The following is a 72089-nucleotide window of genomic DNA, read 5'->3' on the forward strand; positions in this document are numbered from 1 at the left end:
CGGGCACAGGGACTTGAGGTGGGAGGATGCAGAGCTGACAGAGGAGGGGCTCTCTTTATGGGTCCGCCAGTTGAAGACTGACCAGAGGGGGAGAGGAGCTGTCATTGTGCTGCACTGTTCACTGCCACTCTCGATCTGCCCAGTTTAAACCATGGCTTGTTTCTTTGCCATTCGTCCCCTGGGAGCGGGCCCCCTGCTAGTGTACAGGGATGGCAAGTGCCTTTCCCGTTTTCAATTTGTGGCCATGTTAAAGTGTTGCTTAGTTCGCTTGGGTTTATGGGCGGAGAGCTATGGCACTCACTCGTTCCGCATAGGGGCTGCCACCAAGGCGTTCCAAGATGGGGCAGCCGAAAGGGACATCATGAGACTGGGAAGGTGGAAATCGGGAGCCTTCCGGTTGTATGTCCACCCTGATATGCCTTGCTAAAGTTTATCCTCATTTCAGGCTCGTCCATCACCTTGCCATCGGTGCTGATCGTAGGGCACAGCATCGTCTACTGGGCGGGTCGGTATGCGGAAGCTTTCGGCTGGGAAAGACACCTGGGACTGGGCGACCAATTCTGCATCAGATGGTCCAGACGCTGTGGGATGCTGTGGCCAGTGTTATTGGAAGTAGTGGCTTCAGAAGTGTCTCAGCACGGAATGCCTTATGTGTTCATCTTGCACCTCGGCGAAAATGACTTGCCTGGCATTTCTGGGCTACTATTGGGCAAGATGATTATGGCAGATTTGCAGGTTGTTCGCTGTTGCCTGCCGCGAGCTCAGTTGATTTGGTCGGAGCTGCTGGACAGGAGGAGCTGGAGAGGAGCTGTGTGCCCTCAGAGAGTGAACTGTGCAAAAAACAAAGTTAATAAGTCCATTTGGAAGTTTGTTCTGGGGATGGGAGGGGTGGTAGTGGATCACCCTGACATCACCCATCGTTTGCCCGCACTCTTCAGGGAGGACGGGGTTCACTTATCCGAGTGGGGTTGCGACCAGTGGTTGCACGGGGTTCGAGCTGCTCTTGCGGCTTGGCTGCAGGGCAGGCGAGGGTTGGCAGGGGCAGGGCCAGCAGGCCTTTGCCCAGTGGCAGTTTAAAGGGGGCACGAGACAAGAGCCCGGGGTTGTCAGGGCCCAGTTTGTGACTGGAGCCCTGAAGCAGGGGGTCTCCATAAGAGACCGCCTTCAGGGAGCTCGGCCTGCCCGGCAGGGTAGGTTAGGGCTCCATGCCAGGCGGCTGGGGGGGTCGAAGGAGGTGGGTGCCCATCGACCACCCGCCAAGTTACTTCCCCGGGGGCTTGGACCCTGGAGGGCAGGACTTATCCACCCGGCTGGGGTAAAAAAGATCCAGTAACCTCCAGGGCCAAAATGGAACAGCTGGACGGCTGAAGTGGGCTCAAAGTCTCGTGCCAAGCCAACCCTCCGGCTGGGGGGTGGTGTTAAATAAAAGCAGTGGCCTTGTTAACGCCAAGAAGGAGTCGTGTCGTGCTTGCCAAAATGCTACCTGCCAATCAACCATGCTTTAACCTATTGCAGAAGCCATCTGCAAGTATGTGTTAGCATGCACTACTTTAGTCAATTTCACCTCAAAACATCCTAACCCCTCACATGGCAAGAAGGATAGGGAGGAACCCCCCCCCTACCTTTCATGTGCAATATCAAATTTCCTAAGAGCCTAGTTGTAGCACAGCACACTTCAGCTCAGTCAACAAAGTGATAAACAACCTGATGATTTTTTCTCCCCCCCATCTTTGTGTTCTTATTTCCTTTTCTTTTTTTGTATGTTACCATGCTGCCCTTTAATGTAACACGTATTAGGCAAGTCCAGAGGCAGCTGAAATCAGAGGTCTCTGGACATCTAAGTTTTACTGATTACAAAACAAGAGAGCCTTTACACATTTTTTAGAAGATGAACAAGCAACAAAGCAAATTCAATACCCATCCTTACTACAGCATTCCAAAGCCAGCAAAATGCCAGCTAGCATGTCCCCCTTGCCCAAAAGAGAAAAAAATAAAAGGGGGGGGGTCAACAAATGGAAATAGGCTTGCTTGAATAAAACTATCAAACCTACAAAATGTAACAGTGTTCATGCATCAAAATTCACAGAAATCCACTCATATCCCAGTAATGCAGGGGTAAAGCTTCTTAAATTTCTTACACAACAAGGCTAAGCTTATGTACATAAATAAACTAAATTACAGAAGCTATCCTTTACCTTTGAAACCCCCCAGCCTACCAAGCAGATGTCGTAAAACTCAGCCAGAGCCCTTTCCTCAAGACACGGATGTGAGGAAAATAGAGATGGAATCCCATACCATCCCACAGAAACCTAGGTCCCAAGGGGGAAAAAAAGTTCACAGAGGTTGGGGCAAGCACTCGACTGCAATACCCAGCAGCTCCATGATGGCCAAGAATGAAGGGCAGAGTGAATGAGGAAAGCAGAAACTAACACAGGGCCATTGAACTGCCTATAGCACAATGTGGGGCGTAGTGCTGCTGCGGCATGGGAAAGCATGTGCACACCCTTGGTCACTCTCCCCGGAGATTTTCCCGCAGGGAACAGCCCGGTACTCCCCCCAACCCCCTTGCTAGCCCCTTCACCACTCCTGCAAACCTAGAGACCCGCCACTGTGAGTCAAACAGTTGAGGTGCTGGGAGCCACAGGACAAAGGGAGGTCTCCAGTGCAGGCTCCCAGCTAAATAGGATCCAGGTCCCGTCCGCCCTCCCTATGCCTTCCCCTCGGCCAGGTGAGGCTGGCCCTTTCAGTGTGTATGGTGGGCAGGGAAAGGGAGGGAGGATGGGAGCCCAGTGGCCCCCTCTCCTTGAGGCTGGATCCATCCATCACTCATAGCAGCTGCTAGTTCTAATATAAACCACCCAGAGCTACACAGTACAAACATACAAACGTACATACATACATACTTACACATACATAAATGTAAACATGTCTATAGAAAAGCATTTGAGAAACTGAATATGTTGCCTAAAATATGGCTATGATAGCCATCTGGAGAAGATGAGAAGTCTGTTTTGGCTTCCATACGTGTCAGCTCTAAATTGTCACTCTGTGTCCCCTGCTCCTTGGTGCCAATGGAGATGGATTGGTGAAGTTGGCAGACAAGGAGTCAGTTTCAGGCAGCGAATCTCAAGTAAGCAAGTGAGTGGGCAGCAGGTGAGAAAATCCTGGGTATATTCTTCCTTCCTTCCTTCCTTCCTTCCTTCCTTCCTTCCTTCCTTCCTTCCTTCCTTCCTTCCTTCCTTCCTTCCTTCCTTCCTTCCTTCCTTCCTTCCTTCCTTCCTTCAATTTATATACCACCCAATTTATATACCACCCGGAGGCTCAGGGTGGTTTACATAAAATGTATAAACAATACATGAAACAATCCATAACATATGAATAATCGTAACAATAATACTAATAACTGATATTTGTATCAGTGCAAACAGTGTAAACAATGCAGCCAGTGCAACTGTACAAACAGGTCCATAGCGCACTGATGGAGTTCTGGGAGGGAGGGAGCAGGGGCCCTTCAGGCGCTGTTGGTTATGTCGGGTCTCAACCAAATGCCTGGCAGAAGAGCTCCTTTTTTCAGGCCCTGCAGAACTGTTTTAGCTCCGTCAAGGCCGTGATCCCCTCTGGGAGCTCATTCCACCAGATGGGGGCCAGGACAGAGAAGGCTCTGGCCCTGGTCGAGGCCAGGCAGGCATCTTTAGGGCCAGGGACCATTAGCTGGTTGGTGGTGGTGGAATGTAGAGCTCATTGAGGGGCATAGGCAGGGAGGTGGTCCCTCAGGTACACTGGGCCCTGACCGCATATGGCCTTGAAGATAATTACCAGAACCTTTAGTCTGATCCAGAATTCAACTGGCAACCACTGCAGTTGGTGGAGAATTGGCCAGATGTGGGATCTCCACGGTGTTGCAGTGAGGAAAACTAAAAGGGAAATAGAAATGGATAGGTGGGGACAGTGGGTGCTGGAATTGATGTGGCATGATGGCAAACGGAGAAAGAAGCTGAAGACAAAGAGGAAGTGGGAGGAAATTAGATATTTGTATCATATAAGTACCCAAAAAAAGTAAACTAGAACAGTGTATTCTTTTCATTTTATCCACATTTACTATTATAGCAGTACTTTTCCATTCAGGTTGTTATATGACACAGGTGGAAATACAGTGACATCTGATAGACTTCATTTATGAGTTTGCTGAAATTTTCAAAAAAAGAAAACTTGTTTTCAAAAAGAACAAGGAGAAAAACTTTTGAAATATTCATTAGTTTGAACTAACTAGTTATGCATTCCCAAGGATTCTACTATAATACTCATTTTTATCTAACTTCTAGCACTGTGCATCTTCCATAATTTATTTGAACCCCTCAGTGTTGCTACCAGTTCATAATTTGATGGACCTTTTCATATTTCAAGAGCTGTATCCACAATAAATAGCAATCTCATTATTAAAAACTTTATCCATCTACTTTGTTGTTGCAAGTTATTTCTCATGAAAAATAAATGTTGGTAAAAACAGCAAATATACATTCATCACAGAAAACACTTTTGATAGAAGATTAACTCACCCCCTCACTAAAACAGCCTTTTTTGGAGGATTGTTTCTACCACTCCATCAAAGGAGTACAACCAAGTGTGTATAAAACTGACTTACTATGAAACCAAGTTCCAAGTCTTTCCAGTACTAGACTGGACCTGATGTATTCTCTTGTGATAAATGGAAGAAGAGTGTGTTTTTTTTGCTATCTTAGTTTTATTTGTGCTAGTCGACGTGTACTAGAAAATCTGATGTTAATGGGTAGAACAAGGCTTGCTGAGACCTTCACAAAAGATCAACACTTGAATTCATCATGTTTGCTGTTGAACAGTTCATATGCCATGCTTGCCTCTATGATTTATTTGATGAACAGCACTTTCAGAGTTTTGTACCTTTGTGGTGTAAACATTCAGCATGGCAGCTGACTGTGCAGCTATTGATGACATGCCCCTACAATTTAATGGCTTATTGGATAATGGATTTGCCAAGATCAACATATGTAGGTCATGTGCCACTTAAAAATCTATCTGGACAGGTCCTGTTTCTGCACATGAACAGTTGGTGGCATTCATTATGCACACGGGTTGAACTGCTATTCTCAGGCAGAAGTTCAAGAATGGCTAAATCCAGTTAATACAAGCAAATATTCTTGGCTTTGGGAGTCAAGCAGGGAGTGAAAACGGGCAAGATTAAAATGCTAGGCAGACAAGCTTTGCAAGACGGAGAGAATGCAGGAAGTCTCCTTTTTGTAAGAAGAGATTCCCCCCCCCCATGGGTATTTTTGATAGATAGGGGAGGAGAACACTGTGATAGATGCTTTCTCAATTCCTACCCTCCCCACCACACCTTCCAGTAGCAGGGACCAAGCCTATTTTAGTTATGGTGTCGGTTGTATTTGGACAGAAAGACAATTTTAATGAATAACCATGCTATTATAGAGAAAGCCTGGGGAGGCAGAAGAGGAATCTGAGGTACTTTTTACTACTCTCCCCTGCCCGGTCTCCTACAGTGAGTAACTCATCTTCCTTTCACAACAGAAAAGGAAACATTTATTGTTACTTCTTTAGAAGGGCTCAGTGCTTAGAGTTTGATGACAAAGAATGTAACAAGTCATTAGAGTAAGGGACAGCAGAACTCTGCTTTGAATTTTGGTGTAGCTTGGTGTAGTGGTTAGGAGTGCGGACTTCTAATCTGGCATGCCAGGTTTGATTCTGCGCTCCCCCACATGCAACCAGCTGTGTGACCTTGGGCTCGCCACGGCACTGATAAAACTGTTCTGACTGAGCAGGAATATCAGGGCTCTCTCAGCCTCACCCACCTCACAGGGTGTCTGTTGTGGGGAGAGGAATGGGAAGGCGACTGTAAGCTGCTTTGAGCCTCCTTTGGGTAGGGAAAAGCGGCATATAAGAACCAACTCTTCTTCTTTAAACTCTTTCACATGCTAGCATCCCTAGATCTTCAAGCTTATTGCTCAGCTTTTGCTGGTTTGGACACCTCAGTGGACCCACTATCTGTTTATCAGAATTTTATTATAAAATTTAAATCTGAGTTATCAGATGCAACTTAAAAAAGAAGGGGGGGGGACCCTGCAGGCCTTCCAAGCCTTGGTTTGATACATTTTGTGTAACTGCCAAAAAAGCTCTTATTTCCACATACCACATATATATTAGCAGAGGCGGCTCTGATAGACAGGATGCCTATGCCCATTTGGTTGCCCAAAAGAAAGCATTCAAACTTCTAGTAACCCAGAAGCAAAAAAGAACATACTAAAGACCAATGGAGACAACTCTTCCAGGCTGTGAAAGATAAGGATTCATCCAGTTTCTGGCAGTTAACATCTTGCCAGAATTCACTAAGTTTATCTAAACTGGACACATTTATTCCCCCAGAAAAATGGGGGGAAATTTCAGAAATATGTACAAAGACAACACATGGACCACTATGTCCCCCTTATATTATAGAACTCAGAAGAAAAAAGGAAATCATGAGGCACATAGTAGTCTTCTCTATGTTTATAGATGAAAAGGTTATAACAAAGTCGAAATGGTCAAACATATGATCAAACATAAAGAGTCAACCAAAATGGGATCCTAGGTTAAGTGTCCCGCTTTCTGTTTTATCTTAGTCAGTGGTTGCTCTTCCAATATACTGTCACTTCTAGTCGTAGTATCGCATTGGCAAAATGCTCATAATCGTCTGGGGATTTCATAAAGTGCCCCTTATATTATAGAGCTTGACAAAGTGCCAAGCTGGCCCGCAGTCTCTCACACAGAAATTGAGTCACTCATTGGTCAGCTAAAAAGGGGCAAGGCTCCTGGAGTAGATACTATTCTCCCTGAATTTATTAAGGAGAATCAGAACTGGTGCGTCCCATTTTTAGCCTCCCTCTTCACGCTCCTAGATAAGACGGGTATATTTCCAGAAGAGTGGAGCACAGCGGTAGGTGGAGAGACAGTGTGTTTCCGAACAAGGACCAATGTTGCCAATTGGTCCCACAAAGCGGAAATGCTATTTTTAAAAGTGCAGTCTCGGCGTTACGCATACCTGCTTTTTTAGTGCAATTCAGTAGCGTTTCATTCGTTTCCCACCGGTTTCTAGTCTTGCAAAAATCGCTAGACAGGAAGCGATTTTTCCTGTGCTTTGTCCTGCCCCTGGCCGTCAGTCAAACGAACAGCCAATGGGCGGTTGTTATCATGCTCCAGGAAAGCCCCTTTTCCTTTAAGAAAAGTTAAAAAAAAAACACGTTGCAACAAATATGCCTTGATTCTTCCTAACGAACAGACCCATCTAGCTGGCAGCTGGTGTGTGAGCTGGTGAGTCATTGTTACCACGCTCCCCTGAGTGAAAAAAAAATCCCCCCCCTGCACGGGCGCAATTTTTGGCCGAAAATAAAGGGAACGTGCAAACAGGGCTGTGTTGTGCTTGGGAACTTAGGGGGGAGCTTTAAAGCACTTCTGTGGAGGGACTGTAGCCGGAGAAGCCTCACTGGGTGAATGAAGGCTCGCCGGTTCGTTGCTTTCTGCTCGCTCTGAGAAAAAAAATGGCGATCGCTTCGCCGGAAGTTCGGAGGAGAGAGCCAGGGGGAGGGACTTTGCTGGAACCGCAACAATGGGAACGCACAGGTCTTTTTCACTAGTGTTGCAGATTGTTTGCAAGAGTGTAGCACTTTTCGGAGGGTGAATCCACTTTTCCCGATTTCCCTTTAAGCGCTACAACGAATCTCTTTTTGCGGGACTGTTTCAGGAGTGTGGCAGATTGTGTGCGACGTCTTAGTAGCGTTTACAATTTGCAACCCTTCTGCTACTTTGAATGGACCACGGACCACGGTCTCTCAAGTACACTGGGCCCAGACCACATATGGCCTTCAAGGTAAAAACCAAAACCTTAAGCCTGATCTGGAATTCAATTAGGAGCCAGTTGAATTGTATATGAACGTATGAAATGTAAGCCGGATATGAGATCTCCACGGTGTATTGGTGAGAATCCTGGTCTCTGCATTCTGTACCGATTGCAGTTTCCAGGTCTAGGATAAGGGTAGGCTTGCATAGAGTGAGTTGCAGAAGTCCAGTCTAGAGGTGACAATTGCATGTATCACTGTGGCTAGGTGTTCCGGTGCCAAGTAGGGCGCTAGTAGCTTGGCTTGGCATAGGTGATAGAAGGCCAGCCTCCGCCCTGGAAATGTTTACACATGCGTATATTATGTGAGGTTTGCAATTTGCAATCTGAGAAGTGAGGAATGCTTTGAGGGTATCTATCACAATTAAATATTTAATCAATTAAATATTTTCATTGAAGGAAGAAACTGTGATAAGTTTATGAATTATTTGATGTTCATTGTTATTAGCAATTACTGCCTCCCAGAATTTATCTTGGTTTCCCACCTGGAGTCTGGCATCCCTGCACCTCCATGGGATCCAAAGCCAGAGAGTCCTCCCTCCCAAGTAGCCCTTTTCTCCAGGGGGACTGATCTCTACAGCCTGGAAATGACCTGCAATTCCAGCAAATCTCCATGTCCCAGCTGGAGAGTTGCATCCCACAACCTATCTGGGGCACAGTACCATGGAGTTCTACACCTTGAGGATGGTGACCCCTGGGTTAGGAATGTTCCTTGAGGTTTGTGGGCAGGACCTCAAGAATCTAGGGAGGGAGGGAAAGGAGTAAATGCTGCCTGCCAGCTCCATGGGACCCAGCTGGGCCTCTGTGGCCTGCCTTCCTGTCTCCCTCCCATAATTTATGCTTTTGCCATGTATCCATCCCCACAGCCCATTAACCTTCCTCAAAAGTCAGCAAACAGCACAAAATAAAGCTGAGAATTGCAAATTACATCTAGCTGTCAAAAAACATGCTGGGATAAAACACTTGTATAACTTTCTAAACCCTCACAGAGAATATTCCTTGTGCATCTCCTCTTGAAGGATATTAATTTCCCTAAAGACTTTTCTACTTGGTTCTAACTTTGGTATACCAGCCACCAGGTGGGACCTGAGGACCCCTTGGAATTATAGTTGATCTGCAGGCAACAGAGAAAATACTTTGAAAAATGGACTGTATGGCATTGCTCCTTGTATGTCTTTTTCCTCCCTAGGTTCCATTCCCAAATCTCCAGGTGTTTCCCAGCCTGAATCTGGCCACTGTACTCACTCATTCCACACAGGTAGCCAGGCAGGACCTGGCAGCCCTATACTAACCTCATCAACCTTTCATGAGAGCCAATCCCACCGCACCGACTGCCTCAGTGATTCCATCCAGCCATCTCATTCTCTGTCATCCCCTTCTTCTTTTGCCCTCAATCGCTCCCAGCATTAGGCTCTTCTCCAGGGAGTCTTTCCTTCTCATGAGGTGGCCAAAGTATTTGAGTTTCATCTTTAAGATCTGGCCTTCTGAAGAGCAGTCAGGGCTGATCTCCTCCAGGACTGACTGGTTTGTTTGCATTGCAGTCAAAGGGAGCCTTCTCCAGCACCAGAGTTCAAAAGCCTCAATTCTTTGCCACTCAGCCTTCCTTATGGTCCAACTTTCACAGCCATAAATTGCAACTGGGAAAACCATAGCTTTGACTAGATGCACTTTTGTTGGCAGGGTGATGTCTCTGCTTTTTAGGATGCTGTCTAGATTTGCCATAGCTTTCCTCCCCAGGAGCAAGCATCTTTTAATTTCTTTGCTGCAGTCCCCATCTGCAGTGATCTTGGAACCCAGGAAAATAAAATCTGTCACTACCTCCATTTCTTCCCCATCTACTTGCCAGGAATTGAGAGGCCGGATGCCACAATCTTAGTATTCTTGATGTTGAATTTCAAGCCAACTTTTGCACTCTCCTCCTTCACCCACCTCAAGAGGCTCTTTAGTTCCTCTTCGCTTTCTGCCATTAGAGTGGTATCATCTGCATATCTGAGGTTGTTGATATTTCTCCCTGCAATCTTGATCCCAATTTGTGACTCATCTAACCCCGCTCCGCATACAAGTTAAATAGGCAAGGTGACAGTATACAGCCTTGCCGAACGCCTTTCTCAATTTTGAACCAATCAGTGATTCCATGTCCGGTTCTCACTGTTGCTTCTTGACCTGCATATAGGTTTCTCAAGAGACAGATAAGATGCTCTGGTATTCCCATCTCTTTAAGAACTCGCCACAATTTGTTGTGCTCCACACAATCAAAGGCTTTAGCATAGTCAATGAAGCAGAAAGCAGGCAACTGCTCCTCCACTGCCTGAGCTTGCTGTGGGGCCACACAGAGAGGAGGTGGGTGGTGCCCTATCACCTCTGGGTCATGGGGAACATCCACATTCTAGCCTGCTTTTAAAGTTATTTCAAACTATTAGTTTAAATAAAGGAGGGAGAGATAATTAGGGTACATAGATGTGAGGAAAGAACTGAATAAAGGTACTCATTCAGAAATATGCTAAGACAGATGAGAAGAAAAAGTAATAGGTGACAGAAACAGAATCAAAAACCTACATGTAGCTTTCCAATGACTCACATAAAAACCAAGAAAAGTATTATAATGACTATTTAAAGAAATAGCAGAGAACAACAAAAAAAAGGAACAAGAGATCTGTTCCACAAGATCCAAGAAATCAAAGGGAAATTTAAATCATGGTTAGACATGCTGAAACATCATCACAAAAATATAATAACCGAATAAGACAAAAGAAAGAAAATATTATTGCAAGCTGTGACTTCATTGGGTAGTAAAAATAATAAAGAAGAGATGGGAACAATCCAGAAGAGACAAAAAGATGAGAGATTCCATCCCAGAAGAATCTTATCAAAAAGAACCTACAGTTTTAGGAAGCAAAGTGAGAGATGCACATAGTAATTGGAAGACACACCAAGTCTAGATAAGCTATCAATAGAACCATTCGCAGCACAGAAAGTGTTAAAATTTTAAGATTTTTGTGGAAAAATATGGAAAAGAAAACAATGGTTCACAGATTGGAAATATTCAATTTACATCCCAGTGTCAACATAAGGAGGCATCAAAGACAACAGCATCTATTGAACCATTAAATTAATTTCTCATGCAAGTAAAGTGATGTTCAAAATCTTAGAACAAGGACTGTTACTTTATATGGAGTGTGAAATGTCAGATATTTAAGCTGGATTCAGAAAAGAGACACTACAGATCATATTGCAAATTTACATTGGAAAATCAGCTTGTATTTCATAGATTGTAGTAAAGCTATTTATGACTGTGTAAAGCTATTGTGACTGTGTGGATCATGAAAATGGTTGGATTTAAAGAAAATGAGTATGTTAAAGCATCCAATTGTTTTGGTGTGCAACCTGTACTCCAAATAAGAGGTCAGTGTTAGAACAAAATATGGAGAAACAGAATAGTTTGTAATGGGCAAAAGTGTCAAAGAAGAATGCATTATATTGATTTATTGGTTTACTTACTTATTTATTCATGTTTCAACTAGGGGCAAAGCCTGTTGTATCCAGGAATACAATGGGCACTAGAGCTTCGCTGTGGGAAGAGGAAGGGGAGGGAGTTATATAGTCTGTAAGGGCATGGGGTTGAATGGGTGTGTTGTGGGGGAGGTTGTGGTGGCATGGTGACAAATGAGGGTGTGGGTGTGGAGAGATGGGTGTCAAGAACCTGTGGTGTGGAATGTTCAATGAGTATGGAAGAGGACCGACCTTTGGGAATTGTGGCATAGTGGTTACAGATGAGCTTTCAAGAACCATGTCTTCAGATATGTGAAGGGAAAATCAGACTGTAGACTCTTCTTAGGGGGAGATTACATTGCAACCAATTCCTCCTAGTTCTGCATTCAATGGCATTTCCCTTCTTGTGTGAATTAGACCACAGACATCAAAATGTCCCCCTGCCCTTATCCACATGGGGTAGTCACAGTACACAGGTGTCCGCCCTGCTCCTTCTTTCATTTTTTTTTACTGTTCATAAAATGTTCTGTGCTCACATGCTTCTTTAACGGTTGCTCCTTAGAAGAAGAGCTGGATTTTGTACCCTGCTGTTTACTACCCAAAGGAGTATCAAAGTAGTTTACAAACACCTTTTCCCTTTGTCTCTCCACAACAGACAACCTGTGAGGGATGTGGGGCTGTGAGAGGCCAGAGAGAACTGGGAATGGGCTGTAGTCACCCAGCAGGATTCAGGTTTCTCAAAGCGCTTTCCAATTGCCTTCCCTTCCTGTTCCCATAGTGGACTCCTCGTGAGGGAGATGGAGTAGAAAGCCTCACTTGGAAGATGGCAACCCTAAGAGGAGGTCTCTCTATGCACAGCAGTCTTGCCCTTAGTCAGGTTTAGGTAGTGTACAATTCTAGAACATGAACCTGGCAACCTTACCTCCTCTCTGCAATGTTTTCTTGACCTGAAAGAGGTCAGGGAGTGCTACGTGGCTGTGGGGACATTAAACATTTTTGAGGCCCCACTTCCAGACTTCAAGGAGTATGTTCAGACCAGGGACAGCCAACCTCCAGGTGGGGCCCGGAGACCACTTGGAATTGCTGCTCATCTCCAGACTACAAAGATCGGCTCCCCAGGCAAAAATGGCTGCTTTGGAGGGGTGACTGTGTAGCATTGTATCCCACTGATGTTTAGGGATGCCAGCTTCCACGTGGGGTCTGAGAATCCTCTGAAAGTACAGCTAATCTCCAGGCAGTTAGGCTGAAGGGAAAGCTTTCTCCCCTCACATGCATCCCTTCAAAAGGAATGCACATGACCCCAGACTCTCTTTGGTTACTTGGCTGTTGATGTCTGCCCTTCTGAAGCCTGAGGCCTACCACTGGCAACTGCAGTCCCTGTTGTTGTTGTCTGCAAGGCCAAGTCTTTGCCTAATAAAGGTGGATCACCTAGTTTCCCCCAAAGTCTCACTGTCTACTTTCCTGTAAAGCTACCTCCACTTGAAATTCTGGACCACTTATGCCTTTGAGTTCAAAGGAACTTCCTGGCAAATACTGTTTTTTATTTACCAGGCCAAGTTTGAGAAAAGTTCCTTCAGTTTCCATGTCACTGGGACAACCAGTGAATTCATACCCACAGAGCAAAGAGCTCTGCAGGGAGCATAAGCAGATAAGCAGTCACACAAATTGGTAGGACCCAGGCCACAAATAGCCATGAAGGTCAAAACTTTAATACAGAAGCAAACCGGTGACCAGTGCAGCTAACGCAGCACCAGCTGGATATGGGCCCTCCAGAGTGACGAAATGAGGACCCTTGCAGCAGCATTTTGTACCAGTTGCAATTTCTGGGTCAAATACAAGGGTAGGCCCGAATAGAGTGAGTTACAGAACCTGGGAGTAACTGTTGCATGGATCACTGTGTTCAAGTGTTCTGAGAACAGGTAGGGCGCTAGTAGCCATGCTTGGCGCAGGTGGAAAAATGCTGTTTGTGCTACCCTTGTGATAAGAGCCTCTCTTTCTCTTAAATCTGTACACAGAACATGCAGTATTGTAAGGCAGTGGTCCCCAACCTGCGGGCCGCGGCCCGGTGCCGGGCCGCGAAGGCCATGGCGCCGAGCCACGGCTCCCTCTCCCCACCCCCCCACAGTAAAAAACTTCCCAGGCCGCAAGCTTGCGGCCCGGGAAGCTTCTTACTGCGGGAGGGCGGGGAGAGGGAATCAGGGCCGGGCGGCGCATCGCGCATGCACGGCCCATGCAGGCGCGGCCCGCAGGCACGGCCCGATGTGCGGGCGCAGCCCGATGCGCGGGCATGGCCCGCGTGGGCACGGCCCAATGCCCTGCCGGTCCCCAGCCTCAGAAAGGTTGGGGACCACTGTTGTAAGGGACGCTGAATTAGATGAATGTGGAGTGAAAACTGATAGAACATTAAGAATTTGCGATATGCAGATGGCATCACATTATAGGCAGAAAACAGTGAAGACCAGAAATTACTCCTGATGAAGGTTAAAGCCATAAAGTGCCAGAGAAGGGTTACAGCTGAACATCAGGAAGACAAAAGTAATGACTACTGGGCACAACTTGAAGGCTGATGATGAAGACACTGAAATTCTTCAAGATCTTCAATTCCTTGATTCCATTATTAACCAAAAGGCAGACTGTAAAGATCACAGAAGGAAGTTGAAATTGGGAAGGGCAGCTACAAAGGAAGAAGCAGAGTTGTTTTTTATATGACTGGAATCTCAAAGCGGCTTATAATCACCTTCCCTTTCCTTTCCCCGCAACAGACACCCTGTGAGGTAAGTAATGCTGAGAGAGCCCTGATATTGCTCCTTGGTCAGAACAGCTTTATCAGTGCTGTCATGTGCCCAAGGTCAACCAGCTAGCTGCATGTGGGGGAGCAGGGAATCATACTCAGCTCACCGGTAGCTGGTGCTTTTAACCACTACACCAAGCTGGATCCATAGAAGATCCTTAAAAGTAAGGATGGGCTGCTGTTGACCAAGATCAAGTTCATTCATGTCATAGTTTTCCCAGTTACTATATATGAGTGTTAAAGTTAGACAATGACGAAAGCTGACAAGAAGGTAGTTTTCTTTGAAAGGTGGTAGTAGAGGACAGTTTTAGAAATACTGTGGACCACCTAAAAGACAAATGTTTTCTAGACCAAATCAGGCCTGAACTCTACCTAGAACTTAAAATAACTAAAGTGAGCATATTGTACTTTGGCCATATCATGAGAACACAAGAGTCCCTGTAAAAGATAATAATGCCAAGAAAAGCTGAAGGCAGCAGGAAAAGAAAACCCAACATGAGACGGATTCCATGAAAGAAGCCATGGTGCTCAGTTGGTGATACCTGAGATTGTCAGAACATTTTGGAGGCCATCAATTTATACAGTCACCATAACTTGGAAGTTACTCGATGGCACTTAACACATACACACTTGCTCTCTTTAAAAAGCACAAAACATGCTTCTTAAATTGTATAGTATTGTACTCTGTGTTGTTTATACATTTTATGTAAACTGCCCTGAGCCTCTGGGTAGAGCGGTATATAAATAAAATTAAAATAAAATAAAATAAAATAAAATAAAATAAAATAAAATAAAATAAAATAAAATAAAATAAAATAAAATAAAATAAAATAAAATAAAATAAAATAAAATAAAATAAAATAAAATAAAATAAAATAAAATAAAAAAGAGGCAGGTCAGCCATGCTGGTCCTTTTAGATCTGTTGGCTTTTTGACATCGTGGACCACAAGTTATTGGTCCACCACCTCGCTGGCATGGGGATACAGAGCACAGCCTTACGCTGGATACGTTCTTTCCTCCAGAACTGGACCCAGAGGGTTGCAGTGGGGGATGAGTTCTCGCACCCCTATAGACTCCCTTGCGGGGTCCCACAGGGTGCGGTTCTCTCCCCCTCATTATTTAACATTATTTAACAGTCAGCTGGTGCAGAGCTTCAGGCTGGGTTGCCATCAGTACACTGATGACACCCAGCTCTGTCTCCTTATGTTCGGCCACCCGGACTCTCCCCCAGAACCATTTGCCAGATGTTTGGAAGCAGTGACAGAATGGTTCGAGCAGAGTCGCCTGAAACTCAACCCCCCCAAGACGGAGGTCCTGTGGCTGGGAGGTAGGGGGCGGGATCAGGAAGTGCACTTACCCCCCCTGGCAGGGGCGCAACTTGCCATCGCATCCCAGGCCAGGAACTTGGGTGTGACCATTGACCCCTCCCAGGAGAAAATATGTGGGTGAATTAAGCAATTATTTAATCAAGAGGTTGTGTCTCAATGAGACATACATCATTGACAGGAATTCTTCTGAAATTCTCATCATCCAAATATGTCTTTAGAGTTTTGAGTTGTTTCTTGATTATAAAGTGGACTCAGTGCTTTAAGAATTCAACTTGTCTTTTTGTTTCTTATGCAAGAGGAAGTCTGGTGTGGCTTCATGGGGTGCCTCTTCTAGCCTCAACCCCTTCATTGGTAATGTATTGCCAACTCCCCCAAAAGTGACAGCAACAGAAATGTGTTGACATCATAACATCTGGCTTGCAGGAGTATAACAATTCCTCACATACTGGTGGGGGAACAGCGTAGACTTCCAGAGAGAGATTCAAAGCTACAGTCCAGAAAGGAGAACTGACAGGGCAAAGATCAACCAGATTATCCCATTAAAAGATGTAATGGAATCCAATGATCCTGTTGTTAGAGTTACCATAACTGGAGGTAACACTTGGGATTAGTGAGATGATCCTGATCCAATTTGTGTCAGAAATGGAAATGGCCATGGAAGGTTGTTTGCCCCACTATAGGTATCATGCACTACGGTAAATACATGTGGATCCCCACAGTGGGGCAAACAAGGCAGTTCAGCTATGGAAAATGATATGGAAGAGAAGGCTGAAGTCTCTCTTCCTTCCATGCCATGCTCAAGAGCCAACTGTTCCTTGCTTCTATATGTTCCTTGCTTCTATATGTGACCTAAGTTGTGTCAAGGAATCTCTGACCCAACTTGTGTCACATTAATTGTTCTAATGTTATGAGTTTTTATTATGTATATGCCATGAGAAATCGTGACTTGCCATAAGAAATCGTGAATGTATTATGTCCTACCCTAAAGCATGATCTTTGCCTATGTTTTCATTAGCAGTGGATCCTTTTGCACTTTCCATTCTTATATTGTACTTTTATATGCTATTAAAGGCTTGTTGTTGTTGTTGTATTATGTATATTTTAATTTGTTAGCCACTCTGATGGCAATTTTGAAAGCAGATATGTCTTAGTACAAATAAACAAAACTAAAATGAGACAACAGTGACAGAGCTGGGCTGACACTCAGCCAAGAGGAATGCTTGGAGAAAAAGCGTATAAGCAGGTCCCACCTTCCTCATGCACTCATACTCCCTGGGAGCAACATTGGGGCCAAGATGGATTGGGGGGGGGGTATCCTTACTTTGGCTGATTTTTTTTAACTGTTTCACACAGTGTCCTGGATTGGTGTTATAAGTAGCTCTCAGGTCTGGTTAGGCCATAACTAGGACCGATTCTGCATGGAGGTGCAAAATTAACATTGCCTCCTGCATGCAAATGTGTGGTTGTAAACCATGCATTTGCAAACTTCCTCACAGGAGACCCCTCCTAACTTTTCCCTCTGCCTCATCATGGCATTTTGTCTCCCAATGAGGCGGCAAGGGAAAACAAGTTGAACTTCTCCATCCCCCTCCCCACTCCTTGCCTTGTCAATCACAGCAAGCCACCAAACAAAGCACAGTGGTTGTCTCAGGGACTCAAACTTCCATCCACCCCAAACCCTGAAATTAATTTTTTAAAGTGCATTTCCACATTGCTATGTGGTAATGCCACAACATAAATGCATTTTAATTAAAAATTAACATTTCTGAGTTGCTATGGAGAAATGTCACGATAAAGCATTCCCCTCCTGTTTTCGGATTAGTGATATTTTGAACTCTTATTTATGTTTGGGTAGAGTTTTGAGATGCTGGACATGGTAACCGGACCCCGAAGAGTGATTGTGTGTAAACAGTATGGTTTAAAAACAAAGAGAATGGATGTCTAGCTGATTAGTAAAGTGCATTACTTCATCATGACCCTCCCCTTTCCGCATTCATTCTCCAATGCCAGAAAATACAAACAGGACTGTGTTTTGCATTCCTGATCCCATAATGACCGTGGACACATTAAGGAACATTTTATTTTAACTTTGGAGAGGGGAGGGCGGGTGCAAGGGTGGGCAAAATGCTGCAGGGAATGTCGCATGTTTCCCCCTCCACAGAGGCTTATCCCTGGTTGCTCCCTGATGTGAAGCAAGATAACAAGTGGCAAATCCAGTTTTGGCGATTTCCCTCATCTTGAGGCGAATCTGGCCAAAACTCGAGCCAGCCCTTGGACAGCCTTGGTATGTGGACAAAGCTCTAAAACCCACTAGCAAGCAAAGGCTTTCCAGGGGCAGATTCCTCATGCAGAATCAGTCCAGGTGATGACAGGAATAGTAGGAGGTACTAGAATGTAGAGAGGGCTAATTGGCAAGCACTCAGAGACATAAAAGGAAGGATGGATATACCTTAAAAAGACTTTCACTCATGTGTGGAAAGTGGAATTAAAAATTATGCCCTTGGTATTGAGCAGTTGCTTTAAGCAGCAAGTTGAAGGAGGGGAATAAGGCAGGACATTTTTCAGCAACAGTTCCCTCTTTTTTCTCCCCCTTTAATCTGTTCCTCCAATTTGACTTCAACTACCACTGTGTGAAGTTGGTTGAGCTAAGATACAAAGACACCCAGTAAGCTTCCATGGCACAGGGTATTTGAACTTTTTTAGAAATTTGTAGAAATTATCCCAGAGAAATTAAAAATTAGCCCAGACAAACAGTCTGGAAGGCTAAAGTAAAGAAACAAGTTCAATAAACACCTTCTCATCCTTCTTTGTTAATGGTGAGTTCCAGTCCATAATGTTCTGTGTAGGCTATGGGGCATTGAGGCTTGAATGACTATAAACATTGTTCACAGTACACCCCCCCCCTTCTTTAGCATCAGCATTTTCTTGCTGTTCAATTAAATGTATTATTTAGAAACTAGATTTAAAGGCCATTTTATACTGCCATAAAATGGGCGCTAGACAGCTCCCCCCCCAGAATGTGAAGGGCACCAGCGATGCGAGGGATGGCGTGGGGTCAGTGAGGCTTTTGCGGAACGGGCCTTGGATGGGAAGAAGGAGGCCTACCTGCGGGCATGTAGCTGTCAGGATCACTGCCTGTTCCTGCCGTAAGTTGACATGAGATTCTCCATGTTTGTTTGCTTTGCCTTTTGTCTTTCTGTTCCTTTCTGTTCTAGGGGGCCCCTTGTAACCAAGGCCCATGTATTATGCTTGCATGCCTGAAATCGAAACTATTTTGCTGCATCCTACTATCTCAGGGAGCTGTGAATTATTTGTCTTTTGAACCTGCCGGCTGGGTCTGCCTTTTGTAACCATAACATCTTATCTTGTCCGGAAGCAACCAAGGACGTGCGAGAAGTAACACTATGTTTTATGGCACCTGGTGCCTCATCTCCCCCTCCCCTGGGAACTTTCAAGTTTTGGGCGGGAGAACACTATTGATAAGGGGAGGCAAATGTGAACTCAGGCAGATTTGACTTTCTTAGCTTAGGTGTATGAAGTAACTTCTTAATAAACGCTTTCTTTATTAAAGAAGCTTTTTGTGAGTTCTTGCAACGCTTGACAGTAGCGCGGCTCCTGAGCGGCCGGGTGGTCCGAGGGCACTGGGTCGCGACCGGCCATGAAGCGGGCGACCAAGTGCAGGGGCGCGGCAGCGGCGGGGTAGCTGCGGCGGTGGCGGCAGCAGGCCAGGCGCGTTGCTGGCGGTGCAGGCGCGGCAAGTGGCGAACTGCGTTCTCTCGCCCTCCGGAGCGCCCTCGCTGCAGCGAGGCCGTTCCGGAGGGCAAGAAAAGGCCGGCTCCGCCACCCCACCTTCCCCAAACGGCGAAAGGCGTTCCCTCGCCCTCCGGAGCGGCCTCGCTGCAGCGAGGGCGCTCCGGAGGGCGAGAGAACGCCGTTCGCCATTTGGGGAGGGTGGGGGGGGTGACCCACCACTCACCCATGGCTGTCTGTGCGGGTGAAGCAAGCTGTCTGTGCGGGTGAAGCTCCTGCCCCCCCAACCTCCCCAAATGGCGAACGGCGTTCTCTCGCCCTCCGGAGTGCCCTCGCTGCAGCGAGGCCGCTCCGGAGGGCGAGAAAAGGCCGGCTCCCGCCCCCCCCACCCTCCCCAAATGGCGAACAGCGTTCTCTCGCCCTCCGGAGCACCCTCGCTGCAGCGAGGCCGCTCCGGAGGGCGAGAAATGGCCGGCTCCGCCCCCCCACCGTCCCCAAACGGCGAACGGCGTTCTCTCGCCCTGCGTCTACGATGCAGCGAGGCCGCTCCGCCGGCCGGGAGAAGGCGGTGCGGCCCACCACTCACCCGTGGCTGTCTGTGCGGGTGAAGCAGGGAATGGGGAGCCGCGCTTTGCGCGGCTCCCCATTGCCTGCTTGGCCCGGGATGGACACTTGGAAGGGCCAATCAGGAGCCGCTTCGCGGCTCCTGATTGGCCCCTCCGAGTTTTTATCCCGGACAGGGTCCGCCCTAACTCCTCCCACAGTGCCCTTACTCCTTTATACAGTCCGTGGCGCTCTGCGCCACGGGGCTGTTTAAAGATGTGTTTCTTGAAAAAACACAATTTTAACCCATTTATTATCTAGGATTCATTCCCCCCTCCCCTCTAAGATGCTGGCTAATTAATAACTACTTGTAGATATTTTCTTCTCTTCCTACTCAGTTGCTGGTAATATGCTAACATTGCAACAGGCCCAGTGGTGTCTGTCTCTAACATACCTTCTATTAATTACTAGAGAGGGTGGTGTTTTTGCAACACAAAATGCCTGAAACTGTATGCTAAAATGATTATTTTCTGTGCACATGTTAGCTTGCATTGTCTATTAGATCACTATTAGAAATAAAAATAATTGAAAGCTTAATTTTTTTTCAATAGCTGTAAAAGCAAACATTTTTAAAATTCTGAAAATTCTCTCCACTTTTCTTTGAAACAACTTTCAGAAACACTTTTAATAAAATCAAAAAGATCAAATTTTTGTTTAGTGAGGATACATAAATCAACCTATTTTTCTCATTGCCAGAATCAAAAACAAATATGTGAAATATGATTTAAAATTATGCTGATTTGCTTTCTCTCTTTCTTTCTCAAGGTACATCAGCAATTCTGGCTAGTAAAACATCTTTGTGACTACCAACTAACCCTCTGGCATAGGAGTTCTCATGCTACTTTGCAAGCAGCTAGAATACCTAAAGAGGCTGCACACTAGAGTGACATCTCTGCCTTTCTCAGAATCAAAAAGGGATTGACATTCTGAAATTTAGAGTCCAACAAAAGAAATATTGGTTTTGTTGCTGCTGCAATGCACAGTGTTATAACTAACGTCTTGTTATTAACCAATTTGTGGAATAAAAAAGGGAGGAAAAAGACAAGTAAGCAGAAATTCCAATTAATGTCTACCCCCATATTTGTTTGTTAATCAGCACAAAGCTTCTAGAATAAGGTGATCAGATTTTAACATTGGTAAAGTGGGACACCATTGACCGGGGGGGGGGGTTCTTGATTAAAAATTTGGTCTATATGGAGCAACAAAAAGTTTCATAGAATGCATAGAATGCAAAAATAGTATTGTAATATATATATATTAATTTCAACATAAATACAATTTGCTAGGTACCCCCAGATGTCCTTCCAAAAGTGAGACAATCTGGTCACCTTATTCTAGAAGCAGGAAACCTGGTTATCCTATGCACATTGTGCATTGACCTTCCTAGTTTGCCATACAATAGAGTGCTAGAAATTCACTTCTTAGTGAGAGTAATATTATTTTTCAGTTCATTTGACTCTTCATAGTAACCTAGTAATTCATAGTTTTCTCCTTGGAAAAATTTGGCCCAATTGTGCAGCAACTGCCAATTGGCCTGAGCATAATTGTAAGTTTGCCACCACTGCTGGGACTGGGCCCAATTCTCTGCTTCCAGTACAAAGGCTCCTGCAGATCCTTCCCAATCCTCCACTGTTGCTTGAATGAGCAAGAAAAGAAAATGGCGAGAGGAAACTGGCATTGCACAACACAGGAGAGCACACACTTCTGACTGAAAAACAAGATGTGCTGTAGAAGAGATGGAGATGATCTAGGAATCCAACCATAAAGTACCACCCACCAGCCCTTGGCTGTGCCCAGTTGCAAGGCTGCCACCAATGATAGGGCCAGGCTTGATTGTGCAGTGTTTACCACTGTCAGGCCAGGTTGGTTGGTGTGGGTCCTGAGTCTACAGTGGTTGCTGCCGCACCTGTCCCCAGTGAGTTATCTATCAGGGAACACAAAATGTGACAGAAATGAGGGGCAGGACCTTTTTTAGGGCTGTTTTGGATTCTAGGTCTAGGTCTAGCTCTGCTCCTTCTAATGGCTGTGTTTTACAGAAACCAAAGCTTGGAAGGTTCAGCAATAGTGTTGTGTTGCCTAGCAGCTTATAAATGACCACTGAGAGCCCAGTTGACATTCTTTCTTAGAGCTACAGGCATTGTTTCTATGTCAGAGAGTTAATTGCCCAGTTATCATGTCAGAGAGTTAATTGCCCAGTGCTTGCACAGAAAAGCTTATATCTTGAATAAAACTTTATTGGCCTTAAAGGTGCCACTGGATCAAACTTTGTTTTGTTGCCTCAGACCAACACAGCTACCCACCTGAAATCTCTCTTACATGCCGTAGAAATTGGCCTAGAAATTGAACAAATAAATAAATATCTCTACCTAAAGCTCACATCAGTAACTTAGTAGTAGGAAAGTATGGAAGAAACAGAACTTCAAATCCCCCCCTCTTTGCAGCTCTGCTTTACTGTCAATGCTACAAGAGATTTATTCAAGGTGTGAACCTTTGAGTACAAGCACTCTTCCTCAGACTCAAGTGCTTGCACTCGAAAGCTCATGCCTTAAATAAATCTTTCTTGATCTTAAAGGTGCTACTGGACTCTGATTTTTTAATATTTTATTTATTTTTATTGTATATGTAGTGCTTACAGAAAGATGAAAAGAAAAAGAAACAACCAGCTAGCAAAATAATTGTTGATACATGTGAGAGTATAGTCTGTTATTATCTTAAAAAATACATATTCAGTTCCCATCGCATATTAGTCCTAACCTAAAAGTTACTGCTGTCGTTCTTAGCAAAGTAATTGTTGATACATATGAGAATATAATCTGTTATTATCTTAAGTAATATATAGTTCCCATCGTATGTCAGTTCCCATCGTATGTTAGCCCAAACCTAAAAGTTGCTGCTGTCTTTCTTAAGAAAGACCAGGTAATTGCTCCACTGTTTGTCACATTTTTCAGGTGGTCGCAAAAGATGGAATTGTGCTCTTTTCCATGATGTATCTGCTGGTAGGTCTTGAAATATTTGTGCTTCTTGATCCACCAAACTCAGCGGCGTCGCGTGATGCTTTTTGAATAGAATATTTCTTGCAGCCCTACTGTCAGACCCCACAAAGATGTCTCTTAGTTGCTTCTTGCGTGCGGTCGCCTTTGAATAGACTCTGTATACTTTGTCATTGCGAATCTCTTCCTCCTCTAAGTAGTTTTCCAGGCTTTTGGTGATTTCCTTCCTTAGGTCTGTTTTCCCAAATTCTTCTGAGACGCCTTTGATTTTTACGTTCCTAGCTTTAGATTCTACTTCCAGGGCTTCGGATTTGTCTTCTGCCACTCTCTCCCACTCCTGTTGATTAACTTCCAGACATTGGATTCTCATTTGGTGTGTTGCCAGCTGAGTTGTGTTTTCATCAGCTATTTTTTTCAAACCGTCGATTCTGTCTGAGAGCTCTTTCTTGGTATCTTGAATTTCCTTTTCAACCTTTTTGACTACTTTCAGTATCTCTGAGTTGCCTTTGCATAACAAATGAAACATCTGTGCATTAGTTAGGTTTTCCATTGCTGTAAACAGTCACAGATCACAGACAGGGTGTCTCGCGAGTGTTCGGGCGATCAGGAATTATCAGTTTGTCAATCTCCATATTCTGTCAACATCTCCCGCTGAGCTCTCCTTAACAAATTCTTAAGCTCTTTCTTTTGTTTGTTTTAACGAGTGTATTTATCTGGCTTGCCTCCCGTCCGAAGAAAGGATTCCCTTGTAAATTGGTTAGGGGGGAAGAATGGGGGGATAGTGCCTGGCTTTAAAGAAGAGGAAAGCAAACAGAGAACTCACAGTCTTTGTGTTGTTGATTCGTCAGACTTGGCTCTTGTCAAGCTGGAAGAGATAATCTGGGGGAAATGCAGGATTTTATGCGGCTGGTCATTTCAAGCTTAGAAAGTTATTTACAACAAGGACGCCATTATGGCCCCGAGCACAGGCAGAGATGATCTGGAGAACTTAGTCTCCGTGGATCTGTAGGACCCTCAGGATGCCGACCCGGTTCCTGGGGCAACCAACGTGCGAGATTTGCGCATCTCGCTTAGGTCTGCCTGGTGCTTCTGCTCCTGGCCCTCTGCTTGGCTCGGGAGCTTGTTACAGAACAGGCTAGCATGGCGCCATATTCAGTCATCTCTCTACTGGACCCTGATTTTCTTGTGCTACTTCAGACCAACACAGCTACCCATTTGAATCAATGTAGCAAGAGAGGAATTTAAAGTCCTGTAAAGTGGGGATCCCCTTCAAGGATTGCTGCCTTGTCATGGCAAATGGGCTTGCGTAGCTCAGTGAAGCTATGAGCTATGCCATGTAGGGCCACCCAAGATGGACAGGTCATAGCTCAGAGCTCTGACAAAAGGTGATTGACTGGAGAAGGAACTGGCAAACCACTCCAGTATCTTTAACATGAAAACTCTATGGACATTACCAAAAGGCAAAACGATATGACGCCAGAAGATGAGCCACTCAGGTCGGAAAGTGTCCAATATGCTACTGGGGATGAGCTGACGGCTAGTATGAGTAGCACCAGAATGAATGAAGCGACTGGGCCAAAGCCGAAAGGGCGCTCAGTTGTGGAGGAAACTGGTGGCGAAAAGACAGTCCAATACTCTAATGATTTTTATTCCATAGGAACCTGGAATGTGAGATCTATGAATCAAGGCAAGCTGGATGTGGTCAAACAAGAGATGACAAGACTGATCATCGACATTTTAGAAATTAGTGAACAATTTGTTGTGGGCCACACAATCAAAGGCTTTAGCATAGTTCTTAAAGAGATGGGAATACCAGAGCATCTTATCTGTCTCTTGAGAAACCTATATGCAGGTCAAGAAGCAACAGTGAGAACCGGGCATGGAATTACTGATTGGTTCAAAATTGAGAATGGAATTCGGCAAGGCTGTATACTGTCGCCTTGCCTATTTAACTTGTATGCGGAGCATATCATGAGAAAGGCGGGGTTAGATGAGTCACAAATTGGGATCAAGATTGCAGGGAGAAATATCAACAACCTTGGATATGCAAATGATACCACTCTAATGGAAGAAAGCGAAGAACTAAAGAGCTTTTTGATGTGGGTGAAGGAGGAGAGTGCCAAAGTTGACTTGAAACTCAACATCAAGAATTCGACGATCATGGCATCCAGCTCCCTCAATTCCTGGCAAATAGATGGGGAGGAAATGGAGGTAGTGACAGATTTTATTTTCCTGGGCTCCAAGATCACTGCAGATGGGGACTGCAGCAAAGAAATTAAAAGACGCTTGTTCCTAGGGAGGAAAGCTATGGAAAATCTAGACAGCATCCTAAAAAGCAGAGTCATCACCCTGCCAACAAAAGTGTGTCTTGTCAAGGCTATGGTCTTCCCAGTTGCAATGTATGGCTGTGAAAGTTGGACCATAAGAAGGCCGAATGTCAAAGAATTGACCCTTTTACTCTGGTGCAGGAGAAGACTCCTGCGAGTCCCTTGGACTGCAAGGCGAACAAACCAGTCATTCCTAGAGGAGATCAGCCCTGACTGCTCCTTAGAAGGCCAGATCCTGAAGTTGAAACTGAAATACTTTGGCCACCTCAGGAGAAGGAAAGACTTCCTGGAGAAGAGCCTAATGCTGGGAGCGATTAAGGGCAAAAGTAGAAGGGGACGACAGAGAATGAGGTGGCTGGATGGAGTCACTGAAGCAGTCGGGTGTGAGCTTAAATGGACTCTGGGGAATGGTCAAGAACAGGAAGGCCTGGAGGATCATTGTCCATGGGGTCGTGATGGGTCAGAAACGACTTTGCACCTAACAACAACAAAAGTGGGCAAGCTGAAGTTGTTCCTCTTTTCCTTAAACTTGTTAAGAAGGATTCTTTCAGTGAGGGCTACAGTCTTTAAGAAATTAATCCTGAATGGTGTAAGGGAAAATGTTAGGATTATTGCATTCTTTCTTGAATCAGAAATTGGGAAGCAGAAGTACAAATAACTTGCACTTCTGTCTCTGAATTGTCTGTTTGCCTGTGTGGGTGGATACTAACCTAGGAAGTACTGCTGTTATCTAAGCAGTCTGTACAATGTAGCATTTTATATATGGCTCAGACATTTGCACAGGGCTAGCATTCAGTTCATACTTCCTTAGGTAGAAAATCAAACTTTCCAGCCTTCTCTGTCATGGAGGAAGTCAAATGGAGATCATACCGAATAACTTTTGTTCCTCAGAACAAGGGAAGTTTACCTAGACAACATCATGGGCATTCCTGTGAAGCTCTCATTTTTTTATCAGAGGGAAGTTCACTACACCACAGGTTATGGACCCAGAGCATATCTTAGCCAAGAAGCAAATCAAATCCAGAAGCCAAAACAAGCAAACAAACAAAAAAACAAACAATCCAGAAGCCAAAAAAAAACAAAAAACGAAAAAAACCCCAATTTACAACCAATTGGATCATTTATATAAAACATTTATATCTTTCCTTACACAGGTGCTCAAGGCTGCTAAAATTATCAATTAAAACAGTAATACTATAACAAAATAAAAATTCAATGCCTTAAAAAATAAAACAAGCATATTCTTTCCTCTATGTACCCTATGACCTTTTGAAATACAGAGTCTTTTAGAATCATAGAACAATAGAGTTGGAAGGGACCTCATGGGTCATCTAGTCCAACCCCCTGCACTATGCAGGACACTCACTTCCCAATCGCTCATCTACTGGTACCTGCCACCCCTTTGCCTTCACAGAATCAGCCTCTCCGTCAGATGACTATCTAGCCTCTGTTTAAAAATTTCCTAAGTTGGAGAACCCACCACCTTCCTAGGAAGTCTGTTCCACTGAGAAACCGCTTTAACTGTCAGGAACTTCTTCCGGATGTTTAGATGGAATTTCTTTCGAATTAATTTCAAACCACTTGTTCTGGTCTGTCCTTCTGGGGCAAGAGAGAAAAATTCTGCTCCATCCTCCATATGGCACCCTTTTAAATACTTGAAGATGGTTATCAGATCCTCTCTCAGTAGTCTCCTTTCAAGGCTAAACAGACCAAGCTCCCCCAACCTTTCTTCATATGTCTTGGTCTCCAAACCGCTCACCATCTTTGTTGCCCTCCCCTGGAAATGTTCCAATTTGTCAACATCCCTCTTTAACTGGGGTGCCCCAAACTGAACACAGTACTCCAAGTGAGGCCGAACCAGAGCAGAGTAAAGCAGTACCATCACCTCCCGTGATCTGGACACAATATTCCGTTTGATACAGCCCAAAATCCCATTTGCCTTTTTAGCCACTGTGTCACACTACTGACTCATGTTCAATGTATGGTCTACTAAGACTCCTAGATCCTTTTCATACATGCTACTGCCAAGACAAGTCTCCCCCATCTTATATAGGTGTATTTGGTTTTTCCTACCTAAATGCAGAACTTTACATTTGTCCCTATTGAACTTCATTTTATTCATTTTAGCCCACTTCTCGAGCCTATCAAGATCATCCTGTATCCTGTTGCTGTCTTCAGTTGTGTTTGCTACCCCTCCCAGTATAGTATCATCTGCAAATTTAATAAGTATCCCCTCTAATCCCTCATCCAAATCATTTATAAATATGTTGAACAACACAGGCCCCAGGAGAGATCCTTGGGGTACTCCACTTGTCACTCTTTTCCAAGAAGATGCTGAACCATTAACAAGTACCCTCTGGGTACGATTTGTCAACCAGTTATTGATCCATCTGACAGAATTAGGATCCATATCGCGTTTTACCACCTTGTGAACAAGAATATCTTGTGGAACCATCAAAAGCTTTACTGAAATCCAGATAAACTATGTCCACAGCATCCCCTGATCCAGCAAGGTAGTCACTTTCTCAAAAAAAGAGATAAGGTTGGTCTGACATGACTTGTTCTTGCGAAACCCGTGCTGAGTCTTAGAAATCTCAGCTCTCCATTTCAGCTGCTCAAGGACCTTGTGTTTGATTATTTTTTCCAAAATTTTGCCAGCTACAGATGTCAAGCTGACGGGTTGATAATTACTCGGATCCTCCTTTTTCCCTTTCTTGAAGATGGGGACTATATTTGGCCGCCTACAATAATCTGGCACCTCGCCTGTTCTTCATAGATAGCTGCCTGACAGACGTCTTGAAGGGGAGTTCCATAAAGGGAGAAAGGGTCATGGCTCCTCCAAGGAGCACATACATCACATGCTGAAGGTCCCAGGTTCAAGTTCAGGAGTATCTAGGAATAGGTTCTCAGATTGGAAAGGACTATTTTATGCTTCAGATTGTAGACCACCTCTGTCAGTAAGAAGTGACAGTAACTGAGTCAGTTGGACCAGCATTTTAATTCAGTATAAGACTGCTGCATATATCCACAGATGGACCACAGAAAAAGACATTGTCCATCCTACTGATAGCTTGACAGGTCACATGGCAGACTTCAGAATGGGGATCCTGGTAGTGACCTGAGAAGATGGGAGATATGTTGAAGATATGTCAGGCCCTTTCTGTGAATGGTTTACAAGGTAACAGCTGTTAAATTGGATTTAAGCTTGAGTTCTGGCTAAAAATAAATCTCTGGTCCTCACCACTTTCATAAATTTAGTCATATCTTTTTGGATGAAAAGCCTGGCAGTCTGTCATCATCTGCTCAGAGTTTACTTTTGTTTTCCTCAACTGCAGAAAAGAAATCATATATGAAAGTATGGTGGCTCAAATCTAGCAGAAAGAAAATCAATTTCGTATGACTTAATGAGCCTATTTTCTGTCTGAATAGCCCCAACCTTGCTTCACATACACACACATTGAAAGTGGGGAAAGGGATAATTGTTACCAAGCATTCATTTATTTATGAATATTGGTCTATTGGGTAAAAAACAAAAACAAAAAATGTCAGGACTTTAAAACTGTTACCCATTATTGCAGCATTTTAACAGATCCCTTTCATTCAATGTGTTTACTTTTTATTACTCTGAATGGGTCAATTCATTGGTACTGGGCCTAAACCCTCTAATGATTTAGCTATAAAACTATCCCTCCTGCTGCTGTTTCTGTACTAAGGCACATTTCCCAAGGGCTATGATTACGAAATGTCACCGTGGTAACAGTTTGAGCAGAATATATTTTTCTCCCTCTCTATTTCCCCCACCCAGAATCTCTTTGTTTTGAATGCAAGCCTCTGTGGTCACACCCCAGTCCCCAAAGCCAAGTCCACAGACTTTAGAGAGCAGGGTGGCACACAAGAAGACAAAACAGTTACAGAACCCAAGAAGGCAGATAGTCTATCCTCCTTGGCTGGTAGTCTGCCACCACCTCTGAACGGGTACCTAGGCACCCAAGACCCAGAGGCAGCCTTGGAGCCTATTAGGGAATTACCTGGGAACCTGACCCTGTCCAGGGACAAGTCCCACAGTCAAAAGGCTTAGTTGGTAGTATGGCACAAGTAAGGCAGGCTAGGTTTCGCCTTAGCGTGTTTCAGAATCAAAGGACACAGCTCTAAAAAATAAGTTGATATTTATTAAGGTGCACACATATAATTATACACGGGCAGTGAGAAAACAAAAACGTTATAAAGTATATCTAGCTAACACATGATACTCACAAGAATGGCATGATGATAAGACAGAATTTCAAAGTTTCAGGTTCACAAAGGCACCGACAAGGTTTCTCTCCAAATCATAACTGCTGCCAACAACTTACTTTTCGCTCTATAAGATGTTACAATACACAACCTTTATGGCTGATTCCCACGTGGGGGTCTTGGCACACAAACCAATCATCCCCAAAGCAACAATTTACTACTTGACCAATGGGGTTACAAATGTCAAGTTAGAGGAGCCAATCCTAAATCAAGGTGATGTAATGTCGACCCATCTCACCCAAGGCCCATTTCTCCTAACAAGTTAATTGGAGACAACTGGCGCTGATTGTCTTATCAGTAAGTGCGAATAGAGTGAAGCTTCTAAGGACACAGGTGCAACTAATTGGCACTACATTCCTACACTATGAGAGCAAAGACTTTCACAGGAGGCCCACTAAGGATTTTGCAGGGCCGAAGCCTGAACCAAAGTTTCAGGAACAAGATTTTAAGCTACTATTTCACTACAGCCTCCATCCCCAACACACATGAGAATATTAAACCGCAAATGAAGATATAATGACAAGAGCAAGTGTCTTGGGTGGGTGCATGGGTGGGTGGGCAATGAGATTATAATCCTTTCTAATTCCTGAGATTTTTAACCATGTAACTATGTTGATTGGGTCTGGCTTTTCAAGTGGCTGTCACCCACTTGAGCCTTTAGTAGCCAAGAAATGTATACAGTAGTATGAACTCGTTCTATAAGAAGGCCTTGGCCTGTCATTAAGAAGCAAACTTGTGGCAGCTTTCCAAAGACTTTCTCAGGACACAGAATATTAGACATGCAAATTCCCTAACCATAATCATGCAACAGAACTTAAAGAGACTTCTCTAGGCCTTTATCACATAGTTATAGGGTAAAGCTGCATGGTGTGTGTGTACTGCATTAATAAGAAAAAGATGACTTGCTTTTGATAATGATTTTTACCATTTTTCTCCACGGCCTCACAAAAGGTCAGAGCTGAATGCTGACAGGCTCATTCGTTTTGGAGTTTCACACATGGAGCTTCTCTCCTGTTGGAATTCACAGCAGTCATAGAATGAGCCAGTTCCTGCTTCTCTCATTTAACTAAGCTCTATTATGAATGGGTGTTTTCTGACGCTTTCACTACACATATCTATGGGGCTTACTTTGTTGTTCCACAAAGGGGCTTTGATTTCCTCCCTCCGTGTTCTGTTTGCTTTTTGGTTGCTGTTTCCGAGGAATGCTTTTTGTTGGAAGACTTTAAGTATGCAAAGAGGAGAAAGGAACCAGGCTGCTTAAAAGGGAAAAAAAAAGTTTTATTATGAAGAAAAACAACTTTGTATAGAAAGAGATGAGAGAGACCAAACAGTTACCATTCTGTTGTTTTCATTCAGTCCGTTCTAGAGGCAAGCAAGGAGGAAGTGTGCTAAAACAAGCTGGAAGTCTCCAAATGAGCCAATCAGGACATTGGATGAGACAAATTGAAAATATCAGGAACTTCCTATTCTAACTATGGTAAATAGATATCTCTTCTGCTGCCTGAGTAAGACTTTCCTCATGATTCCTGCTGAATCATACATACTACAGATCTTGCATATTCCAACATTTTTTGTGTTGATTTTCCCTTTGTTTCACTTCCAAACTGAACGTAATTCAGAAGCATACAGATTTGTGTGAATTTTTCCCTCACCCTTTTGCTGCCCCTGAAAGATCACTTGCCTGCTCACATCAAGTTTGTTTTGCCCACTCTGCCTCTTCCATGATCCTTCCCCCTTCATCATTGTTTAAGCTCCACTTCCCCCTCATTTAAATTTCTTTTCACAACCAGCATGTGTCTATCAAGATGAAACTATTGCTAGTCTTGGATCACTGAATTAAAAAAACGGGGGAGTTTAAAAGTAGTTGTGCATGATTTGGTTCCCTGCTGTTATTGATTTGAAAAGGGGAATCAGAGAGGAGGCAAATACCAGCATCCCCAGTGGGAGGGAAAAAACAAATGGAATTCAGTGCTGAATGCAAACAAAATAAATGGAGGTGGGGGATTGTCAGTATGGAATGAAATTGAAATAAGATGCAAAGAGGGACAGACAGTAGGATGAGAAGCCTAAAGCTTTGAAAACATTTTTCCCATTCATGCTTTAGTGAATGAAGTTTTGGGGTGTGAACCATTTTGCCAGTCTCTTGAATGGTGGCTGAGCCACATGGACCTTCTGCAAATTGTCAAACATCATCATCATCATCATCATCATCATCATCATCATCATCATCATCATCATCATAAATTATTATATTTATTACTCGCCTCTCCCTGAAGGCTTGAGGTGAGTTACAGTATTAAAACCCCAATAAAAAACGCAATAAAAACCCCTATACATAATACAACACAATACAAAGATGTGGTGGTAAAACAACAATAACTGACTACAGCCCACCCCAAAGAAACCATATTCGAGGGGAGGGAAATAGAGGGCGCTGTTGGAATTTGTTACTGCTACTCTGATCTGATAGGGGGCCCCTGCTCTTCTTTGCCATCCAGCCTCAACCAATGACCTGGCAGAAGAGCTCCATTTTAGAGGCCCTGCAGAAAGATGGAAAATCCTGTGGGGGATATAGGGCAACAGGCGATCCCTCAGATATGCTGGGCCCAGACCGTATAAGGCCTTAAAGGTCAAAACCAAAACCTTGAACCGGATCCGGAAGATGACTGGTAGCCAGTGCAGCTGCCTCAGCACAGGCTGGGGTTCCTGGCTTGGGGCGCAATCTTAAGTTGTTTCCCTGCTAGGGAGGGTAAGACTCTCTTGAGATAGATTGATTTAGACGATAGAGTGCAATCCACACTAGATAGACTCTAAAAAACAGCCCAGAGTTGACAGTGTGCAGAATAAAATCAAGGAAGAACAGGTAATTTGCAACTGTACTAGGGCATTGGTGAAAATATACCCCCAGTTTTTCAAATTATTGGGACAAGACTCAAAAAGCTTTCCAGAGCTTCTGCCAGAAGACTCTTCCCAGAGCTTCTGCCAGAAGACTCTTCCCTCATACTCCTCCCCCATAAAGATGGATAAAGATGGTGGCGAAGAAGGGAGCTGAGCATCTTTGCTATCCCGTCTCTAGAGTTTTTTAGGGGAATTAGGTTCGTTCAGCCCCCTGGAGTTTATCTGGGGCTAGGGCAGAGACCTCCCCCAAGTGACCGTGGTTTTTGTTCTTTGAAGTCATGGGGCCAGAAGACTGGAGAGGAGAGAGAAGAGTGGGTGACACAAGCAGATGAATGGAGGAGGAGAGGAGAAGAGAGCCGACTGTTTCACTTGAGCGACGAGCGAAGCTGGAAGCCTGCCATGACTTACAACTGCCCCATTTGACTGTGGCAAAGTTGAGAGGTGCTGCAGAGGTTCAAAGAAAACATTGTAGGAACTTGGAGGCTGTTATGGGGGAGTGAGAGGTCTGCCCTTCAGATCTCCTGTGCATCCCCTGATTTGTAGGAGAGAGGGCTAAGGTGGAACTGGTGCTGATCCTATGCAACACCAGGTCAATCAACAACAAATCCTCAACCTTGCGAGACTACTTTGCAAGGCACGAGGTTGACCTGGCTTGCATGATGGAAAGCAGGGTGAATGAGGGTGAAACAATTGCCCTGAAAGATCTTGCACCACCTGGGTTTTCCACCCTGCATTCGCCCCGGCTCCAAGGTGGGGGAGGGTGGGTGGCGGTCCTGATCCGGGAGTCTTTCTCCTTTAGGGATCTCCATGCGCTATCGATTCTGGGGATAGAATGTGTCAGCTTTGAATAGGAGTCGGTTGAGAACTTGGCTGTCTGGTTTTTGTACCGCACACTCACGATCCCTCCAGACTCCCTGTGAGGCCTGCTGGAGGTGATGGCTGCCTGGATGCTACAGTACCCAAAATTTCTGGTTTTGGGGGACTTCAACGTCCATGCGGACGCACCGCCTTCAAGACTTAGCTTAGACCTGGTGTTAACGATGGAGACACTGGGGTTCTTGCAACTTGTTGCTGGTCCCACTCATCAGGCTGGCCATACCTTGATTTGAACTTTGGTGCAGGTGTAGTGGTAGATCTGATGGCGAATAACATCACTCCATGCTCAGACCACAATGCCCTAAAGGCCTGGTTAAGGATACCACCCCCTCCCCCATTGGGTGATGGATACATTAAAGTCCGCCCGTGGAGACTTATGGATTCTCAGAGATTCCTGAATGCTCTGTGGGACCTGATGACCTCCAGCACCTCTCTGGCACCTTGGTGGAGGACTGGCAGTCTTGAAACCAACCAGCTTCTTTAATAAGAAAGAGTTTAATTCAGGACTAAAACAAAGCCAGATCTGAGGAACCAGTTCAAAACGCAGTTCTTGATTCCCCCAACTTTCCTGCCCAAACCAAATTCACAGTTACAGAGAAAATAGACAGTGAGTCCAAGTGCCATCTGGGAAAGCATCCAGCAACTGATAATATGCCTAGCACTGGCCTTCGGGCACCCAGTGTTACTACTTCTATGATAACAACAGTTGTTACACTAATAAATAGGTAGCAGACAGGTCAGGGCTAAAATGCAGACAGGCAGAAAATGGTTACACAAAGGCTAAGCATATTAAATCATGGCAGTAATCTGTGGATTCTGACACAGTCTTGCCTGTAGGCTGCCATTGACAACATTGCTCGTAGGTGCCCTCTCTGCCCTCACCTCAAACAAGCTCCATGGTCTACCCAGGAGCCTTGGGAGAAGAAGAAGGAAGTGAGACGGCTAGAGAGAGTGTGGCAGAAAACATGCGAACAGGCGGCTAGGACTTCTCATTGAACGCTTATGAGGGCATATGAGAATGCAGTAAATGCGACAAAATGAGACTTCTACGCCGCAGAAATAACTTCCGCAAGATCTCACCTGGCAAAATTATTTAGAGTGTTTAGGTCTCTTACTGCCCTCGAGGAGGGACATCAAATGATAAGGGAATGGATTTGAGCTGTGTGGCTTTATCAAGCTATTTTGTGGACAAAGTTCTATCACTCCGCCACAACCTTCCTGCCACAATTGATACAGTTTGTGAACTGGAAGCTACATGGCCATCACAGGTGTTGGTGTTGGATGGCTTCAGGCGGCTCTCTTTAACCGAAGTGGACAAGTTGCTAGGGTCAGTGAGGGAAACCACTTGTCCCTGCCCGTCTTGGCTGCTCAGATCGGGTAACAAGTGGATAAGAGGCCCCTTGAGGGATATTGTAAATCTCTCCCTAACATTGGGAGAGTTCCCCAGGGGCTAAAGGAGGCAGTGGTGTGCCCTCTACTGAAAAAAACATCGCTGGACCTACGGGACCCCGTCAGCTACCGTCCAGTCTCGCATCTTGCATTTCTGAGCAAGATAGTAGAGCAGGCCATGGCTGATAAGCTCCTAGGATTCTTGGAAGAAACTTCAGCCCTGGACCCATACTAGTCTGGCTTTCGACCTGGCCATGGGGTGAAGACTGTGCTGGTTGCCTTGACGGATGATATCCGGCGCCAGCTGGATCGAGGTGGCTTGGCCATTCTCATGCTTTTAGATCTGTCGACTGCATTTGATGTGGTCGACCACGAGATTCTGGCCCACAACCTTGCCGGGGCTGGAATTAGGCAACAGCACTAAAGTGGCTAGACTCTTTTCTCCGGAACCGAACACAGAGGGGGGGGGGGAAGAGTTGTCGGCCGCTTTCAGACTTCTATGTGGAGTACCTCAGGAGGCGATACTGTCCCCTACACTTCAACATCTATATGTGCCCTCTAGCCCAGCTCGTCCGGGGCTATGGGCTGGGTTGCCATCAATATGCAGATGACACTCAGCTCTACTTTCTAATGGATGACCAGCCGGACTCCCCCCCAGATACATTTGCCAGATGTTTAGAAGCAGTGGCTGTATGGCTCAGGCAGAGTCATCTGAAACTCAACCCCTCCAAGATGGAGGTCCTATGGCTGGGTAGAAGGGGGCAAGATCAGGAAGTGCGTCTTCCATGCCTGGATGGGGTGCAATTAACACCGGTACGAGAAGCTAATAACTTGGGTGTGACCTTTGATGCCTCCCTTTCCATGGAGGCTCAGGTCATGAAAGTAGCCCGAATGGTGTTTTTTCATCTGCGCCAAGCGCAGCTACTAGCACCCTACCTGCCCTCCGAACACTTGGCGACAGTGATCCATGCAATGGTCACTTCCAGACTAGACTACTGTAACTCACTCTACGCAGGCCTACCCTTGGCTGTGACCCGGAAATTGCAGCTGGTACAGAACTCGGCTGCAAGGGTCCTCACTGGAACATCCTAGAGGGCCCATATTCAGCCAGTGCTACGTCATCTGCACTGGTTACCAATCTGCTTCCGGATCAAGTTTAAGGTTCTGGTTTTAACCTTTAAGGCTATGCGCGGCCTTGGTGCTGCTTATCTGCAGATGTCAGAGGCAGACAGACTAACAACTAGGCTTCTGAATTAAAGAAAGCTTTATTGATAGCAGTTCTTATCACTCCAATATTAGTAGTCGATTCTGATCAATACATGGAAAGCAAGCACTTATCAATGGTTCATTCCCACCCAAATGCCCCCTGTTTCCCAGAGAGAGAAGTCCCCTCCCCACAGGTGCCTTCCTGGGTGCCCCTCCAAATCCTCGCCACGCTGTCTGGCCTTGGGTGACAAACAGCCCTCCCTTCCTGATAACAAAGTACAGAGAAACATTTGCAAGAGGGGAGCTCAGCATGAAGCGGAAACACAAGGCAGTGACAAAATAGTTCAGGGTTACATATAGCTACATCCAAGGAGTCTACTTGCACCGTGAAAGCATTATTGGGGTCGGCATGGGCCAGTACTGGTTCCATGGTAAACAGTGCCTTCACGTTCTCAAAGGCAGTCTGGCACCTCCCTGACCAGGCCAAAGGGGCACTAGGTTTTGAGGCTTGTTTCCCTCCCCCCTTGGTTTTCAACAGGTCCATCAGGGGCAACGCCACCTTTGCAAAGTTGGGGATAAATGTATGGTAAAAATTGGCGAACCCCAGGAGGCTTTGTAGCTGCTTGGGCGTCCTAGGGGGTTCCCACGCCAACAAGTCCCAGACCTTGCCAGGGTCCATTTCAGTGCCTGCAGGGGAGATCCTGTAGCCCAGGAAGTCTACACAGTCCTTATGAAATTCGGACTTAGACAGCTTGGCGTACAAATGGTTTACCCTCAAGCAGTGCAAAACCTCTTGCACTAACTGCACATGGTCAGAAAAGTTTTCTGAGTACAGAAGAATGTCATCCAGAAAGACCAGGGCTCTCTTGTACAATAAATCATGCATCACTTCATTTATCACATTCACGAACACACCGGGTGCGCCGGCCAAACCGAACGGCATAATAGTATATTCAAATTGCCCCAGGGGAGTATTAAATGTTGTTAAATACTCGTGTCCTTTTTATATTCACACCCGGTAATAAGCCTCCCTCAGGTCTAGCTTTGTAAAGACCCATGCTTTCCCTAGGTGGCGGGCCAGATAAAGCCCCGTGCCATGTTTTTGTCCAGGAAAGCCCACAGCTCAGCCACTTCCCGGTGGCTCATGGAATAAAGTTTTGCGGCTATCCAGGCTTTAGTTCAATGGCACAGTCTGTCCTCCGATGGGGCAGCAACTGATCACACTCCTTTTCTTCAAAAACATCCTGTAAATCCCAATATTCTCTGGGCAAACCTGGGGACCCGGTTCGGTACAACGCTGCATGTTTGCGCTGCCCTTCCATGACACTGCCCTGTGCGGCTCGCCAGCAATGATGCCGACAACTTGGGTCATTAAAACAGAGCAGCCAGGATCTCCAGCGCACGCTGGAGTCGTGCTTGCGTAGCCAGTCCTGCCTCAACACAAATGGGAAAGCCGCACTCGGAGCCACCACCGGCTGACTCCGTTCCCAGTGTTCCTAGATTTCTAAGTCCAGCAGAAAGGTGCGGGACACTGCCTCCCCCTTCACACATTTTCCATCCATTTGAGCGAAATGGAGTGACTGGCAAAGCGGCTCCACCCCCAACCCCAAAGTCTGGACCAGGGTCAGATTAATCAGGGTCCAGGTACACCCACAGTCTAAAATGCCCTGCACCCCCACTCCTTCCTGTCCTGGGAACAGTCAAAGTCACTGGGAGGAGCAGTAGGGGAATAGGACTCACCGAGCACTTGCCCCTGCCTCTGATCTGCCAACGGGACCATCTTACAGCAGGTCGTCCTCGTTTCCCGATGGCTCTGGTGAGGCTCTTCCATCGTCTGTTCTGCTCTTGCTAGTGGACGATGATGTATAGCTGATGGGTTCTAGTAGAGGAGTCAGAAGCACCTTCGCAGTCTTCTTCCCAGTGGTCAGTCCTTTGGTTGGGCCGGTGGCGGATTTGCTGGGTGTAGTTTTTTCCAGGGTCTTCTCTTGGCCTGGTGTCTTGGGCTTCCTGGATGGGCAGTTGGCCAGGAAGTGCCCCTGTCCTCTGCATCCCAGGCAGAGCCCCTTCTCACGGCGCCGTGTGCGCTCTGCCGCGTCCAGAATGGAGGATTTCAGTGGGGGGTTTCACTTGGGGGTTGCTGATTTCTTCCCGCTCTTGGGCTTGTCTTCCTCCAGTTGGGCTGCCAAACGCATCCTCTTCTACACTTCCCCCGCCAGCCTGACCCAGCCCATCATGGTCTCAGTATGAAGCAGACACACAAGGCAGTGACAAAATAGTTTAGGGTTATAAAAGGGTTATAAAAAGTTACTTCAAACAGCACACAGCAAACCAACATGGAGTCTCTCAAGTCAATCACAAATCATGGCAGAGATCAGGGAGGCTGATCCTGATAGCGGGACCACTTATCTGCTTATGCCCACCAGAGGGCTATTCGTTCTGCGGGTATGAATTTACTGGTGGTCCCTGGCCCCCGGGACATATGCCTGGCCTCAACCAAGTGGAACAAGCTCCCAGAAGAGTTACAGACCCCTTGTCAGCTTTCCGCAAGGCCTGCAAGATCGAGCTCTTCCGCCAGGCATATGCTGGAGGCCAGGGCAGCTCCCAGCGCTGTCAGCTGTGGATCTCTAGCTGAAACCAACTAAGTCCCTCTCTCCCAGATAGAGAGTAATAGACCTTTGCTGGATGGGGTGAGGGGAGTGGGTTATATATTTGTTATTCACTATCGTGATATTGTGTTTTAATTATATTTCAATTATGTTTTAATGGGTTATGGGATTTTATTGTTTTTATGAATTCTGTAAACCGCTGCGAGACATTTGAGAGTGGCGGTATATAAACAAACAAACACAAACACAAATTACAGCCCTGTGCAAAGTGTGGTGCAGTTACAGTCAACTGCACAGGCAATCACATGTGCATACAAACACACTACCAACAATCACAGCTTTCAGTGCTAGTGTCAGTGGCTTCTACCATGCATTCTGTACATTTAACATGTTTTCCCATATGAGATTGTGGGACTCCCATTTTTCACAGCAAAAGATCTCCTAGTGGTCTGCAATGTTTAAAAAAGGACTTTGGGGCTGCTTGTCAGTTTGTTTGCTTTTCAGTTTGGTCACTTTCAACATTGAGGTTTCCCGTTTACCCATGCTGCTTTTTGTCCCCTTTCCTTCAATGAACTAATTCTAAAATACATGCATGAAACCTGAACCACATGGACATAATTGGTGGATGCCACTATGTTGCTGTTACAGGGCAATTGTGTATATATTTTTAAAAGTCTTTGAACTCCACCTCAACACATCATAAGTGACATTACACCCCAAATAACAAAAGTGTGTTTTAAAAATTGTAGCTGCAGAATAATACACCAGAGGGAAAAGAATGGTGTATAAAGCAGGCACAGTCAAGATCTGAATATATGCAATAAGATGTGCATGTCATTTCTTGGTTTGCAACATTACCTCTAGACTCCTGGGATGTTTTTACAAGCTTCTTTCTTTTAAAGGCTATAGCTGATATTATGACCGACTTTAAACTGCTATTTTGAACTATCCAAAGCTGTTGGGTTCAGCTATTAGTACTCACAAAACCAACTCAGTCCCTGGCATATTATTTGGATGTCAGCAATGAAGGTAAACCACAGATGGCATTCATTCTGAGCCCTGTACATACAATACATTGGATTTGTGTACAGTACATGTTCCATGTAAATCATAATAAATGCATGTTCAGACATTCACACAAACAATTGTTTGCATATTCAACAATAGTATATGTGCTATAATGTGTGCATGACACTATGAGTCCAATGACATAATGAGTCTAAATGCTGACAAAGTTTTATTAAAAGGTATAAGCTTTCATATGCATGCACGCTTCTTCAGAAAATAAAATGGAAATCACTACATATATAAGGAGAGAGTAAATTAGTAAACAGCATCATGAAAATATCAAAAAAATTAGTAGAATAAAGATGTTTAGTTAATTCAAGACCCTTGCTATAATAATAAACTGAGTTTATCAGGCTATCAGTCCTTTGGGTTCAGCTCCAATTCTAAAACATAGTAGAGGGAATAAAATGTCAAGATTAGTGCTTTACTTGAAATAGGGACAACAATAAATAACATCCAGTTTAGAACAGTCATGTGAAAACAGCTAGAATCCCCCCCCCCCAAGTTGAACCCAAGGACATTATGACTTTATACATTTAGCTTATTATTCCTGTATCATCCTTGAATCTGTTAAACATCTTCATTGTGTTGTGTACTAATTTATTTCTCACTCTCTGTCCATATGTATTGACTGGGAAATTCCCATTTCATTGTGTCTGAGGAAGTGTGCATGCACATGAAAGCTCACACACTGAATAATACTTTGTTGGTCTTAAAGGTGCCGCTGGACTCAGACTTTGTTATTCTGGTCACAGTAACCAGTATAATCAACTCATCAGAATGCAGAGTATGTACAGAATTCAGAAGCAGAATGCCTTACTTAAATCTCTTTCCAACATCTTGTCTGTATTACCACACTTTAAACATTAAGCTGTCTAATCTTTTTCTCTCTTTTTTTGTAGTAACCTGATTACTGCAAGAAATAAATCAGGTCAACTTTTCGATCCACCAGTCCAAAATACTTACACATTAAAGAGATTCTCACAGTCCTCATGATCTTTTAATCATCCAATATCAAACTTAGGTAGTGGGTAAATGTAAAAAAATGCAAGATAAATAGAAAGGCAGAGAGCATCATGGTACATGTGATAAGCAATTAAATTTACCAGTCATCCTCATCAGAATCGTAAATTAAAGCTCTATTTTCTCTAACTCAGTAGGTGTAACCATAAAACACAGGCAATTATTTTCAAGTTGTATTCAGGCTTTGATTTATCTTCAGTTACATAGAAAGGTAACCCAGAACTCAAACCAGCATCATCTGGAATAACATTCGGCTTTTATACCAAATACATCTTAATAGCATGACATCTTAAAATGTATCATTACCTTTCTTTGACAGATAGGAAAATTGAGATACAAAGTAGGTAAAGGTAAAGGTAAAGGTATCCCCTGTGCAAGCATCGGGTCATGTCTGACCCTCGGGGTGATGCCCTCTAGTGCAGGGGTAATCAAACTGCGGCCCTCCAGATGTCCATGGACTACAATTCCCATGAGCCCCTGCCAGCATTCGCTGGCAGGGGCTCATGGGAATTGTAGTCCATGGACATCTGGAGGGCCGCAGTTTGACTACCCCTGCTCTAGTGTTTTCATGGCAGACTCAATACGGGGTGGTTTGCCAGTGCCTTCCCCAGTCATTACTGTTTACCCCCCAGTAAGCTGGGTACTCATTTTACCGACCTCTGAAGGATGGAAGGCTGAGTCAACCTTGAGCCGACTGCTGGGATTGAACTCCCAGCCTCATGGGCAGAGCTTTCAGACTGCATGTCTGCTGCCTTACCACTCTGCGCCACAAGAGGCTCCTCACAAAGTAGGTAGCATGAACTAAAATATTAGTCTGTTGAAATGAAATGCAGTAGATCAAGGTGGCTTAAAGGTGAAATTTTATACACAACCTAGTTTATTAACTATCCAAATGTTTCACTCACATCAGTCTCAGATTTTTGGTATGTGACCAATTCTAAGGTGGTTCATCTCAAGGGGAACTCAAAAGAACTTGGATGTGCATTTTAATAAATAAGTGGACATTGAAACAAGCTGAAAAGTCACTCCTCTTCTAAATCATTGGTCTGCATTGCATTCGAGACAGTAGTATACAATAGTGGTATGGAGAAACAATGCAGGCTGCAGAAAGGTAGCTTTAACAAAAGGAAACAAGATTTGTAGACTTGATAGCTTCAGTTATGGCCTAGGAATAAACCTGCAGCTCTCATTTCAGGGAGAAAAAGTACATCTTCTTCAGATTCTCCTCCGAAAACTTTCCAAATATTTGTTCCAAATGTAATATTGCCACATTTCACCACTGCTAATTGTATAGCTTATAATTATATGAAAGCTCGATAAGGATGCCAGTCTCCAGGTAGGACCTGGGGCTCCGCTGGAATTACAGGTCAGCTCCAGAGCACAGAAATAGGTTTCCCTGAAAAAAATTGATGTTTTGGAGTGTGAACTCAATTGCATTGTACCCCACTGAGTTTCCTGCCCTTCCATTTCTCTATCCTTAAATCTCCAGGAGTTTCCCAACCTGAATCTGGCAGTCCTAGCTCCCATCCCCAGCTTATGGCCTATGGGACCTAGCAGCCCTACTCTGATAGGATAACTGAATTGGCAGCCCCACAGGGTAACATCTGGATTAACCCTGAATAAGAGTTGAGCCACTTACAAGCTGCAATTAACAAATTTATATGGAGCGGAAAAAGACCAAGAATAGCTTTTAAGATACTGCAGGATGAGCAGAAGAGAGGGGAGCAAGGTGTACTCAGTCTAAAACTATATCATCACGCTGCAGTACTGATGTACATATCAGACCGGATACAAGAACCATTAGCGAGATAACTGAAATCTGAAAAAGAAGCTGTAGGAGGCAGTTTTCATGAGAAACTGTGGCCATCAGAAACACACCAAAAATTATGAAATCCTTGGGCTGTTGGACTGTTAAAGGTATGGGTGAAGTATAAAGGAAGACGGTCTCCAATTCCATCAATATTAAAAATCCCCAATTGAAGCATATTTTAGCAAAGCTCACCAAAATCTGTCTTCGTTATAAAGATCTGCTAGCCAAAAATGGCGTTCAAAGAAAGACAAGCACTAGAAAAAGGAGTAAAAATCTACTGGTTAGAATATAACTAATTGCTATCCAGATTTAAAGCTGAATTTAGCCAACCACCAGATCTAAGGGCTTCTATACCATAATATGAGAATTTATTAATTCAAGAGAAATCCCACCTACAAGGACAAATATATCAAGTGTTACTAAAACATGAGACAGAGACAGAGCAGGTTAAACCATGCATGATTAAATGGATGCAAAATATAGAGGTGAATGTGACACATGAACAATGGGAATATATGGGGTCCAGAATTCCTAAACTGGAATAACAGCCAGATTCTTAGAGAAAACTGGTACAAAATGTTTTACAGGTGATATGTAACACTGAAAGTGATTGCCAAAATTGCAAAAAATTGTAATAATAAATGTTGGAAATGTTTAGAAAAAGTGGATTCTTAAGTGGTGGAAATGTGATAGAGTATATAAATATTGGGGTAAAGTCTATACTATCATGCAGAAAATGTGAGGTCTTAATTTTCCAATGAAACCAGAGTATATGCTATTAAGTTTACCACCACAGTGCCTCTCAAAATGTTCCAGAGGCCTATTTTTTAATGTGATGACAGCAGCCAGATTAGTTATGGATAGAAAATGGAAAGCACAAGAATTACCATCGCTAGAAGATTGGTTGAACAAGTTAGCAGATTTGGCCAAAATAGCATCACTGACATAGATGGTCAATGGGAAAACTGAAGAAGTCTTTCAAGAACAATGGGGCCCCTATTTGAACTACTTAAAAAGATAACAAAAGCTAAATTCAAAGGAGGTTATTTTTAATACATTGTTATTATAGAGTGTATAAGCATTATAATGTACTATGTGTAGCAATGTTATTTCGTTTATTTTTTGAAAAATAAAAATCTGATTCGAAAAAAAGAAGAGCTCAGCCACATAGACTGCTAGGCTGCTGCCAGGTCTGTGCAATGGGGTGGCATGCCCCACTGCTTCCCACATATGCCTGGGGGAGGAAATCACCTGGCATATGTGGACTGCAGAGTAGCATGGCAGCAGGGGGGGAGCAGGGGGCATGGGGCCCCCACCGCACAATGGGAGGGGAGTGGCATGCTGCTCTCCCATTAAGGTGGGCATGGGGGAATACCCCAGTCAGCTCTGCAGAGCTCACAGGGGCATGTGGTGTCCCTGCAGGGACACCATAGGTCGGGGGACAAGCTAGGCCCAAAGGCCTGGCTCTTCTAATTATGCAGAGAGCTGGCCTGACCTAGCCCCCGATGGCACCTGCGGCATCTCAGAGAGTGCTGAAAAATCTGTGTTCTCCTACCACGGGCCATCTGAGGGCCTGAGTCAGACCTGGGCTGGGTGGTGGCCAGGATAGTGGTGACATCAGGCATAATCGGGGATTAGCCCCGCAGCCCTGTCACCACCAGCCTGGGCATTCCGCACCGTGCATAATAGGTCTTAGATGTTCTTTCTTTCATTCCTCCAACTCAGTCACTGAGGATAATTTGTGATTTACTTTGGGGTAATACAGTTTGGTCACTGAGATGTAAAGCTACACTGAAAAAAATGGTTTGGGGCTTAGGTCTGATTAGCAAACTTAGGCCAGGCTGGACTTAGCAGATAGTTGATGTGTACATATGCTTGTGTTAATTTGCATGTTTAGTAAAGTGGAGCATGCTTTTGGAAGAGCCACCATGACAATGAGAGGTAGTATAAAGTGAGCAGGGCTAGTTGAAAGCATGGGAGGGGGAGATTGACTGAGAAAAGCCAAAGGTACTACTCTTTGAAAGGCATTTGTGCTGCTTCATAATACCAGATTGTGTCCTATTTAGGCAAAAATTATCTTGATTATTTTGTTGACAATAGTCACAATTATAATAGAACTAGGGGAATACCACGGGCGCTAGAGCTTGGCGGTGGGAAGAGGAAGGGGAGGAGTTGTACAGTCTGTAAGGGCATGGGGTTGAATGTGTGTGTTGTGTGGGAGGTTGTGGTGGTGTGGTGGCAAATGAGGGCATGGGTGTGGAGATATGGGTGTCAAGAACCTGTGGTTTGGAATGTTTGTTGAGTGTGGGAGAGGACTGACGATTGGGAATTGTGGCATAGTGGTTACAGATGAGCTTTCCAGAGCCATGTCTTCAGATATGTGAAGGGAAAATCATACTGGAGACTCTTCTTAGGGGGAGATTACATGGCAACCAATTCCTCCCAGTTCTGCATTCAACATCATTTTCCTTCTTGTCCCCCTGCCCTAATACACATGGGGTAGTCACAGTACATAGGTGTCTATCCTGCTTCTACTGTCTCCATTTTTTTACTGTTGATAAAATGTTATGTGCCCAAATGCTTCTTTCATGGTTGCTCCTTAGAAGAAGAAGACCTAGATTTTTGTACCCTGCTGTTTACTAACCAAAGGAGTCTCAAAGTGGTTTACAAACAACTTTTCCCTTTGTCTCCCCACAATAGACAACCTGTGAGGGATGTGAGGCTGTGAGAAGTCTGAGAAAACTGGGAATGGGCCACAGTCACCCAGTAGGCCTCAGGTGTCTCAAAGCAGTTTCCAATCACCTTCCTTTCCTCTCCCCATAGCAGACGCTCCGTAAGGGAGGTGGGGTAGAGAGTCTCACTTGGAAGATGGCAACCCTAAGAGAAGGTACCTCTGTGCACAGCAGTCTTCACCTTAGTCAGGTTTATGCACACCTAGGTAGTGTGTAATTCCAGAAGAGGAACCTACACCAATCTGGCAACCTTATCTCCTCTCTGCAATGTTTTCTTGACATGAAATCGGTCAGGGGGTGCGGGGGCATTACACATTTTTGAGGCCCCACTTTCAGACTTCAAGGAATATGTTCAGACCAGGGACATCCAACCACCAGGTGGGGCCTAGAATTGCTACTCATCTCCAGACTATACATACCAGCTCTCTAGGCAAAAATGGCTACTTTGGAGGGGTGACTGTGTAGTATTGTATCCCCCTGAGGTTTAGGGAAGCCAGCCTCCAGGTGGGGTCTGAGAATCCCCTGGAAGTACAGCATCTCTAGGCTGTTAGGCTGAAGGTAAAGCTTTCTCCTCTCACATGCATCCCTTCAAAAGGAATGCACATGCCCCCAGAATCCACTTGGTTGCTTGGCTGGTGATGTCTGCTCTCCTGAAGCATGATATCTACTGCTGGCAGCTGCAGTCCATGTTGTTGTCTGCAAGTCCAAGTCATTGCCTAATAAAAGTGGATCACCTAGTTCCCCCCAAAGTCTCACTGTCTACTTTCCTGTAAAGCTAACTAAACCTGAAATTCTGGGCCACTTTTGCCTTTGAGTTCATTGGACTTTTTATTTACCAAGCCAAGCTTGAAAAAAAGTCACTTCATTTCCCATGCCATTTACTTGTTCACTATTTACAGTTTCAGGCTGTAAATATTCTTTCTTTAGATCTTCCTGAACTTTCCAGACTCGCAGGATTGTTATTGGTCTGTCTGTCTGTCTCTCTGCACCCCAAAATATAAACAGTTGCTGGTAAGGGCTGGCGAAAGCCCATAGCCCAGGAGGGACACACCTGCAACCACTCCACCCCAACCACAGTCTGTGAGCCTCTACCATCCTCTCTAGATCACTGCTCATCTCTAGATTATTATGATCAGCTCTGCAGGCAAAAATGGCTACTTTGGAGGCCGGACTCTGAGGCATTGTACGGTTTTAAGGCCCTCCTCCAAATCTCCAGGTATATGTCCAATTCAGGGGTAGCCAACCTCCAGGTGGGGCCTGGAGAGGTCCTAGAATTACAGCTCATCCGCAGAGTATAAAGATCAGCTACTCAGGCAGAAAGGGTTGCTATGGAGTTTGAACAGGGTTGAGGAGAAGAAACATTTAAGGCCTTTCATGCAGTGGAGTTGAAACACTTGAGGCCTACTGCACAAGGTTGTTGTGCAGGTGAAACAGGAGGCAAAAGAACCTCTGCAACAGCTTCCAGTTTCACCTGTACAACAACCCCGTGTGGCATGTCTCAACTCTGCAGAGAGTCACTTGGCTGTTTCTTCCCTCCAGCAGCATGGTTGGCCACAGCAGTATTTTAAGTGAGAAGAGGCTTTTCTGTGGCCTCCCTGTCAGCCAACTGTTTGGCAGAAGGGGAAAGCTCCCCCCACTCGAAAGGAATGCCCATCCCCATGCCCTCAGACTCCCCTGCATTGCTCTTAGAAATACCCCCTCCCCTCAGTCAGGCGCTGTTAAAGGCTCCTTCCCAGCAGGCTTGAAGATAAGGGAGCGCACTCACCAGCCTCCTGCCAGCTCTGTCAGGGTTCTGTGGCAAAGTTCCAGTTGGACACGACAGTTAGGACAACCTTGGGGTGAAAAGGGCTGGCACAGCCTGTCCCAGCCTCCGTTCATATCCCCCTTCGCAGCCCTACTGACTTCTTCTCCCTGCAGTGGTCACGGGCAAGCTGGCAGCAATGTCTCCAGATTGCCCCTGGCTGGGCTGGGTGGGCGGGCATGGTCAGAACTTTGTCTCTGTCAGCTGGCTGTAACTGTGGTCTGTCCTGGTGAGAGCCCAATCGGAAGGCGTTTCGTGCCTTCCAATTGGGCCCTCACCTGGACTGGCCCCGCCCACTCTCCACCACTTAGGCCTTAGCAACAGCTGTATAAAGATGTCCATGCACACACACACACACACACATTCCCAGGTCATTATGCTCCCTGTTTACCTCAGTGGGGAAATTTCAGTCTTTAAAAAAGATTCCACATAATAGAAAAGGAGACTAAAATTATTGCATATTGGCTATTTGATCAGGAACATTTTTGAGTTGATTTTTGTGATGATTATGAAAGGCTGGAGCAAAAGACTTTTGCAGCTGCCCTTGTTTTTATGCCATGAATGTCTCAAGAGTCCGCTTTCCAATTGGAACTTTTAAACTGATACATTTAAGTCATTAACTGCTCTTGAACAGTTTTCACTGAACAGTGAGAAAAACTATGTTTTTTTAGGTGACCTGAAACTTCAGGTATTATGTTGCTTTAAATTCATTAATTTTTGGCTATTTCTTCCTTGGCAAGAATCTGAATAATCCTCCATGGCAAATTGCTAGCTTTAATTACTAAATGTTTTTCTTGCAATAAAACACCAAAGCTAGTGTATTTTACCATCTCTTGAATAAGAAAGTTATGAAGGAAGATGCATTTCATACTATGCAATACAATTTCAATTGTCCATTGCAATTTCTTTCTATAGTAAATCACTTATGTGATTATCCCCAAGTGCTTCTGAGATCATGGCAACACTTCCTGCAGCTATCATGGTCACAAAAATCACAATGAAGTGCTGTTGGCTTCTTTACATGATTCATAATAATGACTGCGATTGGGAGGGGCTCAATGTGTTGCCTATGCCAGTTACCTAAAAATATTATATATTTGCATATGCTAAGGCCCCTTCTTACAAGAAATGTAAAATGGAGAACATTATAGGACAGTAATATTTCATTTTGTAATAAATCTAATGATTGTTGCTTGGATTTCACTTGAACGGTCATATTGACCTTTCAATAAATATTTTCTGCACCTATAAAATTTGAGTACGTTAGCACCATAAAGACCAACATAAAGTTTGCATCTAATAAAACGATTTTTCATGGTCGGCCAGGATGGTGGTAATAAAAATGAGGGTCTTGCCAAAAATTAACTTTTTGTTTCAAACACTCCCCCTAGATATCAAAGAAAAAATACTACAAAGCTGCCAAAGAGAGATCAATAGATTAATATGGAATCATAAAAGACCAAGGATCGCATTTAAGATTCTGCAAGACAAGAAAACAAGAGGGAGTATGGGAGCCCCGAATCTGAAACTGTATCACCATGAAACTGCACTCACCTGGATGGCAGACTGGATTAGCAAGAGAGATCTGGAGACTGAAAGAGCTGGGCTTACTCAAGGTTTACACAATCTGCTCTGGCCCCAGGGTAAGTAAAGAGTACAAAGATATACGCACCTGGTGAGAGGTCCCTTGATTAAAATTTGGACGAGATATTGGGAAAGATAACCTCTTCCCCCCTTCCCCTCTCAGGGATATATATGCAGTGCTCCCTGGTCTCCTCCCTGCGAATGCTGCCGCTGTCGGGTTGGTTGGGTTGGACGGTGTATTTGTTTTTGTAGGATGTTATGTATTAGGGGTTTTATGGGCTTTTATATGTTGTTACCCACCACGAGCCTTAAGGGAGTGGCGGGCTATAAATCGAAGTAATAGTAATAGTAATAGTAATAGTAATAGTAATAGTAATAGTAATAGTAATAGTAATAGTAATAAAGAATCAGTCCAGGAGCATCCCCATTCTAATCACCGTTCATCAACATAGCAGAGTGCTCTGACAAAAGGTGATCCACTGGAGAAGAAAATGGCAAACCACTCCAGTATCTTTGCCATGAAAACTCTATGGACAGTTCCAAAACGCAAAACGCTATGACGTCGGAAGATGAGCTCCTCAGGTTGGAAGGTGTCCAATATGCTACTGGGGATGAGCAGACGGCTAGTACGAGTAGCGCCAGAATGAATGAAGTGACTGGGCCAAAGCCGAAAGGATGCTCAGTTGTGGAGGTAACTAGAGGTGAAAAGACAGTCCGATGTTGTAAACACTTTTATTCCATAGGAACCTAGAACGTCAAGATCCATGAATCAAGGCAAGCTGGATGTGGTTAAACAAGAGATGACAAGACTGAACATCGACATTTTAGGAATCAGTGAACTCAACTGGACAGGAATGGGTGAATTTAATTCAGATGACCATCAGGTATACTACTCTGGACAAGAATCTCGCAGAAGAAATAGAATAGCCTTCATAATCAATAAGAGAGTAGGAAAAGGAGTCTTGGGATACAATCCCCAAAATGACAGAATGATCTCAGTTCGAATCCAAGGAAACCCATTCAACATCATAGTAATCCAGGTCTATGCCCCAACCACTGCTGCTGAAGAAGATGAAGTCGACCAGTTCTATGAAGCCCCACAACACCTTCTAGAAGCAATGCCAAAAAATGATGTGCTTATCGTGATGGGGGATGGGAATGCTAAAGTAGGAAGCCAAAAGATAACTGGGATAACAGGCAAGTTTGGCCTTGGAGTACAAAATGAAGCAGGGCACAGGCTGGTAGAATTTTGTCAAGAGAACACAATGGTCATAGCAAACATTCTTTTCTAACAACCCAAGTGACGACTCTACACATGGACATCACCAGACGGTCAACACAGAAATCAGATTGACTATGTGCTCTGCAGCCAAAGATGGAGAACTTCTATACAGTCAGTAAAAACAAGAACAGGAGCTGATTGTGGTTCAGATCATCAGCTTCTTGTTGCAACATTTAGGCTTAAATTGAAGAAAGTAGAGAAAAGCACTTGGCCACTCAGGTATGAACTAAATCATATCCCTGATGAATACAAAGTAGAGGTGACAAATAGATTTAAGGAATGAGATCTGATAGACAGAGTGCCTGAAGAACTATGGATGGAAGTTCGCAACTTTGTACAAGAGGTAGCAACTAAAAGCATCCCAAAGAAAAAGAAATGCAAGAAAGCAAAATAGCTGTCTGAGGAAGCTTTACAAATATCTAAGGGGAGAAGGGAAGTGAAAGGAAAGGGAGAAATAGAAAGATACACCCAACTGAATGCAGAATTCCAGAGAAGAGCTAGAAGAGATAAGAATGCCTTCTTAAATGAACAGTGCAAACAAATAGAAGAAAACAATAGAATGGGGAGGACCAGAGATCTTTTCCAGAAAATTGGATATATGAAGAGAACGTTTTATGCAAAGATGGGTACAATAAAGGACCAAAATAGTAGGGACCTCACAGAAGCAGAAGAGATTTAAAAAAGTGGCAAGATTATACAGAGGAACTATACAAGAGGGAGCTTAACATCCCTAATAACCATGACGGGGTAGTCGCTGACCTGGAGCCAGACATCCTGGAATGTGAAGTCAAATGGGCCTTAGGAAGTCTGAGCAACAATAAAGCTAGTGGTGGTGACAGCATTCCAGTTGAACTATTCAAAATCTTAAAAGACGATGAAGTAAAAGTGCTACACTCAATATGCCAGCAAATTTGGAAAACTCAACAATGGCCACAGGATTGGAAAAGGTCAGTTTACATTCCAATCCCAAAGAAGGGCAATGCTAAAGAATGTTCAAGCTACTGTACCATCACACTCATTTCTCATGCTAGCAAGGCTATGCTCAAAATCCTACAAGCTAGGCTCCAGCAATTTGTGGACCGAGAACTTCCAGAAGTACCCGCAGGATTTCGAAGAGGCAGAGGAACTAGAGATCAAATTGCCGACATACGCTGGATCATGGAGAAAGCTAGGGAGTTCCAGAAGAACATATACTTCTGCTTCATTGAGTATGCTAAAGCCTTTTATTGTGTGAAGCACAACAACTTGTGGCAAGTTCTTAAAGAGATGGGAATACCAGAGCATCTTATTTGTCTCTTGAGAAACCTATATGCCGGTCAAGAAGCAACAGTGAGAACTGGGCATAGAATCACTGATTGTTTCAAAATTGAGAAAGGAGTTCAGCAAGGCTGTATACTGTCGCCTTGCCTATTTAACTTGTATGCGGAGCACATCATGAGAAAGGTGGGGTTAGATAAATTACAAATTGGGATCAAGATTGCAGGGAGAAATATTAACAACCTCAGATATGCAGATGATACCACTCTAATGGCAGAAAGTGAAGCAGAACTAAAGAGCCTGTTGATGTGGTTGAAGGAGGAGAGTGCCAAAGTTGGCTTGAAACTCAACATCAAGAAAATGAAGATCATGACATCTGGCCCTCTCAATTCCTGGCAAATAGATGGGGAAGAAATGGATATAGTGACAGATTTTATTTTCCTGGGCTCCAAGATCACTGCAGATGGGGACTGCAGCAAAGAAATTAAAAGATGCTTGCTCCTGGGGAGGAAAGCTATGGCAAATCTAGAAAGCAATGCAATCACAGCACGACTAATGCAATCACAGCACGACTATCTTCCGTTAGAGACAAATTCCTCAAAGCCACAGATGGTGAAATCAACATGGAAGTGACACACGCCACCTCTATGGAAAACGGTCACATAACTGGAGTTCCAGGACAAGAGACAGGAATTCCACCTGAGAAACCCTCGAGGCATGAAAAACCAAATCGCTCCAAAGGAATATCCTGTGAACCTTATTGAACCTTATTGAACCTTATTGAAGGTTCACAGCTGGAAGAACAAGCTACAAATTCCAGCTCTGAGACACACACCCAAAATGAAAAGAATAATGACATTAATGGAAAATCTCTACCCATAGGGAACCCGCAGCAAAAGCAACATCTTACGAAAAGTGTTAAGACATCATTACCTGCAAGAAATGGCTGTGTATACTCCGACCCAGAGGGACAACTAGATCTGATCAACTGGGATTGACTAGATAAGTCAGGTCTCAGGGGTGGGAATGTGGGCATGCAGAAACTTCTATTATTGTCATGGAATTCCAGGGGATGGGCCGGTAGAAGTAGTGACCCGAAAGTTCTTAATTTTCTTACTAAATCTGATATCATTATGCTGCAGGAGACTTGGCTTTTGCTCCCACCATATCTGCCTGGCCATAAAACATTTGATCTCCCAGCAGAACCCTGTCTCCATGGAAGATCTAAAGGGGGGTTGGGTATTTTAGTGTCCACGCAACTAATGATTAAATCAGAAGCTCTACCAAATTATCAGCAGTCATTTATGGCTGTGGCTATCTCACTTCAACATGCATGCTACCTCCTGGTTAACATCTGTTGTCCCCTGGGAGGAAGTAAAGCACAGATAGAGTCCTTCTGGGAGGGCTTTGAGATATATTTAGAGGATATTTTTATGAAACACCCATCAGCATTCCTCATATTAGGAGGGGATTGTAATGCCAGGATGGGTTGCAACGAGTATACTCTTTTCACCAGCTACAACTTACATACTCCCGCCTCTGAGATTTTAACTTCACTACATAGAAGATCCTTCAAAGATAGTAAGCACAACCTCTCAGGTCTTAAGCTGGACCTAATTATTCTGAATGGTTCAGTAATAACAGATTACCCAGCAGATAAAACCAAGATCATGGTATGTGGTAAGAGACCTAAATCTCATATCTGGAGACTAAATGGCGCCCTAATAGAACAAGTCCAACAGTACAAATATCTTGGCAACCTATTCAAGATCTGCCCATATTAATAACATCTCTTTAAGTGCACAGAAAAGTGCAGGTGGAATTTAAAAAATTCTTCTGGCAGAAAGGAGGCCACTACATTTCAGCAGAAATTTACATCTTCAAGGCTAAGGCTCTTGCTCAGCTAACATATGGGGCTCCAATTAGTATAACGGGCAGATTGGGCAGTCTAGAAAAGGTCCAGTCTAAATTTCTGAGGGCAATTCTGGCTATACCAAACAACATCTCAAACGTAGCAGTTAGGATTGAGACAGGTATGGTCAACGTTCAGTCCAGGCTTTGGATAGCTACCTTTACATTCTGGCTAAAACTACTTTTCTAACAGCAAAGTCTTGCAAGTCTAATAGTGATAGACACATTCATTGCACCCTGGCAAATTGCACTCACTAAAAAGTTGTGCTACTATGGTCTCTCATATCAATTGTTTTTGTCTATGGGTTATGACAAGGCTATAGACCTTGTTAAGACAAGAGTGATAGAAGTAGAGAGGCAACATGATCTCAACAATATTCAGGACCCACTTTTTAGGAACGATCTCCTAAACAGGAACACCTAGATGCAATATCTAAGAAAAGTGGTAAATCCTGAGCATAGGAGATACTTTACCCTCCTTCGTCACAATGCCCTACCCTCTGTTTACTTGAGTGGGAAATTTGATGGACTCCCTCTCAAGGATCGATGCTGTATCTGCAATGAGGGTCAAGTAGAGAACACAGAACACATCTTATTTGAGACCAAGCTGTATAATCATATTCGCACAGGTAAATTAGTACCAGTGCTTATAGAATGCCCTCACAACCTGAGAAAGCATCGCCTGCAAATATTGCTATCAGATACAGATAATCTGCTAACTAGCAAAGCAGCAAAATTTGCGTGGCTAGCATTAAGAATTAGGAAAGATTGGGTCACTCATGTATAGCCCTAATAAGTCCACAGAACTTCTTATGTTTTTTGGTTAGTAGATATTATCGCACGTCTCTTAATCTTGTCTTTTGGTTTATAATATAACAGCTTTACTAGTTTTATTGCTTTTATGGCTCATTTTATCCTTGTAAAATAGTCAACGGCAGTTAATGCTTCTAAATGTTGGCTTTTATGGTGGAGAAGTTTTAAGTTTTATTGTTGATGCACTTTTAACCTTTTAATGTATTACCTTCCCTTTTACAAACTGCTATTGTATAGTAGTGCTTCTAAAATTTTGGTCTAAATGACCGTAAATAAATAAAAGAAAAAGACAGTATCCTAAAAAGCAGAGACTTCTCCCTGCCAGCAAAAGTGCATTTAGTCAAGGCTATGGTATTCCCAGTTGCAATGTATGGCTGTGAAAGTTGGACCATAAGGAAGGCTGAGCATCAAAGAATTGAGGCTTTTGAACTCTGGTGCTGGGGAAGACTCTTGCGAGTCCCTTGGACTGAAAGGCGAACAAAACGGTCAGTCCTAGAGGAGATCAGCCCTGACTGCTATTTAGAAGGCCAGATCCTGAAGATGAAACTCAAGTACTTTGGCCACCTCATGAGAAGGAAGGACTCCCTGGAGAAGAGCCTAATACTGGGAGCGATTGAGGGCAAAAGAAGAAGGGGACGAAAGAGAATGAGGTGGCTGGATGGAGTCACTGAAGCAGTCGGTGTGAACTTAAATGGACTCTGGGGAATGGTAGAGGACAGGAAGGCCTGGAGGATCATTGTCCATGGGGTCGCAATGGGTCGGACACCACTTTGCACCTAACAACAACAACAAAAGTGTTTGACTGCGTTGATGACAGGAAGCTATGGGATGCCTTATATGAATTGGGAGCGTCATCCCACTTAACCCACCTCATCAATTCATTGTACACCAAGCAGGAGGCCACAGTACGAACAATATATGGATACACAGATTGGTTCAAGGTAAACCAAGGAATCATAGAATCAATCACAGAAAAATAGAGTTGGAAGGGCCTTCATGGGTCATCTAGTCCAACCCCCTACACTATGCAGGACACTCACATCCCAATCGCTCATCTACTGTAACATGCCACCCCATTGCCTTCACAGAATCAGTCTCTCCGTCAGATGGCTATCTAGCCTCTGTTTAAAAATTTCCAAAGATGGAAAACCCACCAACTCCCGAGGAAGCCTGTTCCACTGAGAAACTGCTCTAACTGTCAGGAAATTCTTCCAGATGTTTAGATGGAATTTATTTTCAATTAGTTTCATCCAATTCATTATGGTCTGTCCCTCTGGGGCAAGAGAGAATACTTTTGCTCCATCCTCCACATGGCACCCTTTTAAATACTTGAAGATGGTTATCAGATCCCCTCTCAGTCCCCCAACCTTTCTTCATATGTTTTGGTCTCCAAACCCCTCACTATCTTTGTTGCCCTCCTCTGGACACGTTCCAGTTTGTCAACATCCCTCCTCAACTGGGGTGCCCTGAAGTGAACACAGTACTCCAAGTGAGGCCGAACCAGAGCAGAGTAAAGCGGTACCATCACCTCCCGTGATCTGGACACGATACAGCCCAAAATTCCATTTGCCTTTTTAGCCACTAAGTCACACTGCTGACTCATGTTCAATGTATGGCCTACTAAGACTCCTAGATCCTTTTCATACATGCTACTGCCAAGACAAGTCTCCCCCATCTTATATAGGTGTATTTGGTTTTTCCTACCTAAATGCAGAACTTTACATTTGTCCCTATTGTACTTCATTTTATTCATTTTAGCCCACTTCTCGAGCCTATCATCCTGTATCCTGTTGCTGTCTTCAGTTGTGTTTGCTACCCCTCCCAGTTCAGTATCATCTGCAAATTTAATAAGTATCCCCTCTAATCCCTCATCCAGATCATTTATAAATATGTTGAACAACACAGGCCCCAGGACAGATCCTTGGGTGCTCCACTTGTCACTCTTTTCCAAGAAGATGCTGAGCCATTAACAAGTACCCTCTGGGTACGATTTGTCAACCAGTTACTGATACACCTGACAGAATTAGGATCCATACTACATTTTACCACCTTGTGAACAAGAATATCATGTGGAACCTTATCAAAAGCTTTACTGAAATCCAGATAAACTATGTCCATGGCATTCCCCTGATCCAGCAAGGTAATCGCTTTCTCAAAAAAAGAGATGATAGTCTGACATGACTTATTCTTGCAAAACCCGTGCTGAATCACAGCTCTCAGTTCCAGCTGTTCAAGGACCGATTGTTTATTTGTTCCAAAATTTTGCCAGCTACAGATGTCAAGCTGATGGGTCAATAATTACCCGGATCCTCCTTTATCCCTTCCTTAAAGATGGGGACAACATTTGCCCGCCTCCAATCGTCTGGCACCTCACCTGTTCTCCAAGAAGTGTCAAAATAATGGACAGAGGTTCAGATATGACATCTGCAAGTTCTTTTAGCACCCTTGGATGCAGTTCATCTTGCCCAGAAGACTTTGTTTCATTTAAAGACACTAGGTGTTTGTGGATTGCTCCAACAGTGATCCAACAGTGATCCCGTCCCCTGTGTTGTGTAACATTTTTGCCACATTGATCACTATTTCCCTCACAAGAGAAGACTGATGAGAAATAAGAGTTAAGCAGCTCAGCCCTCTCTTCATCATCTGTTATACTTTCACTTTCTTGTCTTCGCAGTGGTCCTATGGTGTCCCTATTATTTTTCTTCCTTTTTTTGTAATGTTTAGCATTTCTTGCTAGCCTAAGCTCATATTGATCTTTAGATTTTCTCCCCACAAACTCCCCCTACAATTATTGGTTATTTGTTTATACTCATCCTTGGTAATTAGGACTTCCTTTCATTTCCTAAATTACTCTTTTTTATTCCTCAAATCTTTTGACAACTGCTTATGGAGCCAACTTGGCTTCCTTAGTCTCCTTCCAACTTTTTTTCTCAAGGGAATTGAGCCTTCAGTATTTCACTTTTAAGAAACTCCCAGCCCTCTTGGACTCCCATCTCTTAAAGTCTTTCAGACCACAGAACTCTACGCAACATACCTTTAAGACTGTGAAAATCAGCTTTCCTGAAATCCAGTCTATACATACAACTACGTAAAGGTTTTCTCTTTCCCAAATTCAAAATTCCAAAAGCACATGGTCACTGCTACCAAGTGTGCCCACTACTTCCACGTCATCTACCGGTTCTTCCCTATTGATGAGATTCAAGTCTAAAATAGCAGACCCCCTTGTTCCCCTCTCTACTTTCTGGGAAATGAAGCTGTCGGTAAGAAAAGTTAATAATTTAATGGAGTTTGCATTTTTAGCAGAGTTGGCCTTCCAACAAATATCTGGGTAATTGAAATCACCCATGACCACTGTTTCACCCTTTTTTGAAAATTGTGTAATTTGGTCTAGCAGTAGCTTATTCAAGTCCTCTGAATAAGACAAGTGTGTAACTTATCACCCTTTTAAACCTTTATGCAGAGGTAATTGTGCAGAAGCTTAACCTGGAAGAATCTACAATTGGAGTCAAAATTGGAGGTCGTAATAATCTCTGCTTTGCAGATGATACAACACTCCTTGCTGAATCGGAGCATTATCTGAAGACCCTGATAGACTAAAAGAAGAAAGTGAAAAGATAGGACTATACCTAAATATCAAAAAGACCAAGATCATGACAACTACCAGCAGTAGCACCTAAGTCATGATTGACTATTAAGATCTTTCAAACCATGCTGATTTCAAAACTCTTCTATGATATACCAGTATGGGTCATAGTCCTCCCTGCAGGAGTAGAGAGGCTGCAATCCGCCTTCCTTCACTGTTTATTGGGCCTCCCCAAATGCATCTCTGCCCTCACAATGTACTTGGAGACAGGTGTTACCCAACTGGCCACTCTAGCCTGGCTCCATATCTTTAAATACTGGCTCCACCTGAACTTTAGAGCCCAAGCTGGGAGTCTCGTCTACCTTATGCTGTCTGATAAGTTTATATCACCCTGGTTTGTGAAGATTAACAACAAACTAAAGTCCATAGGCCTGTCTACTGAGCTTTTAGAAAACCTTGAAGAGAACCAAGCTTACAATATCATCAGGCAATGAATTCTGGATATTGACTATCAGAATACTATCGCTGGAGCACGTAGAACATGCTCTCCCATCTTTTTTGAAATCTATCCCCCAGCAAGAAGGATCCCAGAGTACTTTACATCTTTAAAATCGCCTTCCTTTAAGTGATTTTTTATGCTAGCAAGGCTGAATCTCCTACCAACAGCAGTGACTAAAGGTCGGTACGCTAAAATCCAATATACCGACATACTCTGCCCATGTCCTGCAAAGAAACCTGAGTCAGTGGAACATGTTCTTTTCTTTTGTGAGCAACATAACCATCTCAGAGAATGGTACAGAGAATGGTACAGAGAATGCCCCCTCTTGTGGGGGCAAGCAAGACTCACAGTCCTGCAACAATAGTGCACTTTCTCTTATCGGATGATAACCTTCAAATAACCGAAGGCATTGCAAAATTCCTTCACAGGATTATCTCCAAGTGACCTAGGATCTGAACCACCTTGTCTTTTGTATAAATGTTTTATTATTATGATGATTATGCCAATAAAGGTATTTGATTGATTGATTGATTGATTGATTGATTGACAATGAGAACATTGAATGTATTGATGATTTCATCTTTCTTGGCTCTCTGATCGCTCAAAGTCATGGATGCAGCCATGAAATCAAACGGCGAATTACACTGGGCTGGAATGCAATGTTAGACATGAACTGAATATGGAAGAGGAAGTATATCAGCCTTAATATGAAGTGCCAGCTAGTCAATGCCATTGTCTTCACCATAACAACCTTTGGATGCAAAAGCTGGACCCTGAAGAAAGAAGACAGGAGGAGAATAGATGCTTTCAAATTATGGTGTTGGAGATGAATGCTGTGAATTCCATGGACAGCCAAAGTTACCAACAAGATATTTTTAGAGAGGAGCAAACCAACTATGTCATTAGAAGGGAAGATATTATGGCTAAGGCTCACTTATTTTGGACACATGATACTGTCAAAGTCGCTATAAAATCATTAATGCTCAGCATGGTCAGCGGCAAAAGGAAACGTGGTTGCCAAAGGATCCGCTGGCTTGACACGATCAAAGCTGACACAGGGATGACCATCAACCAATTAAAAGAAGCAGTCAGAGACAGGGAAGCATGGCGAAGACTTTTCTATAGAATCCCCAAGGGTCGGGCACGGATAACATAATCATCATTGTTCAAAACTCTGAAACTAACTAAATCCCAACAATTAAGAGAGGGTTTGTATAAGATGTTCTAAAGACGGTTCATCACTCCAAAAAATATAAGGAAAATCTCCCCAAAAACTGACGGTAAATGTTAGAGGTGCAAAAAGGCTACTGGATCTTTCTACCATATGTGGTGGACCTGTGAAGTTATTCCAAAATTCTGGGTCAAATTCCACTCTGATATGCTGAACATCATGACAAATGAATTTCCAATGCTTACTTAATCTATATATGTGTTTTATACCACCATATATGTTAAAGCAGTTAAGAGAACTGTTTTTTTTTTACCTGACAGTGGCAGTATTGCTAGTAGTAGCACAGAGATGGAATCCGTCATTGATACCTGAAATAGAAACATCAATGATTAAATTAGAAGACCTTGTCTCAACAGCAAGATTAACAGGCCTGCATCACAGAGAACTTTTGGAAAACTTTCTGCAATGTTGGAAATGCTTCCTGGACCATAAGGATACATAACCAAACTTTTGAGACCTGATAGAATAAGAACTAAATTTTAGGACAAAGGTGATATGGCCAAAGTGTACACAACTGAGACCATCACCTGCTCCTTTATATCTTATCTGTAAACTGCTCTGGGAGTGGTAAAAATAAAAGAGTAAGGGGTAGGTGGGAGAAGAAAGGGGCGGGGTGAGTCCGGGATAAAAACTTGAAGGGGCCAATCGGGAGGCGCAAAGCACCTCCCGATTGGCCCCTTTGCTGTCACTCCGGGGCCAAGGGGCCAATCAGGAGCTGCGAACTTTGTGGCGGGGGGAAGCTTTGGTACGGCCTTGGCCTGCGCTGAAGCTGGGGAGTCGGGGGGAAGGCTGATGGGGCTGGAGGCTTCGGTGCAGCCCAAGGAGCAGGTCCGCCATGTAGGCGGGCCTGCTCCTTGGGCCGCTCCAAAGCCGGGGATGGAGAGATAGAGGCAGAGAGAGAGAGAGAAAGAGACAGAAAGGACACAGGAAGGAAGGAAGGAAGGAAGGAAGGAATGGAGGGAGGAAGGAAGGAAGGAAGGAAGGAAGGAAGGAAGGAAGGAAGGAAGGAGAAGGAGATAAGGGGATGGAAGAAAAACAGGGAGAAGGACAGAAAGTAAGACAGAAGAAAAAGGCATGGATGGGAAAGAGCAAGGAGATACAGGCATGGGTGGATGGCTGGGTAGAAGGATAGGAGGAAGGCAGAAAGAAAGACAAAGAGAGAGGAAGAGAGATAGATAGAGGCAGAGACAGAGAGAAACAGACAGAAAGGAGATAGAGAAAGGCAGGAAGAAAGGAAGGAAGACACACTACAAGTCAAGACACTCTCTAACCCACTCTTTCTAGCACCTGTTGTATTTACATGTACAATGGGCTCTAAATCTAGTTTTAAAAGAAAATAAATAAAACAAGTGAACAAACAAAAGACAGTCATTTATTTATTTGTGGTCATTGTTATCCATTTATTAAATTTGTTTCTTTTTCTTATTGATGTGGACTCAACATTATTTTCAAGCAATATGACAGAAGCTTCATCCTTTGAATGAACCAAATCTGGCATGTCTCTCTCCTTTCTTTCAGAAATACCAGGAATTTCCGCACATTAGTAAAAATAGCATCACACCCATAGAATGGCAAAGCGCAATATTATATCGCGCCTCCCAGGCCCTCCTCACCTTTTTGCTGTCTTGCTTTTGTCTGCCTTCTTTTAGTGCAACTTACCCTCCTCATCGGCTGCTGGAAGAGGCAGAAGAGAGCAACACACCTTATACACATTGTGCTTCCGCCTGTCAATCAGTTCAGGCAACCAATCCCCTTTCTCCATTTTTTGACACAGCTTAAAGGTCCCGCAATGCCCGCTTTTTTTAAAAAAATCATACTTCTCCATTGCAATGCCTATATATGGAATCGTAGATCCATAGTGCTTTTGGGATGCCACTCCTTATGGGATCATGAGTTCTTTGATAAATTATAAAATTAATATAATTCCTGATTTTTTTTTGGGGGGGGGGAGAAAACATATAAGAGGCTCACTTTGTTGAATAAAATATTATTTTATTTCTGGCATTGCCTACAAGTGTGTTGCTATTAGTTGCTCCAGGCACATTGCCAAGGGAGAAGAAGGCGGGTGCAAGGGTAGGATGAAGCAGCCGACTTTAGCGTATTTGAGCCTCCATAAATTCCTTCTGCTGGTTGCCTGCTGGTTGCTCTCCAGTAGCTAGTGCTTTTTGAGATAGTGAATCCACTTGTGATTCCCAAAGAAGTTCTTTAAAATGGAGGATGTAGTGAGCTGTCAGCTGGATGTGGGTGATGTCATGTACAGGGGCCAGAATATTCATCTTGAATCAACCGGAAGGATGCTACATTTAACAGGTGCGGAAATACCCCAGGAACCACTATCCCATGGCAAGGAGTGAACAAAGAGGCAAGTCAGCCTGGATAGTATTGCAGCAACCTCATGAACTCCCGTGTAGACAAAGAGGTCTCCTAGTAGCCTTCTCTAAAGAAAAAAGGAAGTGTTGAAGACATCCCTATTCAGATTTTTTTCCATAAATGGACCAAATCTAGAACAATGCTACTTCACTCCCCCTGTAACAGGCTCAGGCATGAACTTATCCTGATAAAAAACATAATGGTGGGGGTACTTGAATAGTATGTAATTCTAGATAACAGCAGATGCGTTTTATCTATTTGTAATCTAAGCCTATATAACTGTTAAATTAAAAAATTAATAGTAATAAAAAATAATTACTTGTATCTTAGCCAGAAATCATGGCTGTGGCTTGAAGTAGGCAGAATTCTGCTAAATTCATAGTTTTATTTTCTTTTTATATGATAGAAATTTTTAAAATAATATTTTTATTTTCATTTTACATAACATATAAACTAATTTCATAGTTGATTTGGAACCAACCTTTTCCAAGGGGCAGGGCATAATTAGCTCTCCAAAATGTGCACATAGAAACCTTTCACTTTTGTACCTCTCCCATGGAAGGTAATAGGTGATAATGATGTCATCCGTTCAGAAGCAAGGGGAAATGAAATAGACCAGTAGAATGGCTTCCAGCCATTTTAGGCTGACAGAAGATGGGAGCACCTGTCAACTGTTAGGTTTAAATGCCTGTCAGCCCTTTAACCCTCTGTTTTGTTTTCCCCCTTCCAAGTGGGGGGAGGAATGAAAAAGAGGTTTTAAAGGACTGCCAGCCATTTAAACCTAACAACTGACAGGCATGTCTGTCAGCATGAAATGGCTGGCAGCCATTTTTTGTGGTTAGTTTTGCTTCCCCCCACTTTTAAGAGGGAGAGAATTAAATTGATCCCTTAAATGGTTTGTAGCCATTTTAGCCTGACAGCAGGTTCCCATATCCTGGTAGTCATTTTAACAGTCCATTGTTTATTTAGATATATATTTATTGACCACCACTCCTGGGCCAAGCCGGGTCATGGAAATTCACAATAAAACCCCAATGAAACATTGGTAAAATAATAAAATTCCCAGCAGGTATAACCCATCTGATTCCCTCCCTCCCAGTCCAATACCCTACTCCCACTGCCAGTCCCTCCCTCCCACTGCCAGGAGAGGAGAACTACCCACCATAGATGTTCAGGACATCCTGAGGAGGGACCCTTGATCTTCCACATCTTAGCCTCAACCAAATGCCTGGTGGAAGAGCTCCATCTTGAGGTCCCTGCAGAACTGTTCCAGCTCTGTCAGGGCCCTCAGCTCTTCCAGGAGCTCATTCCACCAGGCTGGGACCAGGACCAAAAAGGACCTGGCCTTGTTCAAAACCAGGCACACCTCCTGAGGGCTGGGGACTGCCAGTAGGTTCATACCCACAGATATGGATATGAGCCCTTCAAGATGACCCTGAGAGGACCCTTACATGGAAGGGGGGAGGGAGAAAAATGGACTGGTTTGAACCAACTGGCTCATTTTCAGACTTTGGGCTAGGTTTGATTCAGGTGTTCAGTTAGCAAATACCCCAAACGTTAAACCAAACTAGAATTTCCTATTTGTTCACATCCTTAGTCCTTACGACTCACTAAGTTTACAGAATGGGGACATAGTGACAGCACCTTCTTCTGTTCCTGCCCCACTAGTCTGTTCTCTCTTCTACCTGCTTCTACCCACTGTCTGTATCAGGTTGAGACTGGAATGGAGGTGTATTATCTACGCATTGGGGGTATTCAGCTCAGCAACTTTTTAATCATTGTCTTTGTGTGTGTGTGTGTGTGAACTTAGGGGTTTCCCTGAATTGGTAGAAAATTTAAATAAATGGAACTGGCTATGGCTAACTGATGCCCTGCTTAAACTAAGAAATGTACAGAATGTTTTCTGGATTGCAGTGACATCACTGTAACTTACATCAGAGGTGCAAAGCTTCTCATCATACTATTGCTTTTCGGAACAAGAAGGAACATTAGTATTCCCAAGGGTTTCAGGAGTCAAGTCAAGTCAGTTCAATCAAGAATTTTCAAAGTTGAATCTAAGCGTTGTTACCCAGATCAGTGTACATGCCAGGGCTGTAACATACAGAAGAGTCCCCTTGCCCACACTGAATGGGGGGGGGGTATTGAAGTTACAGCTGCATTGAGAGCTAACAATCAGAGAATTTCAAAGGACCATCCCAGAACCATCTCCATATTAGTTAGCTAGATTATCATAGAAACCCTTGGAGGAGGGACATACCAGCAACAGCATGGTAAACTAATTGAACTTACATCCCAGCTGGGGAATGTAAAGGTGAATATCACATTTAATCATGTTCACATCATTAACATTCAAATCAGAATAATATTTTAGTGAATCTGAGTATGAGAAGAGGAAAGAAGAGATGATTTCCATTCTCTAAACTCCATAAACATTTATTTAGAGTAAGGATGAAATTCTGATATATGTGTATTTGTTGTTATGCCTTCAGCCATAACAACTCAATCTCAGAGCTGCAGTTTTATGAGTTAATGAATATACATTTAATGTGAAAAATATGGCCTATTTTGATCTAGTTTTCTCTCCCAGTTAGGGCATTTTTGTTGTGTGTCTTAATGTTTAGTAATGGATCAAATACATTTTAAAACGACTAATCAAATGTTTCTGCACAAAGCCAGCTATGATATTCTCATCCCCAATCCCCTTGGAAAGAATGGTTTTGCAGTGAGCTCCTATTGCCTTCCCCTTTAAAGTCCTGCTGTATTCTTCAATGTGGTGAGGAGGTGAACTGCAGAGCTCACAGCCTGCAGGCCAATTGCAGAGGCACAGGGAAGGAACTGCCAAACCACCCTGTTTTGCTTGCCAAGAAAATTCTATGGAAGGCACGCCAACTATGGTATGGAGTGGCAGCCCCCCCGCCGCCCCAGGCCACGAAGTATTGAACAAGCCACTGGGGAAGGACAAGAGCTCTCTACCAGTAACATGGGCATTTATGGACACCTAGCTGCCAGTGTAGCCCATGGAGAATGAAGAGGCCTGAGCCAAAAGAAAACCAAAAGAATTGCAACATGGAATGTACATGGAAAGTCGCAAGGAAAATTAGATATTGTGAAATCAGAAATGACCCGACTCAACATCAGTCTGCTTGGTGTTAGTGAACTACACTGGACAGACAATGGCCACTTTTCATCCGAAGACTTCACAGTCTACTATTCTGATCACGACAGTATCAGAAGAAATGGTGTGGCCTTTATTGCAGAGAAGACAATAGCTCATGCAGTGGAAAGTTCCACAGCAGTAAATGACCAAATTATGTACATCTGAATTTGGGGAAAGACATTGAACACAAATGTTGTACAAGTGTATGCACCTACCACGGCTGCTGATGAAAATAAAGAATTCTATGCAAAAGTGCATGGAACAATTAAACGGGTGCCTCAAAAGGACATAATATACGTTATTGGGGATTTCAATGCCTAAATTGGAAATCAACAAGAACACGGCATCTGCAGTAGGTTTGAACTAGGTGAGCCAATGAAGCTGGTGACAGACTTATTTAGTTCTGTCAAGAAACTGAGTATCAATAGCTTTTCCACCAGGCCTATGGTTGAGGCCAGCATGCTAAGGAAGACTGAGACCCCACCCCCCCGTCCTGGGTTATTCTGTTGGTGGAATAAGATAAGCAACCCCTCTGTCCACCCCAAAGGTGATAGTGGGTGGGATTTTTAGTTGATTTTTTGCTGCTGTACATCTTGGCTTCTAGAGCCTCTTGTGGCACAGAGTGGTAAGGCAGCAGTCATGCAGTCTGAAAGCTTTGCCTATGAGGCTCGGAGTTTGATCCCAGCAGCCAGCTCAGGGTTGACTCAGACTTCCATCCTTCCAAGGTCGGTAAAATGAGTACCCAGCTTGCTGGGGGGTAAATGGTAATGACTGGGGAAGGCACTTGCAAACCACCCTATATTGAGTCTGCCAAGAAAACACTAGAGGGCGTCACCCCAAGGGTCAGACATGACTCGGTGCTTGCACAGGGGATACCTTTACCTTTTATCTTGGTTTCTGTGTTGGTTATGTTGTATTTTATTGTGTATTAGGGGTAATTTTTATTGGGGATTTTATGTATATTGTAACCTGCCACGAGCCTTTGTGGGAGTGGTGGGCTAGATATTTAATAAATAAATAAAAATAAGTAGGAGGGAGTGAAATTGATCACTGAAATGGCTTGCATTTTATCCTGACAGCAGGGCAGGTGCATCCATCTGCTTTCAGCTTGAAATGGCTGCTAGGAAAACCCCTGACCAAACCAGAAAAAGTCTGTGAAATGTTTGGGGAGGCTCCTCCCTCAAACCTCAGGTCATGGAGGCATGAACTGGGGCATTTTCATGGGAGTTTTTTTTTCATGCCCAGTTCATACTCATCCCTAGTAACGCCCAGTGCAGGAGCAAGAAAAAAGATGAAAGGAAGAGGGGGCAGCAGGAGGAAAAGCCAGAGAAAAGGGAAGCCTGCGCCGCCACCCACTCCCCCACTCACCCGATGAGGCCCTTGCCACGGTGCCGCGGCAACGGCGTATACACACCGTGCCCCTGCTGGTCCTCCACTCCCCTGCTCTCCCGACAATGACGCCGAGAACGCTGCGCTCACCCACGCAGCCTTCTCCACCACTCTCCACATGCTCATTTTTAGAAATGGGCTTTATTACTAGTAATGTTATAATACCAGTGCAGTACCTTTATACCAATGTACACAAAGAAACAGTTTAAATGACCTTGAGTACATGCACTCTTGCATCTTCTTGTCTTGTATCATGCATAAATCAGGCAAGAGCTGCATCTGACCCTGACGCCGAGGGCTCGGACTCTTCTTGGGACACTCCCTCCCCAACCCCCATGCAGCGGGTTTCCATGCCAGTTGGCCCTCCTGCCCCAGTCCGGGGGCTCCCGGGGGCAGGACCTGAGCCAGGGGGCAGGTGGACCCCCCACAGTTACCTAAGACAATTATAGTGATATGTAAAAATAAGAATTCAGGGGCATATGATGCATACTTTACTAAGCATTGATTTACTATGTATGGGAATCCTATTATTTCTTGGGGTTTTTTTTTTACCAGAAAATGCTGCCCAACTCACAGAATCTGTGCCTCTTGGTGGAGCTTCTGGTTGCACGGGGGAGAGGTGAGACGACCTTCCTTGCTCTCTAGAGCTTAAGGCTGCTAAAGGGAATTTTTTTTTCTTTTGCCGGAGATATTGAGTCCGGTTTTTGTTCCTGGAGAAAGAGGAATAAAAGTAGGTACCTGCTGTAAGCTTAGCTGTTCAGAAGAAGCGGAGACGAAGGGGAATTCCTTCTCCGCAACAGAAGAGCGGCACAGCTCTGAAAGTTTGGCCATTCCCTTTACAAAATATAAACTCCTCACCAGAACCTTGCAGCTTCATTTAATATGGATAATTAAGAGAAAGGCGTAAATATGAAGTACCACTGAATACAACAAAGAGATAAGAACTGTGTGAGTAAAAGAACCACTTGAGGGGAGGAGTTTTACCTTCCAGCTGAGTTTGTTTAAGGCTGTGGGAGGTGAAGAAAGGAATTCAAGGTTATTGAAACAGCATGATTGTTGAGAAAATATCCTTTGGCTTTGTGTCTTGATTTGGAATACCTCTGGATAAATTAAACTAAATATGTATGGACTCTTTAAGAGGGAATACAGTATTGGTTTTTCCTGATCAAACTTGTTGATAGGGAAGTGCGGCTAGAAGGCCATTTGGAGAATAAGCATACTGTGAATAAACAAATGAATAAAGGTAAAAGCCAACAGAATTACCAGACATCCCTGAGAAGGTTTTCGTTTGCTGGTAAAGGGGATCCAAGCTCCCAAGCTTCTCAGACAAGAAGTGACAAGATGAATGTGGAATTAAATGAATCACTAACAACAATAAAGCAGATCTTGCAAACAAATACGGAGGCAATTAACCAACTGAGTTTGAATATAAAAGAGTTAACCAAAAAACAAGGAGGACTGGAAGAAACAACAAAAAAAAATAGTGGAAGATTCGAAAGAAATTAAAAGGAGAATGGACAATAATGAACAAACTGTGGAAACTATAAGAGAAGAACGGGAGAAACTTGAGGACCAAATGGCCAAGTTGGAATACAGACAAAGAGAGCATACCCTAAGATTTAGGGGTCTACCAGATAAAGATAAGGATGATATTGATATTAGGAAATTTATGATAAATGGACTGGCCAAATTACTAAACGTTAATGCGGAATATATGGAAGACCAAGTTGACACAGTATTTTGGGTTAACTCTGTATATGCAAAACAACATAAACTTCCCAGAGATTGTCTTATTCAATTTACTACAAGGAATATGAAAGATCAAATTTTGCAAGAGCATTATAAAACACCTTTTTGTGTTGCGGGAGAATGTATTAAAATTTTAAAAGAGATTCCAACAAGGCTTCTGAGGAAAAGAAAAGATTATAATTTTTTGTCCACAGCCTTAAAGAACAAAGGAATAAAATACAGATGGGAGCTACCAGAGGGAATATCCTTCAGCTACAGAGGGAAAAAATATAAGTTTACAGAACAGATCAAGACACAAGCTTTCTGGCAAAAATACAAGAAAGAACTTAACCCAGATCCAGATTTAGATAACTAAGTGGTTAATAACTTTAGTAAGTTTTTGTTTTTGTTTTAATTTTTATAAATGAGTCTTAGGTTTTTTTCATGGAATGTTAATGGGTTGAATGGGAAAAGCAAACGTGGAAGGGTCTTCCATTTTTTATATAAACAAAAAGTCGATTTAATTTGCTTACAGGAGACACATATACGTAATAACGATAGAAGGTTGTTGATAAGGAGAAATTTAGGTCTTGAATTTGCTTCTTGTTATGGGAAGAAAAAGAGAGGAGTAATTTTTTTATGTTAAAGAGAAACTAAGCCCAAAATTGATTTATAGTGATAACCATGGTAGGATCTTAATAATTGAGATTGTGGTAGACGGAGTTAAGATGACTTGTGTTGGTATATATGCACCAAATGATAAGAAAGCGTGTTTTTATAAAAAATTGGAAAAGAAATTACTAGAGTTACCCAATGAGGATATGATCTTGATGGGTGACTTTAATGGAGTAATAGATAAAGGACTAGATAGAGAATCTGTGCCTCTTAATAAAACAGTAAGGGGTGTTGGGGTGGGCTCAGTCCAGGATGGGGGGGTCCAACAATTGGCCCCTTGGCCCTGGACTGACAAGCGGAGGGGCCAATCGGAAGACACAAAGCGCCTTCTGATTGGCCCCTCATCATGACAGACCAAAATTCCATCCAGTCAGCCCAGCCAGGGGCAATCTGGAGATTTGGCTGCCAGTCTGCTCCTCACCACCGCAGGGAGGAGGTCAGTAGGGCTGCCAGGGGGGATGAGAACAGAGGCTTGGACAGGTTACCTTACATGGGATTAGACTGTGCTGGGGGCTTTTAGCACACTGTTCTGACTACCAGCCATTTTTAACCATCCACACTAAGTTCAGAGTTCTGAGGCATGGGATGGGATTTACGTTTAGTCAGCTGGATACTGCCATTTTTTGTGGGTGTGTTCTGTTATTAAGGGCTTTTTACCATATGTTTTATTGGTTATTATGTGACTCTTCTTTTTTCTTTTGTAAACCACCGCGAGCCAGTTCTCTGGGAGTGTACAGTATAGAAGTTTAAACATAAATAAATAAAATAAGTGGAGAAAATCAACTGTACCTTGCATTCTCCATTGTGGTCCCTGTCTTGTAGAATGGCCTGCCTGAGGAGGTCAGGATGGCTCCTGCTTTCTTGGCTTTCTGCAAACTGTGCAAAATGAAATTATTCAATTATTTTCTACAAAGGCACTAAGGTAGCACCATACAAATTATTGGTAAATGTGGTCTGTACTATTGTGTATAGTTTGCTGTGAGATGGATCTTATTGTGCAATTTTGCATCAATTAATGTGTTATGTTAACACTTATGCTTTGCTTCATTTCCATTTTTAGACTTCTGATTGATTCTGAAACCCAAATCCTATTGGCTAGTCTCCAAACCCACATCCCACCCTCCTGTTTGTATTGACCCACTCTGTGTAATCTACCTTGAGTCCCTGTGAGAGAGGCATACTATACATAACATAAATAAACATAGGTTCAATTGGGCAGCTGTGTTGGTCTGAAGTAGCACAATGAAATCAGAGTCTAGTAGCACCTTTAAGACCAACAAAGATTTATTCAAGGTGTGAGCTTTCGAGTGCACACCTTGAATAAAGGTCTTAAAGGTGCTACTGGACTCTGATTTCATAAATAAACATAATGTTTGATTAATCTGCCACCCAGGACAATATCGAAATTCCTATAGATAAATAACAGAATAGATTCCTGAAAGTGCATGTAAAAACATGAAAGAGTTTTTGGTAGAGATAGTTACAGTGACAGATTATGTCTAAAGAACAATTTCTGAGTCCAGTAGCACCTTTAAAATCAACAAAATTTTATTCAAGGTTTTGTAATATATACAAGTAGCCTCTAGCAGGCAAGTTACTGCTTTGCAGGTCTTAGTGTTTTTGGTCCTGCAAGATTCCTATAGAGCAGTTTGGAGCTGAGCAAGCTATCATGAAAGACTGACTGCAAGAAGGCCCAGCCAGAGAGAGACTGGGCCAGAGAGCTGAGTAGAATAAGGTAACCGGATTTTAACATTGGTAAAGCAGGACATCATTGCCTGGGGGGGTTCTTGATTAAAACTGTGATCCATGAAAGAGTCACTTCCAGACTAGTCTACTGTAACTCGCTCTACAATAGCCTACCCTTGACTCTGATCCAGAAGTTACAGCTGGTCCAAAATGTGGCTGCTCGGGTCCTCACTAGGACATCTTGGAAGGCCCATATTCATCCGTTGCTTCATCATCTGCACTGGTTACCAGCTCTCCACTCTGCAGGTATGAATACTGGTTGGCCCATGCCCCCGGGACGTATGCCAGGCCTCGACCAGGGCCAGGTATCAGGATCAGTGCCTGTTCTCTGCCATGATTTGTCCATGAACAGGGGTCCCTCAATCTTGCTTTTATCCTTGTATTAACTCAGGGCTCTCAGTGTAACCCGGGCCCACTATTTTCTTCTGTCTGCCTAAAACCGAAACCTGTCTGCTGTTCTCATGTTATCATGATTTGTAGTGGCCGCTCTGAACTGTTTGTCTTTTGAACCTTGCAAGCTAGCTCTGCTTTGTGTAACAAAACATTGTATCTTGTCAATAGGGGCCAGGCTGTACAAGGACGCGCCAAATGTAACACTCCCTGGCCAGATGCCTGAACTGTCACCTGGAAAGGAGGGGATCTTCCCTATGGGAACATTCAAGTTTTGGGCGGGAGAATTGTCTTGAAAAGGGCTTGCATTTTCTTTTTTTCTTTTTTGGGGGAATTTTATTGTTTATTGTTATTATATATAAAGTACAGAAGAGTGAAAAAGAAAAACGAAGATGACCAGCTGATAGGTAGTTATTATATCCTAGTCTACACATCATCTATACAAATATCACTTACATAGTATAGTCTGATATTATCTCAAGAAATATGTAGTCAGTTCCCATTGCATATTAGTCCTAGCCTAGCAGTTACTGTTGTCTTTCTTAAGAAAGTCCAGGTAATCGCTCCACTGTTCGTCATAATCTTTCGGTGGTTTCTTATTCACCATGTTAGTGAGTCTTGACATTTTTGCTAAGTCCGCAAGTTTGTCTAGCCATGTAGAAATAGTTGGGGTCTCAGTCGCCTTCCAGTGCTTCGCCCACACCAACCGCACTGCCGTAGTTGCATAGAAGAAGAGGATTCTAGAAGAACTTGGTAAAGCACTTGGATGAAAACTTAGCAACATAGATTCAGGCTTCATTGGGTATCGCATTTTAAATATTTCCTGTAACACCATATGTATTTTAGCCCAATACTTTTTTGCTTTCTCACAATTCCACCACATATGATAAAAGGAACCTATTGCTTTATTACATTTCCAACATTTATTATCAAACCTATCTGAATTTTTTGTGATAACCTTTGGAGTAATATACTATCTATAAAACATTTTATACCAGTTTTCCCTTAAAATCTGGCTGTTGGTTTGTTTAGGAATTTTAATCCATACTCGTTCCCTTTCCTCCATAGCAATTATGGAGCCCAAATTTTGCATCCATTTAATCATACAGTTCTTTACTTGTTCCATCTCAGTCTCATATTTCAAAAGTAGTTTATAGATCTGGCTCTGTAAATGTGGTTTTTTGAGCAATAACATGTTTTCGAAATCACTAAGAGGTGAGTTTTTGTCCACTCGAATCTCAAAGTCAGTTTTTAGTCTAGCTTTCAATTGATTGTATTCCATCCATCGTAGCTCATATCCTTCTTTGTTTAATACTTGCAGACTCTTAAGCTCACCTGCTCTTGTTAACAGGTCCTTGTACATTAAAGGCATGTTATTCTTTTTTGCTGCTGTCTGGAAAAATACGCCTCTATTGGCGATTTTAATAGGTATGATGAAGAGTCTTTTTTCGTATTTGTTCCAGATCTTTAAGAGAGATCTTGTCCAAAAGTTGACCTTAGGTTTTTCCTTTCTTTTTATTTTCAGGGAGGGCCAGAGCATTTCATGAAAACCTTGCTTGCTATCTGCCTTTT

The sequence above is a fragment of the Paroedura picta genome, chromosome 3, assembly GCF_049243985.1.
Source record: "Paroedura picta isolate Pp20150507F chromosome 3, Ppicta_v3.0, whole genome shotgun sequence".
NCBI lineage: Eukaryota > Metazoa > Chordata > Lepidosauria > Squamata > Gekkonidae > Paroedura > Paroedura picta.